This window comes from Oncorhynchus mykiss, chromosome 17 (genome assembly GCF_013265735.2).
Source record: "Oncorhynchus mykiss isolate Arlee chromosome 17, USDA_OmykA_1.1, whole genome shotgun sequence".
Classification (NCBI taxonomy): Eukaryota; Metazoa; Chordata; class Actinopteri; order Salmoniformes; family Salmonidae; genus Oncorhynchus; species Oncorhynchus mykiss.
The window spans coordinates 36480866-36541813 of NC_048581.1; the positions used below are offsets into that span (position 1 = coordinate 36480866).

The 60948-nt window shown below is 42.1% G+C and overlaps 1 protein-coding gene across 6 annotated transcripts; it reads left to right on the top strand.

Annotated features, from left to right (window-relative positions):
* Nucleotides 1–11416: 11416 nt before the first annotated feature.
* LOC110493174 (ubiquinol-cytochrome-c reductase complex assembly factor 1-like) lies at nucleotides 11417–60213 on the top strand. 6 transcript variants are annotated; one of them, XM_036949842.1, is made up of 5 exons: nucleotides 11451–11695; nucleotides 34877–34985; nucleotides 47026–47103; nucleotides 47375–47484; nucleotides 59843–60213. In XM_036949842.1, exons 2-5 carry the CDS (start codon nucleotides 34980–34982, stop codon nucleotides 59883–59885), a joined length of 237 nt encoding a protein of 78 aa, XP_036805737.1. In that variant the 5' UTR covers nucleotides 11451–11695; nucleotides 34877–34979; the 3' UTR covers nucleotides 59886–60213. The 6 variants fall into 6 exon arrangements, 3 of the variants coding, with proteins under 3 accessions (XP_036805736.1, XP_036805735.1, XP_036805737.1); XM_036949840.1 differs by lacking the exon at nucleotides 34877–34985 and having other exon boundaries at nucleotides 11432–11695; XR_005036968.1 differs by lacking the exon at nucleotides 47375–47484.
* The last annotated feature ends 735 nt before the right edge of the window (nucleotides 60214–60948 follow it).

Here is a 60948-nt window from a genome sequence, read left to right on the forward strand (position 1 = left end):
ACCTGTGGTGGTCTGGCAGAATGTTGCTTTCTAGTGATCGTACTCCCTCTCCATATGAAAGTAACTAGCTAATTAAACACTCATGTAAATGTACACATCAGCCAAATTATACACAACCAATACGGCCTAGTTGTCTATTTGCAGTGAAATCATGAGGGGCATTTTCTTTGCCAACTTTTTCAGTCACCAATGAATCAATAAACATGCAGCGGAATGAAGTTGTCTGACAAGTGTACAAAAGTCTGTAATAAGTCTTTAAAATATAGCTAGCAAATGTAGTTTAGCTAAATAGCCCAGTACTGTAGACTCCCGACGGTCACATTATACAGCGCCATATTTTCTGTTCCATCCTAACGGAAATACAGAGGGTTTTTCCATTTTTCTTGGAATAGAAACACCATAATATTAATCAAATTAATTAAGCAATATAGTCCCATATACTTTGTTCTTACAAAAAAGGTTTTAAATTCTCTAGTTCAGCCACTATTGAAGGCTATCAAATGCTTCTCAAAGATGCCCTCTGGTGGTCAAACTAGTACTACCTAGCATTAATGGGAGCAGTGGCTGACAATTAAATAACGTGCCATAGAGTTCTGCGGCACCATGCAAGCTGTGCTGCAGTACACTGCAACTTTTAAAGGACAAACCACTGTAATATAATTTAAAAGTATGCGAAGGTGTCTGTAATAGAATAAATGTGTCAAAAACAAATGTAGACACCTCCCAAAAGTGGTGCTGCGGTCTAAGGCACTGCATCGCAGTGCTAGAGGCATCACTACAGAACCTGGTTTGACCCCAGGCTGTGTTGCAGCCGGCCTTGACCGAGAGACCCATGAGGCGGCGCGCAATTGACCCAGCGTTGTCCTGGTTAGGGGAGGGTTTGGCCGGCCAGGATGTCGTTGTCCAATCGCGCTCTAGCAAGTCATTGTGGCGGGCCGCGCGCATGGACACAGACTTCGGTCACCGGCTGTCAATCAAATCAAATGTTATTTGTCACATGCACCGAATACAACAGGTATTACCGTAAAATTCTTACTTACAGGTCCTTAACCAACAATGCAGTTCAAGAAATATAGTTAAAATATTTACTCAATAAACTAAAGTAAAAATATATATATTTTTTAAGCAACACAAGAAAATTACATAACAATAACGAGGCTGTATAGAGGGGGTACCGGTACCGAGCTGTATGGTGTTTCCTCCGACACATTGGTGTGGCTGGCTTCCAGGTTAAGCGAGCAGTGTGTCAAGAAACAGTGCTGCTTGGCAGGGACGTGTTTCGGAGGACGCATGGCTCTAGACCTTTGCCTCTCCCGAGTCTGTACGGGAGTTGCAGCGATGGAACAAGACAGTAACTACCAATTTGGGAGACAAAGGGGTAAAAAATAAATACAAATGTAGACATTAATAAATGCATTTCTATAGCTTCCAAATCTTTTTTTACAATTGAGGAGGAGAACCAAGATGGCTGCGAGGGGGCGTCACAATGCAGTGCCCCGTCAGTCTTCCAGGGTTTTTGCCGTGGTTCCGGTGTTTTCTTTGATTTCAAGCTGCTTTCAAACACAAACTTCTATTGTACACCATACTTACAAATATAGTTAGGACTTTGAACATATACTGTAGTTTCACTACCTGATAGCTTATTAGGTAGAGTAGGGAACTATAGAACAATCAAGGACTTGAGGGTGTGAGGTCAAATCCTGTTGAAGGCACAATATTGAGAATTGTTTAAATGTTAAACCATACTTTCTGCACTGTTGTTCAAATAATTTGTTTTTATTTAGTATAGTATAAGCTTGTCTTATTAAGCATCCTTAAATGCCATAGTCTTTTTTAGAAAAATAGTCAACTTAAAGGCAAAAAAGGGAAGCATGATGTAAGATGCAAACCTGGTATTAAAACAGACTATAGGCTATAGCTGCACCACTGAGTTTTTATTGCTTGACCAACAGATGTCACTAACGAAGCTCTGAGTAAATTGTTTTTGGCACAATTTGGTGGAAGCTCCAAAGCCTTCAGAAAGCCTTGGTTTCCCATAACTACTGCCTGATAAAGCTAGACAGCTCATAGCAAAGCTAGGATGAATATCAGAGGACAAATAGCTAATGCAATAGTGGCTGTCAGTGCAATGGCTGGTCTGGAGTTAATCTGAAATGTACCATTATATTTCACCAGTGGTGTAAAGTACTAAAGTAAAAATACTTTAAAGTACTACTTAAGTAGTTTAGGGGGATCTGTACTTTACTATTTATATGTTTTTCTACTTTTACTTTTATTTCACTACATTCCGAAATAAAATCATGTACTTTTTACTCCATACATTTTTCCCTTACACCCAAAACTACTTGTTACATTTTGAATGCTTAGCAGGACAGGAAAATGGTCAAAGTCACACACTCATCAAGAGAACATCCCTGATTATCTCTACTGCCTCTGATCTGGTGGACTCACTAAACACAAATGCTTCATCTATAAATGTTGTCTGAGTGTTGGCACACCGGCTATCTGTAAAAAAAATACAAAATAAATAATAATAAAACAATTGTGCCATCTGGTTTGCTTAATATAAGGAATTTGAAATTATTTGTGCTTTTACTTTTCATACTTAAGTATATTTTAGCAATTACATGTACTTTTGATAGTTTCTTTTTAAAACTAAATACCTTTTGACTTTTACTCAAGTAACATTAGTATTTTACCAGGTGACTTTCACTTTTACTTGAGTCATTTTCTATTAAGGTATCTTTACTTTTACTCAAGAATGTGGGTACCTGTATTTCACATGATAAGCAAACTACTGTCATGCATTTTCACACACAAAAAAATAAACAAATTGATGTACACAGATAAGAGACAATTACCTTCAAGTAGATCGTTTTGATTTTATTTACCTCATCTTCTCTTGCTTGTGTGGGTAACTACTTCCTGAGAATTGATTGATGGAACAATCCAGCCAATGGTGAGGCGGCCATGGTTTTGGCAGAGGGAACTGAATGGTCAGGAGCTTACGAATTTTGGGGTAAAGTGACAATGACAGAACTCAGAGAATGCACAGATTCAAAATCTGCAAGTGTATTTTTTGATTCACTGCAGATTATTCATACTCGTAAATGGATTTGTAATAATTCAGAAAACAAATTGTAACTTGACATTTGAATACATTCAATAAGACTTGCAAGCATACGTTTGCGACCATTGTTAAATCTTTCACACATGATACAAGCTTGTGAAAATAAATTACACATTTGCGAATTGTACTTGCAACCACGAATCTCAATGTGTGACCACAAAATTCTAAATACAAAACTCATGTAGTTCTGTCATCCTTATAATCTCATATGATTAGATGCATTAGTTATTTGCATTAATGAACACAAACATCAGTGTTGAAGTAATGCTAAAAGTAATGCGTAAAAGTTGAGAAACTACTGTGGGAACACAATTCTTCCATCCTTGCACAAAGAGGAAAATAGCAGCAGTTATTCCGATACAAAAATCATATATAAGTAGATTTTTTGAATTTTTAAATTTAATTTAACTAAGCATGTCAGTTAAGAACAAATTCTTATTTACATGACGGCCTACCAAAAGGAAAAAGGAACTATATAGGAAATAGGAAGCAGGAAATATATATTAATGTAGGACAAAACACACATCACAACAAGAACTTAAAGTAAGAAATAAATAAATAAATGCACATATAAATAGATAAATACATGAATAAAGAAATGGACATATAAATAGATAAATAAACAAAAGCACAAGTAAATAAAGAAATGGGTGAATGAATGCACACAAATATATAAATCATTATTTAAATAATGAATCCCACTTTCTTTTATTTTATTAATTTAAATTATTTCTTCATGTATTTATTTATGTATTTCTTCCTCCAATATCATAATGAGGGGGTGTTAAGAAAACATATGTCGGTAGTATCTAAAACACCATTGATTGATCAATGCCCCGGCGCGATGCTCGATTGCATTTGTCTGGGCTGCGTTCAGTATGTTGGTGGTATCTAACATGTTCAAAGTTTAAAGGCCATGTTTCACATTAGCATCCCCTAGACAATAATGTGTAGCGCATATAGCTATGTATCAATATGATATGTCACCTTTGGGGTGGAAATTGGTGATAAAAATCTGTTATATGCTGCTGTGCCGCACGCACACCATAAAAACACACAAAAAGAACAAATGGAACATTGTCCTTGCTTGAGGTAAAAAACAGTTTTGGAAGCTACCCATTGACTGTCTGCCTGCACCAGGTGGCTGTGTTAGGGGTGGGTTGCTTTTGAAATAAGGCAGCCATCATTTTTAACCTAGAAAAGACCAAGAGACGGGTGTAGGCAAGAAGGAGTCCACACAATTTCCTGTCCTACAGCCCATACTCCCCACCTCCCCTTACTAAAAGCATCCCAACTCCCTTTACCAAAGATCGAGCCCTTTTGCCCAGATCAAGGACTTTACATCCCAGCTGCCCAGTGGGACATGATCTCCAATCTCTCCTCACAGCATTCTTAGCCACGACATCGGCCTTCTCATTACCCTCCAGACCCACATGGGCGGGAACCCAGCAAAAGCTTACCACCACTCCTATCCTCTCCACTCCCATTAACAGCACCATCATCTCCACAAATAAGTCTCCCCTATCTGACCAGCCCGTCTTCACACTACTCAACACTGAAGCCGAATCAGAGCAAATCACCACTCTGAGTGGTTTCACCTCCTCCACCCATCTCAAACCTATAATCATGGCCATCAACTCGGCCACATACACCGACACAATCAGTTAACCGCTTACATACTCTTACATTGAAATATGGGATATACACCCTTGCCCCCACCCTACCATATCACTGACTGCATCATTTGAACCATCTGTATATATCCTTAAAAACAAATAAAAAGATAATCTACATATCTCACCACACACTTTCTCAAGTCCTTACCCCATTCTTTTCTGCCCTCAATCATGTCCACATCTACACTTGATTTCGGAAACAACCATAGAGGAACTTTCCCCAATGCAATTGCCGGCCCTATCTCTTTCTCCCCAGTCCATATTCTACCACCTTCTGACCGATTGTCCACCCGTACGTCCTCTGCTTACCCACTTCTCGCTCCCAGCATTACCAAGTTGCCATGACCGTATGATGTCCTTCTGAACTCAATTTCAACCTCGCCCAGTAAGGCAAGTTTGTAAGGCAAGTCCTGCCTTATCCTCAGTGGCAGTCTCCCACTATCCACCTGCAATGCCTCAGGTGGATAGTGTCGTCCTGAAGCTATCCGCACACAATCTCAGGGCCCTTGACTGTATCCTATCCAGGTGCTGAAGTATTGTTTTGGCTGCCTATCCATGTACAGTAGAAAACACCCACAATCAAAAGATGACCTGATCAATGTATGGTACATATACAACAGTGTTTGTCTATTCGACCTCCCATCATATCCTGCTACTGTCCTCATGAGGTTCAGAACCTTCCTACACTCAATTTCATTATACTGAACATATCTATTCCACGTAAGCCTCTCATCAAACCACATACCTAAATACTTCAACTCAGACACCCTACCTACAGTATTTGATACGCTGCCGATTTTGCAGGTTTTCCTACTTACAAAGCATGTAGAGGTCTGTCATTTGTATCATAGATACACTTCAACTGTGAGAGACGGAATCTAAAACAAAAATCCAGAAAATCACATTGTATGATTTTTAAGTAATTAATTTACATTTTATTGCATGACATAAGTATTTGATCAACTACCAACCAGTAAGAATTCCGGCTCTCACAGACCCATACCCACTGGAACAGTTCCATCTGCATCTGATGTAATTACAGACATTACTGCCTCAGCGCACTCGTCCACAGACCCCTCCCTTGATAACTTTCGTCCTGCTCGCTCACACAGGTACTTGAACATCTTCCAGTTAGCACACACACACATATTGACCTTTCATCTAACCATAAAATTATTCCAGAACCACCTAAGTGAAGCTCGCCACAAAGATTAGCCACAATAGTGGAATTTGCAGTTTGCCTTAAATGTTAAAAGTCCAGCATTGAAATGGATACAAATAGTGGAATCATGCCATATTTGGAATAGATATGTATCTATTTATAAACCCTTCACAGTTGTGTTATGTGGGTGTCACTGAGTAGTCTGAAACCTATGGATTTTGGGTCCATGAAATGAGGTAAGGCTGTACATTGCAATTATGAATGTTCAATAGACAGTAGGTTGAATGGTGAGCTAATGAGGCTCATTTCACAGTTGTGTCAAAGTACTGCAGTAAGAGCTAATATTTTGTGTAAACTCTTCACAGTTTTGTTCTGGACTGATCGGATTTCATGGACCCACAGTTAAGGTTCTGCAATAAGAGCTACAATGCTAATATTGTCATGACTTCTGCCGAAGTCGATGCCTCTCCTTGTTCGGGCGGTGCACGGCGGTCGACGTCACCGGTCTTCTAGCCATCATTGATCTATGTTTCATTTTCCATTGGTTTTGTCTGGTCTTCTTACACACCTGGTTCCAATCCCATTCATTAAGTGTTGTGTATTTAACCCTCTGTTTCCCCTCATGTCCTTTTCAGAGATTGATTATTGTTATGTTCATGTTTTATGGATTGGTGTGAGACGGGTTCTTGTACCCACATTTATTGTATTATGGACTTTGGTTTATTTTTTAAGTTATTAAAATACTCCAATTATACCAAGTTTAATTATCCTGCGCTTGACTTCCCTGCCACCTACATACACGACGTGACAGAATCTCTGACCCTAATATGAAGTCAGTAGGCGAAAGTACCCCGGACATGGAGGAGGAACGCTTCCAGGAGAATATGGAGAAGCTTTACCATCTGAGCGTCGCAATGGATCGCGTTGTCCAGAATATGGACTGCTGGGAGTTCTTCCAGTGCCTCCACCAGCACAACCAGGGTCTATCCTGGGCGCTTCTTTATGACCTGAGCCCAGTGGGATTCGTCTACCCATGCCACGGGGGAACGACGGAAGTGCTGCCAACTGCCAGGGTTTCCTCCTCCAATTAAACCTTTATCTGGCCACGGTCCAACAGGCTCCATTGGACCATGAGAAGGTTTTCGCCCTCGTCTCGTGCCTCACCGGGAAAGCCCAGGAGTGGGTCAGCGCCGTGTGTGGAGGGGAAGATGCGGCGTTGGACCATTTTGAGGAGTTCACCCGTTCACCAGTTTTCGACCCCCCCCCCACCCAAGGGCAGGGCGGCGGGTGAGCGTCTCTATCATCTGAGGCAGGAGACGAGGAGCGTGCAGGAGTTTGCTCTGGAGTTTAGGACCCTGGCTGCCGATGCGGGATGGAACAATAGGGCCCTGATTGACCATTACCACTGCAGTCTATGAGAGGACATCCAGCAGGAGCTGGCCTGCAGAGACACCACCTTCACCTTCGACCAGCTGGTGGACCTGTCCATCCGGCTGGACAACATGCTGGCTATTCGTGGACGTTCAGATCGGGGTCTAGTGGTTCCATCCTCCCGCAACCCCTCTTCGATTCCCATGGAGCTGGGAGGCCGCAGAGGGCACACCGCTGGTCGGTGCCGGTTTGGTTCCTCTGGGAATCGAGGCAGCAGGCAGGGCGCTCTTGCATCACCCCAGGTGAGTTGGCACCATTCTCACCCAGAGCCCTCTGTCGCACATATATTTGTGTCTGTCACTTTTCCTGACCTTATCTGGGGTTTTGGTCAGGTGGCTGCTCCCATTACCTCACTGCTGAAGGGGGCCGGTGCGCTTGCAGTGGTCAGCTGGGGCGGACGGGGCTTTTAGGCATTTGAAGGCTTTGTTTACCTCGGCTCCTGTGTTGGCGCATCCGGATCCCTCTTTGGTCTTCATAGTGGAGGTGGACACCTCCGAGGCTGGGATAGGAGCTGTGCTCTCTCAGTGCTCGGATACGCCACCGAAACTCCGCACCTGTGCTTTCTTCTCCAAGAAGCTCAGCCCGGTGGAGAGAAACTATGATGTGGGGGACCGGGAGCTGTTGGCTGTTAAAGCTTTGAAGGTGTGGAGACATTGGCTTGAGGGGGCTAAAAAAACCTTTCTCATCTGGACTGATCACCGCAATCTGGAGCACATCCGGGCAGCGAGGAGAATGAATCCTCGTCAGGCAAGGTGAGCCATGTTTTTCACCCGTTTTTAGTTTACCCTCTTACAGACCAGGCTCCCATAACTTCAAGGCAGAAGCACTGTCCCAGCTGTATGACACAGAGGAGTGGTCCATGGATCCCACTCCCACACTCCCAGCCTCTTGCTTGGTGGCGCCGGTAGTGTGGGAGCTGGACGCGGACATTGAGTGGGCGTCACGTGCAGAGCCCGCTCCCCCTCAGTGTCCAGCTGGGCGTCTGTACGTTCTGTCTACTAACCGCAATCGGCTGATCTATTGGGCTCACACGTCACCCTCTGGTCATCCTGGTCCCGGTCGGACGGTGCGCTGTCTTGGTGGGAAGTACTGGTGGCCCACTTTAGAAAGAGACGTAAGGGTTTATGTTTCCTCCTGCTCAGTGTGCGCCCAGTGCAAGGCTCCTAGACACCTGCCCAGAGGTAAGTTACAACCCTTACCCGTTCCACAACGGCCGTGGTCGCACCTGTCTGCATTTTATAACCATTCTCCATTTCTCCATTTCAGTGTGTATTGCGGTATCAGTCGGTTCTGGCTCCATGTCATCCGAGTCAGACAGAGGCTCCTGCGGTGGACAACTGGTTCCAGATGTTCGCACCGGGGGACAGGGTCTGGCTCTCGACCCGAAACCTGCCCCTCTGCCTGCCCTGCCGGAAACTGGGTCCGTGGTTTGTGGGGTCATTTAAAGTCCTGAGGGGAGTGAACGAGGTATGTTATAGGTTATAGCTTCCCCCCAATTACCCAATTAACCCCTCGTTCCATGTCTCTCCTCAGGTCGCTGGTGGCTGGCCCGCTCCAGGAGGCTGAGGTGCGGGAGGTTCCTCTGCCCCCTCTGGATATTGAGGGGGTCCCGGCGTACTCCTTTCGATCCATCCTGGATTCGAGATGTCTGTACCTCATGGACTGGGAGGGGAGATGCTGGGTTCTCCGGAGGAGAGATGCTGGGTTCCGGTGGAGGACGTGTTAGATCCGGTGGAGGACGTGTACTGTCACGACTTCTGGCGAAGTCGATGCCTCTTTGTTCGGGCGGTGCTCGGTGGTCGACGTCACCGGTCTTCTAGCCATCAATGATCCAGGTTTCATTTTCCATTGGTTTTGTCTGGTCTTCTAACACACCTGGTTCCAATCACATTCATTTCAGTGTTGTGTATTTAACATTTTGTTTCCCCTTCCCCGTTTCCTTGTCAGAGATTATTTATTGTTCTGTTCATGTTTTATGGATTGGTGTGAGACGGGTTATTGTACCCACATTTATTTTATTATGGACTTTGGTTTTGGAGTTTGTTTTAAGTTATTAAAATACTCCAATTATACCAAGTTTAATTATCCTGCGCTTGACTTCCCTGCCACCTACATACACAACAAATATTTGCGTAAACTCTTCAGTTGTGAACATTTCATGGACCGAAAATCGATAGGCAAGGCTGTAAATGCCCCAATTCTGAAGTCTAATACACCCACAGTGCGATTTCAACTGATAAAAAAAAGTCTAATTAACAAATTATTGTCATTTGATGAATTTAACATTTTATACTTAAGCATCAACTAGTCCAAATATGGCATGATTCCACTATTTGTATGCGTTTGCCTCAGTTTCAATGCACACTTATTTTGAAGGCAAACTGCAAATTATACCATTGGCTGACTTCACATAAGTGGTGCCAAAGAAAGCAAAAGCAGTCCAGCAATGCATTGTGACACTGATCAACCAATGGTGTGTTTGATACGACACAGACATACCACCCGTTGATTTACACCCCCCCCCATTATCATATTGGAGGAAGAAATACAGAAATAAAAATATATATATGTATGAATAATTAGATAATACATAAATAATTAAATACATATATGTAGAGAAAATTAAATAATTTTATTCTGTATTGTATTTCCTTGCTCATTTATTTAATGATGTGTTGAGTGTTGACCTAGAGAGGGGGAGAAGATGGCAGAAACTGAGGTTTTGTTTGTAACCGCTAGTGAGTTGGGTGAAGCTAATGGTGCATAAAGTGAGAATGGGTGGGGGTTACATTGGTGAAGAAAAAGGGAAACGAGAAGTAAAACTGTGGAAAATAGGAATCCACTAGACTTGTTTTTTTGTCAGAGTGAGGGTTTGGGATCAATTCTACTTGGGAAATCCATTTAACGTCTCGAGAAAAATCTAGAATGTGTTGGAAGAAAGTGTGGAATCGGAGTCACAAGAAGTGGTCGTATTTTTTGTGTGTGTGTCTGGAGCAGAAGAAACGTGTAAAGATTCAAAAAGATATCGGAGTGGAATGTTTCCTGTATGGATTTGCATATCAGGGCTCCTATCAAGGGGGTTATTTATGGGGTGGCGCAAGATATAAAGGAAGAGGATATAACTGAAGACATTGATTAAGAGCTTGGTGCACGTTGACTGACCTGTATGGTGGATGGAGAAAAGAAAATCACTTCATCCATGCTACCTACTGTTCTTTGAGTCTTTCCTTTCTCATACAAAGTTAGGATTCATGAGATACTCTGTAAGAGCTTTGTACACAAGCGCCTCCCTCAGTGTCGTAAATTTAAAAGATTTGGTCAGATTAAGTGAAATGCTACAACTGTGGAGGTGAACATGCGCCTGAATTCCTGGAGTGCCCTGTTAGAGTGAAGGAGTATGAGGCCGCAAGGGTAAGGAGTGTCCAACGTGTATCCTATCTGGAGGCGGTGAGAAGATTGGAAGGAAAGTGTGGTGGGGAAGAACTGAGGGATAGTGAAATGCTACATGGTAAAAAGGTGGACTTTGTATTATTTATTGCTGGTCAAAAACTGTACAACACAAGCAGAGAAGAAGTGCAAGATAATTTGAATCATTGTGAATGCAGCTGAACGTTTTTTTGGCTGTGATTTCACAGCCGAGGCCGTGCAAAAAATCCTGCCTGTGAATGTTCCGCCATTACAGGTGCCTGTGTAGGGATGTCTTTTGGAGTGGACTGTGATTGAAGAAGTGACATGTTTAATTTAGTATTTTGTATGATGTCATTTCTCCACTTTCCCAAAATGTTTTTTTTTTGTTTCTTATTCAATTCCCCATCCAGCTGGTGGCGGTAGTGCATCATTAACATTGGATGCCAACCGCCGTTAAACCCCATCAACGAAGAAGATAACGTGATGATTTATTTATTTATAATTTAATTTAATTGTAATTTATGGCAGGTTGGTCCCCCATATAAATAGGCAAACAATGTAATCCAGTTGACTATCTAAAATGTGGTTCTTCTTATGTGTTTTTTATCATCAGGCAGAATGTATGTACGTAACGTTACACTGTTTCAGACCGGGCAGCATTCGTGGTAGGACAGATTCCTTTATCATTAACTTTACTTGTGGGAGGAGTAGGGTCCGTATCAAGGTTACAAAACGTGAAGATTTAATTGAAAAAACACACTGATTCCTGTGTCTTAGTTGGAATACTTAAATATTGTAACTTTTGGAGGAGTGATGTATCGGCGACCATTGCAGTCCATCGTAAGGAACATTATAAATGTGTCAGCATCAAGAGCCACCCTTGGAAAGGTAATTGAAGACTAATGTTAGCTAACTAGTGTAGCTTAACATTAGCTAGCTAATGGCTTTAGCTTAATGTGAAGTCGCAACATTTATTGGTAGCCAAATTAAACAACTCTAGCGAGCAAGTCACGCGCACTGTGATTGGACAGTAAGAATATATAATTGCCTTACTCTATTGAGTGTTCCAAAAACATAAGAAAAACATGATCTAACATTAGGCTTTATCAGCTAACATTGATTCCAACCCAGGTGAATTTAAACATGACCAGACTCACTAATTTATACCGCGTTCAGAAAACTGGTAACTCTAAGTATTTATACCCTTGACTTATTCCACATTTTGTGTTACAGCCTGAATTCAAAATGGATTCAATATTTAAAAAATCTCACCCATTTACACACAATACTCCATAATGACACAGTGAAAACATGTTTAGAATTTTTTTTTTGCAATTTTTGAAAATGAAATTACATAAGTATTCACACCCCTGAGTCAATACTTTGTAGAATCACCTTTGGCAGGTATTACATATGTAAAGGTTGACGAGTCTATTCTCCTGCTAAAAGCCCATCCTAGAAACATTGTTTGGAGAATTCACAGCCTGCTTCGCTTGTTTTCACTCCCTGTTTTTAGAGGGAGAGAAACCAAAAGCCCACTGCATGGCCGGCCAAACCCTAACTTGGACGACGCTGGGCCAAATGAGCGTCGTCTCTTGGGTCTCCCGGTTGCCTTGCACAAAGTATCAAAATACTGAAGTAGTTCTTGAACAGGACACTTAAATAATTTAATTTAAATGTTAATTGTATTTTTTGATCCCAGAAACAATGAGAAAATATGAAAAAAATTAATAATGAAATGTTAATTATATTAACACGCCTGCGTAATCATCTGCCAGAGTAGCCACAATCTCCCCAAGTAATACATTTGGGCCAAATAACTCATACCGGAATAGGCCCGAGCCAGATCATCATCATCATCATCATCAAGAGATATGCTGGACTATTTGTCAGAGGTGTTTTTGGGACCACATCGTGTCTATATTGTCCTGCTTACAGCCTTTGTGAAAACATTTTTCCAAAACGTCTCCAGGGCCGACAGAGAAGTTCCTTACTTTTTCCCTCTTCCACTTGCCTCTTCCATTTATTCCCATAGTAATTTGTTATGGTTTGCATTGCAAATGAGGGCATAAACTGGGTCAAGACGCAAGCAGAGTAAGTAGACCTTTATGAAGTAAAATAAAGGTTAAATAAAAATAAGACCTACAACACTTTAATAGCACATTACTCAATGCTAGTGAGACTCCTTTCGCCTACAGTAGGCCTACAGTATATCTACAACAAAAACATATTCTCCACGTGTAGGTCTCCTGAATTAAACCCGATTTGAACTTAAATAATCTGCTTGTTTGCCTGGCATGGATTGTGACTCTATCTTGTTCCTCACCCTCTTCAACTCCGCCAATGCCACCTGACTTTCCGTCAATAATTACATTTAGATATTCATTTAGAATCCTCTAAGGGGCATTTTTTATTTGGGCAAATTAGATCTGTGAAAATATCTAAGGGTTTTTTAAATAATTTAATGCAGGGTTAATAATAATAATCTCTTTGTTTTGAAAAATAATATTTTTGAGATTTCGTTTCATATAACGGAAAGTGAGCGATTGTAATCTGAATAAAGGGAAAACGGCCATTCTTGAACATGGGGTGAGACATTCTTACTAATTTGTAAATAAAGCCAGTTTGTTATTTAGAATGATTTATTTCTGTTTTTAGAGGGAGAGAAACCAAAAGCCGACCGTGCCTATTTTTTGGAACATTGTCAGTCCACATGTCAAGTGAAATTCCCCCATTGTGTATTTACCCAAGTTCTCTCCTAACTCCAGGACCACTGACCGTTTTTGTTGTTGCCTAATGCAGGACTGTAGTGCCAGAGGAGACTGACTGAAAATGCCTCCATTAATTGCCACAGTTTAGAGCACCGATAGATCAGCGTTCGAACTCCCCTTTGTGGTGGTGTGGTGCAATGACAGAATGCCACCATCTACCACAAACGGTCGTGGCATAAACTCGTAACTTTTATTAAAGGAAGAACCACTGTAGGTGCGAGGTAGAGAAATGAGGTAGTTATAATAAAAAAATATATGTTAATTTCCATGGACTCAGTAGAGTTTGACATGCTAAGCACATTTTTACTCGTAAAAATATTTAGGCTTGCAATAACAAGGGGGTTGAATACTTATTGACTCGAGACATTTCAGCTTTTCATTCATTTGGAAAACTGTATGAAAACATAATTCCACTTTGACATTATGGGTAGAGGTCGACCCATTAATCGGAATGGCCGATTTTCAAGTTTTCATAACAATCGGAAATCTGTATTTTTGGGTGCCGATTTGCCTATTTTTATTATTTTTTATACCTTTTATTTAACTAGGCAAGTCAGTTAAGAACACATTCTTATTTTCAATGACGGCCTAGGAACGGTGGGTTAACTGCCTTGTTCAGGGGCAGAACGACAGATTTTCACCTTGTCAGCTCGGGGGATTCAATCTTGCAACCTTAGTTAACTAGTCCAACGCAATAACGACCTGCCTCTCTCTCGTTGCACTCCACATGGAGACTGCTTGTTACGTGAATGCAGTAAGCCAAGGTAAGTTGCTAGCTAGCATTAAACTTATCTTATAAAAAACAATCAATCATAATCACTAGTTAACTACACATGGTTGATGATATTACTAGATATTATCTAGCGTGTCCTGCGTTGCATATAATCTGACTGAGCACACAAGTATCTAAGTATCTGACTGAGCGGTGGTAGGCTGAAGCAGGCGCATAAACATTCGTTCAAACAGCACTTGTGCGTTTTGCCAGCAGCTCTTCGTTGTGCGTCAAGCATCGTTGCGCTGTTTATGACTTCAAGCCTATCAACTCCCGAGATGAGGCCCGTCTAACCGAAGTGAAATGGCTAGCTAGTTAGCGCGCGCTAATTGTTGTTGCTGGTTCGAGCCCAGGGAGGAGCGAGGAGAGGGACGGAAGCTATACTGTTACACTGGCAATACTAAAGTGCCTATAAGAACATCCATTAGTCAAAGGTTAATGAAATACAAATGGTATAGAGGGAAATAGTCCTATAAGTGTTAATTCAGTATTGTTGTAGTTGTCATTATTACAAATAAATAAAGATCGTCCGATTTAATCGGTCGACCTCTAGTGTCCTCCCATGAACACCATTCTTGTTTAGTGTTTTACGTATCGTAAAGTCATCAACAAATGTTGGCGTGTTCCAGAGATTTCTAAGTATTTAGCTGACACTCTAGGATTCTTCATAACCTCATTGTGCATTCTGTGCTGTGCTCTTGCAGTCATCTTTGCAGGATGGCCACTCCTAGGGAAAATAGCAACAGTTCTGAACTTTCTCCATTTATAGACAATTTGTCTTGTTGTGGATGGATGAACATCAAGGCTTTTAGAGATACTTTTGTAACCCTTTCACGCTTTATGCAAGTCAGCAATTCTTCATCTTAGGTCTTCTGAGATCTCTTTTGTTCGAGGGATGGTTCATCAGGCAATGCTTCTTGTGAATAGTAAACTGAAATGTTGTACTTGAAAAAAATAAAATAATAATAATTTAATAGAGCAAGGCAGCTCTAACCAACATCTCCAATCTTGTCTCATAGACTGGACTCCAGGTTAGCTGATTCCTGATTCCCAATTAGCTTTTGGGGATGTCATTAGCCTAGGGGTTCACATACTTCTCCAAACTAAACTGAATGTTTAAATTATGTATTCAATCAATATAGACAAAAAAAAATACAATTTCTGTATTAGTAGTTTAAGCACACTGTTGGTCTATTGTTGTGACTTAGATGAAGATCAGATCGAATTTGACCAATTTATGCAGAAATCCAGGTAATTCCAAAGGGTTCACATACTTTTTTCTTGCCACTGTAGTTCATTCCTTCTAATGAGTTCATCACCAGAGAGAGGTAGCCTATATTCCAGCCAGGTGCCAATCCATACAATACAGACAGGTGTTTGTTAAACATTGCTCTGTAAGCAATTGATGTAATAAGTAATCGACAGGCTAGTAATCTATGACTGAGTTGTTGTGCTAGTCTTCGAGTACATTTCCATAGCATTGAGAACAATGCAATAACAATACAGGGAGTACAGGAGGGGGCTGAGCATGCACCCTTGTGGGGCCTCAGTGTTGAGGATCAGTGAGATGGCGGTGTTGTTTCCTACCTTCACCACCTGGGGGCGGTCTGTCAGGAAGTCCAGGATCCAATTGCACAGGGCGGGGTTCAGACTAGAGGTCGACCAATTATGATTTTTTTCAACGCCGATACCGATTTATTGGAGGACCTAAGAAAGCAGATACAAATTAATCGGTAGATTTTTTAAAATGTAAATATATTTGTAATAATGACAATAATGAACACTTTTATTTTAACTTAATATAATACGTAGATAAAATCAATTTAGTCTCAACTAACTAACTAACTAACATGTTACATTTGGTTTAAATAATGCAAAAACACAGTGTTGGAATAAAGTAAAAGTGCAATATGTGCCATGTAAAAAAAGCTAACGTTTAAGTTCCTTGCTCAGACTATGAGAACATATGAAAGCTGGTGGTTCTTTTTAACATGAGTCTTCAATATTCCCAGTTAAGAAGTTTTTGGTTGTAGTTATTATAGGAATTATGGGACTATTTATCTCTATCATTTGTATTTAATTTACCTTTGACTATTGGATGTTCTTAGAGGCACTAGTATTGCCAGCCTAATCTCGGGAGTTGACAGACTTGAAGTCATTAACAGCGCTGTGCTTAAAGCATTGCGAAGAGCTGCTGGCAAACACAGGAGAGTGCTGTTTGAATGAATGCTTACGAGCCTACTGCTGCCTACCACCGCTCAGTCCGTCTACTCTATCAAATCATAGACTTAATTATAATAAACACAGAAATACGAGCCTTAAGTCAGTAACCTCTTATGGCTGCATCCCTTGTTCTCAATTTCCACCTGAAGACATACCCTAATCTAACTGCCTGTAGCTCAGCCCCAGAGACAAGGATATGCATATTCTTGGTATCATTTGAATTGAAACATTCTGAAGTTTGTGGAAATGTTAATTGAATGTAGGAGAATATAACACAGTAGATCTGGTGGAAGAAAAGAGAAAGAAAGAGCATACGTTTTTTGTTGTAGTATCATCTTTCACATGTACTAGAATAGCCACACAGTCCGATTGGATGCTGGAGATAATTTTGATGGATAACACGAGGACACCTGTAGGTGTGCAACGTTTCAGACTGATAACTTCAGGAATGGGTGAGCTACATGACATTTAGCATGAAGTCACCCAGGTGTCCCACACAAGTGGCCGAATTGGTGAAATGACCTATAACTAACACATACACACACAATTTTGTAAAATATTAGAAAAAAATATCTATAAAAAAAAACAGTACACCCTTTTGGAAATCCTCTACACAATATGTTGCTGCCTGTGCCATGTCCCATAGCAGTCTCTCCTGATGTAAAGCAGAGGCAAACTGAACAAGTGGTGCTGGTCATGCGACACAGAACACAACGACGCCTCCATACTGTGCCCTTTTGGCCCTGAGGCACAGTAATCCCTGCAGTAATGAACTGTGGCATATGAACACCACTGGAGGGAGGAGTAGAGGGGGCAGAGGTAGAGCGGGCAGCTTGGCACCGGGGGCTCCCAGTCAGAGTTGCTATCACTGTGAAAGAAAACATTTAAAAAATATTTGTATTGTATGAGCCTTTTATCATCACATAAAATAAACAGATATGTATTGTATAGAGCAGAGGGAACAGTCACTAAGGTGAAGTGCTGTTCCATTCAACTCTGGCCATTGTTGTGGGCCTGCCCTCCCCTGAACAGCACCCAATGGCTATTTCATATGGAAATGGAGAGGGGTAGCAGGCGCAGTGGCCATGTGTGTGTTTGCTGTTCTACTCCATTCCATTTGAATAAAAAAATAGAAAATATATATACACTGCTCAAAAAAATAAAGGGATCACTAAAATAACACATCCTAGATCTGAATGAAAGAAATATTCTTATTAAATACTTTTTTCTTTACATAGTTGAATGTGCTGACAACAAAATCACACAATGTATCAATGGAAATCAAATTTATCAACCCATGGAGGTCTGGATTTGGTGTCCCACTCAAAATTAAAGTGAAAAACCACACTACAGGCTGATCCAACTTTGATGTAATGTCCTTAAAACAAGTCAAAATGAGGCTCAGTAGTGTGTGTGGCCTCCACGTGCCTGTATGACCTCCCTATAACGCCTGGGCATGCTTCTGATGAGGTGGCGGATGGTCTCCTGAGGGATCTCCTCCCAGACCTGGACTAAAGCATCCGCCAACTCCTGGACAGTCTGTGGTGCAACGTGGCGTTGGTGGATGGAGCGAGACATGATGTCCCAGATGTGCTCAATTGGATTCAGGTCTGGGGAACTGGCGGGCCAGTCCATAGCATCAATGCCTTCCTCTTGCAGGAACTGCTGACACACTCCAGCCACATGAGGTCTAGCATTGTCTTGCATTAAGAGGAACCCAGGGCCAACCGCACCAGCATATGGTCTCACAAGGGGTCTGAGGATCTCATCTCGGTACCTAATGGCATTCAGGCTACCTCTGGCGAGCACATGGAGGGCTGTGCGGACCCCCAAAGAAATGCCACCCCACACCATGACTGACCCACCGCCAAACTGGTCATGCTGGAGGATGTTGCAGGCAGCAGAACGTTCTCCACGGCGTCTCCAGACTCTGTCACGTCTGTCATATGTGCTCAGTGTGAACCTGCTTTCATCTGTGAAGAGCACAGGGCGCCAGTGGCGAATTTGCCAATCTTGGTGTTCTCTGGCAAATGCCAAACGTCCTGCATGGTGTTGGGCTGTAAGCACAACCCCCACCTGTGGACGTCGGGCCCTCATACCACCCTCATGGAGTCTGTTTCTGACCATTTGAGCAGACACATGCACATTTGTGGCCTGCTGGAGGTCATTTTGCAGGGCTTTGGCAGTGCTCCTCCTTGCACAAAGCCGGAGGTAGCAGTCCTGCTGCTGGGTTGTTGCCCTCCTACGGCCTCCTCCACGTCTCCTGATGTACTGGCCCGTCTCCTGGTAGCGCCTCCATGCTCTGGACACTACGCTGACAGACACAGCAAACTTTCTTGCCACAGCTCGCATTGATGTGTCATCCAGGATGAGCTGCACTACCTGAGCCACTTGTGTGGGTTGTAGACTCCGTCTCATGCTACCACTAGAGTGAAAGCACCGCCAGCATTCAAAAGTGACCAAAACATCAGCATAGGAACTGAGAAGTGGTCTGTGGTCCCCACCTGCAGAACCACTCCTTTATTGGGGGTGTCGTGCTAATTGCCTATAATTTCCACCTGTTGTCTATTCCATTTGCACAACAGCATGTGAAATTTATTGTCAATCAGTGTTGCTTCCTAAGTGGACAGTTTGATTTCACAGAAGTGTGATTGACTTGGAGTTATTGTGTTGTTTAAGTGTTCTCTTTATTTTTTTGAGCAGTGTTTATACACACCCCCAAACAAACCAACCAACACACACACAAACACAAAAAAACCACACATTTCATTGCAAATTACAAAATATATATTTCAAATATATGTTTCCTTGCAGAAACAGCTTCTCAGTTCCTGTTTGAATCATAACACTCAAAGATTCCTCAAACAAAAAATTTCTCACTTTCCACTCACTTTAGACTTTGACTTCGCTTTTCCTGATTTATTCACCATGATATCTTCAATGAAATCATTGAAAATACAACTTTCCAAAATACTGCTGCGCGTAACAAGCGTCACAGCAACTCCTCTGATAGTCAAGGCAATAATGGAGTTCGTTACGCGTGCATTTACAAACAAGGAATGGTGGTCGGGATATGAGAGTCCCACCTCGCCAACAGACAGTGAAATTGCAGGCCGCCAAATTCAAACAGAAATCTCATAATTAAAATTCCTCAAACATACACGTTTTATACACCATTTTAAAGAGAAACTTCTTGTTAATCCAGCCACAGTGTCCGATTTCAAAAAGGCTTTACGGCGAAAGCTTACCATGCGATTATGTTAGGTCAGCGCCTAGCAAGCAAGCCTGAAACAACTTCTAAAGACTTGACATCTACTGGAAGCCTTGGGAAGTGCCATCTGATCCCATAGACACAGGATATTGGATAGGCAATCACTTAAGCTACAAACCTCAGATTTCCCACTTCCTGGTTGGATTTTTCTCAGGTTTTTGTCTGCCAAATGAGTTCTGTTATACTCACAGATATTATTTTAACATTTTAATTATTTTAACTTTTGGGAACTTTAGAGTGTTTTCTATCCAAATCTACCAATTATATGCATATCCTAGCTTCTGGGCCTGAGTAACATGCAATTTACTCTGGGCACGCTTTTCATCCAAACTTCCCATTGTGCCCCCTATCCCAATCCGGAAACTATCATTTTGAAAACAAAACATTTATTCTTTCAGTGAAATACGTAACCGTTCCGTATTTTATAGAACCGGTGGCAACCCTAAGTCTAAATATTGCTGTTACATTGCACAACCTTCAATGTTATGTGATAATTATATAGAATTCTGGCAAATTAGTTTGCAACGAGCCAGGCGGCCCAAACTGTTGCATATACCCTGACTCTGCTTGCCAGAGAAGAAGAAGGGACGCAATTTTATTGAGGTCTGATCTTTGACTAGGCCATTCCAAGAAATGTCAATGTTTCCCCTTACACCACTCGAGTGTTGCTTCAGCAGTATGCTTAGGGTTGTTGTCCTGCTGAATGTCAACCTCAGTCCCAGTCTCAAATCTCTAAGACTGAAACATGTTTCCCTCAAGGGGTGCTTTGATGGTGGTATAGTGGGAGATTTGTACAGGGTGAAAGGGATCTTGAAAAAGGATGGCTATATCACTCCATTTTGCAACACCATGCCATAGCCTGTGGATGGTGCTTAATTGGAGCCAATTTCCTCCAACAACAGGACAATGACCCAAAGCACAGCTCCAAACTATACAATAACTATTTAGGGAAGAAGCAGTCAGCTGGTATTCTGTCTATAATGGAGTGGCCAGCACAGTCACCGGATCTCAATCCTATTGAGCTGTTGTGGGAGCAGCTTGACCGTATGGTATGTAAGAGGGGCCCATCAAGCCAATCCAACTTGTGAGAGGTGCTTAAGGAAGCATGGGGTGAGATCTCTTCAGATTATCTCAACAAATTGATAACTAGAATGCCAAAGGTCTGCATGGCTGTAATGGCTGCAAATGGAGGATTCTTTGACAAAAAAAGTTAAGGACACAATTATTATTTCAATTTAAAATCATTATTTATAACCTTGTCAATGTCTTAACTATATTTCCTATTAATTTTGCAACTCATTACATGTATGCTTTCATGGAAAACAACAAGACATTTCTAAGTGACCCCAAAAATTTCAAACGGTAGTGTACATCGATATTAATCACTGAAGCTACGCGGAACATATCCCAGTCAAAACCATCTTGAAGCGTGGATTCTGATTGGTCAGACCAGTGTTGAAAGCACGGGTACTTCCTGTTTGAGTTTCTGCCTATAGGAAGGGAGGATCAAAATGGAGTCGTGGTCAGATTTGGCGAAAGGAGGGCAGGGGAGGGCCTTGTATGCATCCCTGAAGTTAGAATAACAATGGTTGAGTGTTTTTCCAGCACGAGGACTATAGTCAATTTGCTAATAGAATTTAGTTAGCTTTTTCCTCAAATTTGCTTTAAAGTCCACAGCTGCAGTAAATGCAGCCTCAGGATGCATGGTTTCCCAGTTTGCATAATGAGCCTGAACTTAAAAAGATGTTGCATCAAGCTTAATTTATTTATCTTACAATTTTCACTGCATCGGGGCTTTACAGCCTTCTTCAGTGTGTAGGTACACGTTTATTTTAATTCAAAACAGCATTTGTAGGGAATAACCGATGAACAGCAGGTACATCTAATCAGGGTTGCTACTCATCTGCCAATCAGGGATGTGGCTTTTCTGGTCTACCTGTGTACATGTTAGTCACAAAGAAATACAGAATTATAGGGTATGGGAGCGGGTATGAAGTGCAATTCATGAATCAATTAACTTAGGTGTCTGCTCACTTGGATACATTATATCAATTCATGAGATAGCTTACCACAAAGGACATCATGCTCAGCAGTTCATAAATATGTGGGGATAACTCCTAAACGATATGGACAGTGTTATTGTATACCAGTCTAAATTTAGCTTATAGGAAGGAGGTGATGTCAAATTATTTGTTTAAACAGTGTGGAGATACATAATTGTATTTATATAGCCTCATGGCTTTAGTTACCACATGCCTTGGTATTTGATCCAGACCAGGGATAGAAAGGTATGCATGAGCTCATCAGAGTTGGGTGATGAATTGCGCTGCCACAGCCCTCTTCATCAAACATGCCCACCACTCCTCTGACTTCCTGTCAAAGCCACTTTCCTGCCACTAATTCTGTTGACATTGGGAAGCAGGGGATGACATAAGCTCCAGGCCTGGACTCAATCAAAGCTAAACATTCAGGAAGCTAAACATTGCATGAAAATGGTGTCATGTTGGGGGGGAAGCACACGAATGCAGATTCCTACTCACACTGGTTTAGGTTATTTGGATCCAAGAAATTGTACGTGAAAATGTAGAACGGAGTTCCCCATCTGGCGTGTGAATTTTAATTGGCACCCAAAGATTCAAGCAAAAAAACAAAACATATATGGAATCGTGTAGTAACTAAAGTTATAAACAAATATAATTTGTATTTGAGATTCTTCAAAGTAGCCACCCTTTGCTTTGATTGCTTTGCACACTTGGCATTCTCTCAACCAGCTTCACCTGGAATGCTTTTCCAATAGTCTTGAAGGAGTTGGCTGCTGAGCATTTGTTGGCTGCTTTTCCTTCATTCAGTGGTCCAACTCATCCCAAACCATCTAATTTGGGTTGAGGTTGGATGATTGTGTAGGCCAGGTCATTTGATGCATCACTCTCCTTGGTCAAATAGCCCTTACACAGCCTGGAGGTGTGTTGGGTCATTATCCTCTTGAAAAGCAAATGATACGCCATCCCATCTGGTTTGGGCTATCATTGCAGAATGCTGTGAAGGCCATTTTATTTTTTATTTTTTTTATTTTACCTTTATTTAACCAGGCAAGTCAGTTAAGAACAAATTCTTATTTTCAATGACGGCCTGGGAACAGTGGGTTAACTGCCTGTTCAGGGGCAGAACGACAGATTTGTACCTTGTCAGCTCGGGGGTTTGAACTCGCAACCTTCCGGTTACTAGTCCAACGCTCTAACCACTAGGCTAACCACTAGGCCGCCATGATGGTTAAGTGTGCCTTGAATTCTAAATAAATCATGACAGTGTCACCAGCAAAGCACCATCACACCACCACCTCCATGCTTTACAGTGGGAACTACACATGCTGAGGTCATCCATTCACCTACTCTGCGGCTCACAAAGACACGGTGGTTGGAACCAAAAATCTCCAGTTTGCACTCATCAGACCAAAGGACAGATTTCCACTGGTCTAATGTCCATTGCTTGGGTCAAGAAACGAGCAACTCATCTTCTTCTTGGTGTCCTTTAGTAGTGGTTTCTTTGAAGAAATTTGACCATAGAAGCCTGATTGGGAGGCTGTATCACATCCGGCCGTGCATGGGAGTCCCATAGGGCGGCGCACAATTGGCCCGGCGTCGTCCGGGTTTTGCCGGGGTAGGCCGTCATTATAAATACGAATTTGTTCTTAACTGACTTGCCTAGTTAAATAAAGGTGTAAAATGTACGTACATACATACAGTGGGGCAAAAAAGTATTTAGTCAGCCACCAATTGTGCAAGTTCTCCCACTTAAGATGAGAGGCCTGTAATTTTCATCATATGTACACTTCAACTATTACAGACAAAAAAAATCCAGAAAATCACATTGTAGGATTTTTTTATGAATTTATTTGCAAATTATGGTGGAAAATAAGTATTTGGTCACCTACAAACAAGCAAGATTTCTGGCTCTCACAGACCTGTAACTTCTTCTTTAAGAGGCTCCTCTGTCCTCCAAATCAAATAAAATCAAATCAAATTTTATTTGTCACATACACATGGTTAGCAGATGTTAATGCGAGTGTAGCGAAATGCTCGTGCTTCTAGTTACGACAATGCAGTAATAACCAACAAGTAATCTAACTAACAATTGCAAAACTACTGTCTTATACACAGTGTAAGGGGATAAAGAATATGTACATAAGGATATATGAATGAGTGATGGTACAGAGCAGCATAGGCAAGATACAGTAGATGGTATCGGGTACAGTATATACATATGAGATGAGTATGTAAACAAAGTGGCATAGTTAAAGTGGCTAGTGATACATGTATTACATAAGGATGCAGTCGATGATATAGAGTACAGTATATACGTATGCATGTGAGATGAATAATGTAGGGTAAGTAACATTATATAAGGTAGCATTGTTTAAAGTGGCTAGTGATATATTTACATCATTTCCTATCAATTCCCATTATTAAAGTGGCTGGAGTTGAGTCAGTGTCATTGTCAGTGTGTTGGCAGCAGCCACTCAATGTTAGTGGTGGCTGTTTAACAGTCTGATGGCCTTGAGATAGAAGCTGTTATTCAGTCTCTCGGTCCCAGCTTTGATGCACCTGTACTGACCTCGCCTTCTGGATGATAGCGGGGTGAACAGGCAGTGGCTCGGGTGGTTGATGTCTTTGATGATCTTTATGGCCTTCCTGTAACATCGGGTGGTGTAGGTGTCCTGGAGGGCAGGTAGTTTGCCCCCGGTGATGCGTTGTGCAGACCTCACTACCCTCTGGAGAGCCTTACGGTTGAGGGCGGAGCAGTTGCCGTACCAGGCGGTGATACAGCCCAACAGGATGCTCTCGATTGTGCATCTGTAGAAGTTTGTGAGTGCTTTTGGTGACAAGCCAAATTTCTTCAGCCTCCTGAGGTTGAAGAGGCGCTGCTGCGCCTTCTTCACGATGCTGTCTGTGTGAGTGGACCAATTCAGTTTGTCTGTGATGTGTATGCCGAGGAACTTAAAACTTGCTACCCTCTCCACTACTGTTCCATCGATGTGGATAGGGGGGTGTTCCCTCTGCTGTTTCCTGAAGTCCACAATCATCTCCTTAGTTTTGTTGACGTTGAGTGTAAGGTTATTTTCCTGACACCACACTCCGAGGGCCCTCACCTCCTCTCTGTAGGCCGTCTCGTCGTTGTTGGTAATCAAGCCTACCACTGTTGTGTCGTCCGCAAACTTGATGATTGAGTTGGAGGCGTGCGTGGCCACGCAGTCGTGGGTGAACAGGGAGTACAGGAGAGGGCTCAGAACGCACCCTTGTGGGGCCCCAGTGTTGAGGATCAGCGGGGAGGAGATGTTGTTGCCTACCCTCACCACCTGGGGGCGGCCCGTCAGGAAATCCAGTACCCAGTTGCACAGGGCGGGGTCGAGACCCAGGGTCTCGAGCTTGATGACGAGCTTGGAGGGTACTATGGTGTTGAATGCCGAGCTGTAGTCGATGAACAGCATTCTCACATAGGTATTCCTCTTGTCCAGATGGGTTAGGGCAGTGTGGTTGAGATTGCATCGTCTGTGGACCTATTTGGTCGGTAAGCAAATTGGAGTGGGTCTAGGGTGTCAGGTAGGGTGGAGGTGATATGGTCCTTGACTAGTCTCTCAAAGCACTTCATGATGACGGATGTGAGTGCTACGGGGCGGTAGTCGTTTAGCTCAGTTACCTTAGCTTTCTTGGGAACAGGAACAATGGTGGCCCTCTTGAAGCATGTGGGAACAGCAGACTGGTATAGGGATTGATTGAATATGTCCGTAAACACACCGGCCAGCTGGTCTGCGCATGCTCTGAGGGCGCGGCTGGGGATGCCGTCTGGGCCTGCAGCCTTGCGAGGGTTAACACGTTTAAATGTTTTACTCACCTCGGCTGCAGTGAAGGAGAGACCGCATGTTTTCGTTGCAGGCCGTGTCAGTGGCACTGTATTGTCCTCAAAGCGGGCAAAAAAGTTATTTAGTCTGCCTGGGAGCAAGACATCCTGGTCCGTGACTGGGCTGGATTTCTTCCTGTAGTCCGTGATTGACTGTAGACCCTGCCACATGCCTCTTGTGTCTGAGCCGTTGAATTGCGATTCTACTTTGTCTCTGTACTGACGCTTAGCTTGTTTGATAGCCTTGCGGAGGGGATAGCTGCACTGTTTGTATTCGGTCATGTTACCAGACACCTTGCCCTGATTAAAAGCAGTGGTTCGCGCTTTCAGTTCCACACGAATGCTGCCATCAATCCACGGTTTCTGGTTAGGGAATGTTTTAATCGTTGCTATGGGAACGACATCTTCAACGCACGTTCTAATGAACTCGCACACCGAATCAGCGTATTCGTCAATATTGTTATCTGACGCAATACGAAACATGTCCCAGTCCACGTGATGGAAGCAGTCTTGGAGTGTGGAGTCAGCTTGGTCGGACCAGCGTTGGACAGACCTCAGCGTGGGAGCCTCTTGTTTTAGTTTCTGTCTGTAGGCAGGGATCAACAAAATGGAGTCGTGGTCAGCTTTTCCGAAAGGTGGGCGGGGCAGGGCCTTATATGCGTCGCGGAAGTTAGAGTAACAATGATCCAAGGTCTTTCCATCCCTGGTTGCGCAATCGATATGCTGATAAAATTTAGGGAGTCTTGTTTTCAGATTAGCCTTGTTGAAATCCCCAGCTACAATGAATGCAGCCTCCGGATAAATCGTTTCCAGTTTGTAGAGAGTTAAATAAAGTTTGTTCAGAGCCATCGATGTGTCTGCTTGGGAGGGGATATATACGGCTGTGATTATAATCGAAGAGAATTCTCTTGGTAGATAATGCGGTCTACATTTGATTGTGAGGAATTCTAAATCAGGTGAACAGAAGGATTTGAGTTCCTGTGTGTTTCTTTCATCACACCATGTCACGTTAGCCATAAGGCATACTGCCCCTCTTCTTACCAGAAAGATGTTTGTTTCTGTCGGCGCGATGCGTGGAGAAACCCGTTGGCTGCACCGCCTCGGATAGCGTCTCTCCAGTGAGCCATGTTTCCGTGAAGCAAAGAACGTTGCAGTCTCTGATGTCCCTCTGGAATGCTACCCTTGCTCGGATTTCATCAACCTTGTTGTCAAGAGACTGGACATTGGCAAGAAGAATGCTAGGGAGTGGTGCACGGTGTGCCCGTCTCCGGAGTCTGACCATTAATACTCGTTACCTGTATTAATGGCACCTGTTTGAACTTATCAGTATAAAAAACACCTGTTCACAACCTCAAACAGTCACACTCCAAACTCCACTATGGCCAAGACCAAAGAGCTGTCAAAGGACACCAGAAACAAAATTGTAGACCTGCACCAGGCTGGGAAGACTGAATCTGCAATATGTAAGCAGCTTGGTTTGAAGAAATCAACTGTGGGAGCAATTTATTAGGAAATGGAAGACATACAAGACCACTGATAATCTCCCTCGATCTGGGGCTCCATGCAAGATTTCACCCCGTGGGGTCAAAATGATCACAAGAACGGTGAGCAAAATCCCAGAACCACACGGGGGGACCTAGTGAATGACCTGCAGAGAGCTGGGACCAAAGTAACAAAGCCTACCATCAGTAACACACTATGCCGCCAGGGACTCAAATCCTGCAGTGCCAGACGTGTCCCCCTGCTTAAGCCAGTACATGTCCAGGCCCGTCTGAAGTTTGCTAGAGAGCATTTGGATGATCCAGAAGAAGATTGGGAGAATGTCATAACCAAAATATAACTTTTTGGTAAAAACTAAACTCGTCGTGTTTGGAGGACAAAGAATGCTGAGTTGCATCCAAAGAACACCATACCGTGAAGCATGGGGGTGGAAACATCATGCTTTGGGGCTGTTTTTCTGCAAAGGGACCAGGACCACTGATCCGTGTAAAGGATAGAATGAATGGGGCCATGTATCGTGAGATTTTGAGTGAAAACCTTCCATCAGCAAGGGCATTGAAGCTGAAACGTAGCTGGGTTTTTCAGCATGACAATGATCCCATTCACACTGCCCGAGCAACAAAGGAGTGGCTTCGTAAGAAGCATTTCAAGGTCCTGGAGTGGCCTAGCCAGTCTCCAGATCTCAACCTCATAGAAAATCTTTGGAGGGAGTTGTAAGTCCGTGTTGCCCAGCAACAGCCCCAAAACATCACTGCTCTAGAGTAGATCTGCATGGAGGAATGGGCCAAAATACCAGCAACAGTCTGTGAAAACCTTGTGAAGACTTACAGAAAACGTTTGACCTCTGTCATTGTCAACAAAGGGTATATAACCTCTAGTGCAGTGGTTCTTAACCTTGTTGGAGGTACTGAACCCCACCAGTTTCATATGCGCATTCACCGAACCCTTCTTAATTGGAAAAATATAATGATTTTTTCAAATTCAAAACAGGTATATATTTGACTGGTGCACAAAATGAACCGTGCATCAACATCACTGTTCAAAGAACAAAATCATCAAAATCTAAGTGCGTGGCAATTGCTTGCTTCAGTTCCGCGGGTACAGAAATGTCTCCGATTCCAGATACATCTTCGATCTTACTTACACAGTCGTCCAGCAGGGGAAAGTTTGCGAAGTTATTGTTCTCTGTCCGTCGTTTCCATGACGGTAGCCTTTTTTGAAAAGCCTTCAGGTTTTCCTCCGCTTCGATGATGTTGACTCCACCGCCCTGCATCTTTTGATTGAGATGATTGAGAGCTGCGAAGATATCGGCCATGTACGCTAAAATGAGAATGAACTCAGAATTTTTTAAGCAATCTGCATGACAATGTTGGTGCTCTTGCAAAAACAGGGCTAATTCCACACGCACAGCAAAAACACGATTCAGCACCTATCCCCGGGATAACCACCGAACGTTAGAATGGTACAGAGAAGTACCTCGAATTCAGAGCCCATTTCTTTACACAGCTCACTGAAGATGCAATGCCGCAGAGCACTAGTTCGCACATAGTTCACGCATTCCACTACAATTTTTAATACTTCTGCCAGTTTTGGAGGCAAGCAACTTCGTACGATGCTGTGAGGATCGGTTTGTTGATGGGTACAAAGCCGATAACAGGCAGAGTAGCCTTTTCATCGAATCTGGCTCTCTTCACCTTGAATTCAGCGAGCGTTGTGTTCTTGTATTTTCCATCTCCATGCAGCTTAAGGAAGTGTTCTCTTAGTTTTGCCGGTGCTAGACTAGAATTGCTCAACTTGGCATTGCAAATCATGCAGTTAGGACACTGACTCCCATCACGTTCCGTTATACATGTGAATCCATATTGTACATATTCGTCCGACCACTTTCTTTTTTTGCTCGACATAGTAAGTATGAAGGGATTAAAATATTAAGAAAGAAGACGTACCATCACAAGACGTACCATCACGACAGTCACAAGTCGACTACTGAGCGCACCAAATTCCCTGCAGCACAGATAGGCTAAGCGATGTAGCGTGATCACCTGCAGCCATGATGGCCAAGCGGAGCGTGTCCTCACGAATCATATGAATCAGATGTGTGTCTTGACCTCCGCCGAACCCCTGAGACTGACTCACCGAACCCCTGGGGTTCGATCGAACCCAGGTTAAGAACCACTGCTCTAGTGACTCCCCATTAGTTTTTCCACCATAATTTGCAAATAAATTCATAAAAAATCAACAAAAAAAAAAATGTCTCATTTTCTCTGTCATAGTTGAAGTGTACCTATGATGAAAATGACAGGCCTCATCTTTTTAAGTGGGAGAACTTGCACACTATGTGGCTGACTAAATACTTTTTTGCCCCACTGTAACTAGGCAAGACGGGTAAAAACAAAAGATTAATTACAATGGAGGCATACCACGGCCAAACCCGGATCACGCTGGGCCAATTGTGCGCCGCTCTATGGCACTCCCAATCACGGTCGGATGTGGTACAGCCTGTATTCGAACCAGGGACTTTAGTAATGCCTCTGGCACTGAGATGCAGTGCCTTTAGTAAGGTCAAAAACAAATATATTTGTTGCGAGTTGGAAAGTTTTTTTTTTTCACACCTAGCTCGTCTATTAGACAATTATTTCGTAAAGGTTGAATATAGTCTATTGTTCAGCTAATAGCCCATCCTATAAACATTGTTTCTAGAATTCTCATCCTGCTACAGTACACTTGTGAAAAATAAAATGCCTCCAGCTGTCAACGCATATCTAAGGGTCTTTTATATAATTAATATGCAGGCTTAATAGTAATAATAATACTTTTCCCCCTTTCCACTTGTTACTCCCATCTCGTTCCTCGCCTTTTTCCACATGTCATTCTCCGCCTGAGTGGCTCGCTTTTGGGCGTGTTGGCAGGATATGGCAGCATCTTCGGTTGTGTGTCAAGAAGTCTACTTAACAAGTTTGTATGAAGTCTAGTTATTCACAGGCAAATATTAAATTGCTCTAAACCGCTCTGGTACAAACACTTTGCTGCCCTGTTTTTTCAATCGTCCACATGGCTGGGAGAACCCATTCAGGTAAGTAAATACATTTTGAAAATGTAAAAAAAAAAATATATTATTATTAGTTACAGTAACTAGCTACAGTGCATTTTAACTCAAATGAGCTGCTAACGTAGCTAGCTAGTTGACATACGGCATAAATGGCTAGCTAAGATAATTACATTTGACCAGCTACCTAACTTAATTTTAGCTAGCTATCTTGATATATTTAACACAGTAAAATACATCTGTAGGTAGCTAGCTAACAGCCATGGAGAACGGTGAAAGGATAGCAGGCCCAGCTGTCAAAGTGGGAGAGCATGCTATTCTGGATAGAGCAGGTACTTTTGTGTAGTTCCAGTCCTTAGAAGTGAGGATACAGAACATCATATTCAGTGCTGTCTAATTTGCGTATAATGAAGTCTATTTCTTGTTTGTTTTTTTGTCCTCTGATAGAGAGAGCTGTGAAAGCCTGTTTGCAGATGATGAGTTGTCCCAATGAAGAGCAGCGGTTCTCAGTCCTGGTCCTGGGGACTCAAAGGGGTGCACATTTTTGTTTTTGCCTTAGCACTACACAGCTGAATCAAGTCAATATCAAGCTTCAAGTGGTATTTATGTATTCATTTGTGATGCTATCCTTGATATGATCCTGCTATTGTCACATGCTAGTCATGTACAGTGCCTTGCGAAAGTATTCGGCCCCCTTGAACTTTGACCTTTTGGCACATTTCAGGCTTCAAACATAAAGATATAAAACTGTATTTTTTTTGTGAAGAATCAACAACAAGTGGGACACAATCATGAAGTGGAACGACATTTATTGGATATTTCAAACTTTTTTAACAAATCAAAACCTGAAAAATTGGGCGTGCAAAATTATTCAGCCCCTTTATTTTCAGTGCAGCAAACTCTCTCCAGAAGTTCAGTGAGGATCTCTGAATGATCCAATGTTGACCTAAATGACTAATGATGATAAATACTATCCACCTGTGTGTAATCAAGTCTCCGTATAAATGCACCTGCACTGTGATAGTCTCAGAGGTCCGTTAAAAGCGCAGAGAGCATCATGAAGAACAAGGAACACACCAGGCAGGTCCGAGATACTGTTGTGAAGAAGTTTAAAGCCGGATTCGGATACAAAAAGATTTCCCAAGCTTTAAACATCCCAAGGAGCACTGTGCAAGCGATAATATTGAAATGGAAGGAGTATCAGACCACTGCAAATCTACCAAGACCTGGCCTTCCCTCTAAACTTTCAGCTCATACAAGGAGACGACTGATCAGAGATGCAGCCAAGAGGCCCATGATCACTCTGGATGAACTGCAGAGATCTACAGCTGAGGTGGGAGACTCTGTCCATAGGACAACAATCAGTCGTGTATTGCACAAATCTGGCCTTTATGGAAGAGTGGCAAGAAGAAAGCCATTTCTTAAAGATATCCATAAAAAGTGTCGTTTAAAGTTTGCCACAAGCCACCTGGGAGACACACCAAACATGTGGAAGAAGGTGCTCTGGTCAGATGAAACCAAAATTTAACTTTTTGGCAACAATGCAAAATGTTATGTTTGGCGTAAAAGCAACACAGCTCATCACCCTGAACACACCATCCCCACTGTCAAACATGGTGGTGGCAGCATCATGGTTTGGGCCTGCTTTTCTTCAGCAGGGACAGGGAAGATGGATGGAGCCAAATACAGGACCATTCTGGAAGAAACCTGATGGAGTCTGCAAAAGACCTGAGACTGGGACGGAGATTTGTCTTCCAACAAGACAATGATCCAAAACATAAAGCAAAATCTACAATGGAATGGTTCAAAAATAAACATATCCAGGTGTTAGAATGGCCAAGTCAAAGTCCAGACCTGAATCCAATCGAGAATCTGTGGAAAGAACTGAAAACTGCTGTTCACAAATGCTCTCCATCCAACCTCACTGAGCTCGAGCTGTTTTGCAAAGAGGAATGGGAAAAAATGTCAATCTCTCGATGTGCAAAACTGATAGAGACATACCCCAAGCGACTTACAGCTGTAATCGCAGCAAAAGGTGGCGCTACAAAGTATTAACTTATGGGTGCTGAATAATTTTGCACGCCCAATTTTTCAGTTTTTTATTTGTTAAAAAAGGTTGAAATATCCAATAAATGTCGTTCCACTTCATGATTGTGTCCCACTTGTTGATTCTTCACAAAAAAATACAGTTTTATATCTTTATGTTTGAAGCCTGAAATGTGGCAAAAGATCGCAAAGTTCAAGGGGGCCGAATACTTTCGCAAGGCACTGTATCTATCCAATGTTATCATGATTTGTTATAAGGAATATTATACTTTAGTAATTCACAATGATCTGGTAATGTAAAAGTCTAATGACATTATTTTCTATTGTTTGTCCTCATGTGCCTGTTTTTCAGCATAAAGTACTCTGTAGCCACGTGGTGTGGACACCAGGTGAGACTACACACACACAGATTCCTGCTGAACACGGCCTCTTTAACTACCTTATTTTCTCCAATAACGGTCTCTCCTTCACTTCATCCCTCTCCCCCTTCTCCCTAAATCCTCTAGGTTATATCAGCTGTGTTGGTGAACCTCTCCCGCATCTGAACTGGCTGACAGAGGGCACAGCATGATCATAGGTGTGAGGTCACTTGGTTAGATCAACAGGAAGTATTATTAAAGAGATGCTTTACATTGAAATACAGATAGAGATGTAGTAGTCCCAGAGTTAATGATCCAAGGTCAGCTTTGCATTTCTCCTCCTGATGGTTATCATGACCCTGTTAGAAAAAAAAGCCTTAATCATGCTCTCTCTCTCTCTGTCCGTCTCTCGCCTGCAGGTATGTTTTAATGTGAGAGAGGAAGCCAGTCCCGTCATCGCCACCTCACCCGCTCTTAAGATAACCTTCGGGCCGACTGGGGGCACAAGACTGGTTAGGAGACACCGCTAGAGACACTATGTAATTGTGATGAACTGAGAGAATATTAGGGTAGCACTGTAATTCATTAATTATCTGCGGTCTTCCCTGCTCCTCTGTTCTTATCTCTTTGCCTTCTACACCTCTCTCCCCACCTCTTTGTTCCTCTTTTTTATATAAAAAATATATATTTATAGTGCACAGCATATGTGCATTCAAGTACAGATTGAACTTGTATTTATAATATTTATAATGCAAGTATTATGTATTTATAACACCTGGATAATTAACTTTCAATAAAGTGTTTCACATTCTCCACTGGTTGAAATTAAGTATCTCGTTCAAATACTATCCTGTGTTCTCAGATTAATGTAGATTGAAGGGAGTTAGATATGCATAGGAAGTGTAGTGTACAGTTTTTTGTTTTTTTTCTGTATATATGAATTACAAATCAGCCTTTACTTAAATCATGTTTCTAGTCTATTGCGTAGTTTCAATGTGTAATCATTGATGTTCCAGGAGCAGGAGTGGTAAACACTGTTGAAGTGTATAATTGTAATACATATATGCAGACACAGCATCGTTCAAAGAATGGAACCACACCTTTATTTGCCAAGGGCGAGTACATGTGTGGCTACAATGTGTGGTAAAAAACTACATGTATATAGGACTTGCATCCTTGGCATAATACATTTATTATATTCTACTCAATCCATAGGCTTCATTAATGCCATTCAGACTTGAAGTTGGTACAACAGCTATGATAGCTGAGGTTCATAGGTTCTGAACTAATATTCTTACCAAACGTTTTAGGGTCCATACATAGATTGGCTACATACTGTAGCTAACTACACATCCATAGGCATACAGTTATTTTTATCCTCCACTACACAATAAGCAAGTAAATAGTTAGCTAGCTACGTTACTTCAGCTGCATTGTAAGGCAAATTATAAGCAAGGCAAGCTTACACAATTGTACATTCAATTTGCAGTAAATGCTTTACCTAGCTAGATTCTTTACATCCACTGTTTCACAAGACGACAGCCTGGTTTTCTCAGGAGTCCCTAAAACATTTAAACACAAATTACAATTTCATACTCATGTCATAACACTAGCTAGCTAATGTTAGCTAGTCAGCTAACTTGCTAAATAGCGATTTTCATGAATTAACTTTATGACAAAAATATGCACAATTGTCTCTACATTCACAGATTCCTCTCAATTGTACATTTTTTACTTGACTCGTTATAATTACTTACATTTTCTTCCACCGTAATGTTTTGTCAGTCATCTTTGCTGAAGAAAGGCACCAGCAACGGGTGGCTCATATCAAATTTGTCATTGAAACCACTCAATATGATTGGTCATATAAAAACCTTGGGACCCAAATGCGTAATAAGTGCTCTAACTCCCCCTTGTGGTGGTCTGGAGCAATGAAGCTGGGTACCTCTAAGTCCTGTGGTGAAAGCTCACAACTTTTAAAGGAGCAGCAACACTGTAGATAAGATGACAAGTTGTAACTTGATACAAACATGTGACTAGAACTTAAATAAATCATGACATAAGTAGAGGATTTCAACTTCCCAGGTATGGATGTGTATCTCAAGTTGGAATTTGGCCCTTCAGGGCCAGAGTCTGTCCATCCCTGTCAGGTATAGTGTTAACTCTCTTTGTTTTCTCCTCTGTAGGATGTGTCTGGTGCGGATGAGGCAGCGAGGCCGTGAGGGGAAGTACATATGCCGCTACATCGTCCACTCAATGTAGGAGGATGTGGAGCAAAGGAGCAAGATCATGGGAGTATGTCCCTTAAACTCCCTCATGTCTTTAGCGGTCTAAAATCTGGTTCCGTATCTATCAACCGACTGAAAGTAGCAGTGCTACTCTAGGATCAGGGCCCCTCTGCCCATGTAATCTTATTCATTATGACCTAAAAATGTAAACTGATCCTATAATCTGACAGCTAATAATGGCTCCACTTAGCCTTCTGAATGGCAAGATGGAGTTTCCACCATTTTGCTTGCTCAATACTCATGCAGTAATTTCAGATCAAGGCTACATTACATATTGGATATCTCCATTGAATCAGTGTGCCGAAAAGGTACCAATGAAGGGACAGAGGGTTGGGTGGTATCCAGATTTTCATATCGTCATTACAGTATTACCGGCTTAAAAAAAACAAAAAGGCCATTGGGCGTCTATTACCAGCATGCTAACAAAATTAGCACAAGTAATAGTGAAGTTCCATGGAGACTGCTAACGAGTGCAAACGAAAATAAACTAATTGCAAAGATGGGCAATACAGCTCATAAAGTTATACATACATTGCATGACAAAAAGTATGTGGACACTTGCTCTTCGAACATCTCATTCCATAATCAATCCAATCAATCATAGCTGGATCCATGAAAAACAGCCAGAGACCATTATTCCTTCTCCACCAAACTTTAGTTGGCACTGTGCATTGGGGCAGGTAGCGTTTTCCTGGCATCCAGATTTGTCCGTTGGACTGCCAGATGATAAGCGAGTTTTATCACTCCAGAGAACACATTTCAACTGCTCCAGATTCCAATGGATTCCAACGGAGGCGAGCTTTACACCACTCCAGCCGACGCTTGGCATTGCGCACGGTGATCTTAGGCTTGTGTGCGTGCGGCTGCTCGGCCATGGAAACCCATTTCATGAAGCTCCCGACAAACAGTTAATGTGCTGACGTTGCTTCCAGAGGTAGTGACGTTGCTTCCAGAGGTAGTGACGGTGCTACGTTGGAAGTCACAAGGACTGACTCTTTTTACGCCCTTCAGCACTTGGCAGTCCCTTTCTGTGAGCTTGTGTGGCCTACCACTTCACAACTGAGCCGTTGTTGCTCCTAGACGTTTCATCTTCACAATAACAGCAGTTAGTTATTCGGGGCAGCTCTAGCAGAGCAGAAATTTGACAAACTGACTTGTTGGAAAGGTGGCATTCTATGACAGTGCCACTTTGGAAGTCACTGAGCTCTTCAATAAGGCCATTCTACAGACAATATTTGTCTATAGAGATTGCATGGCTGTGTTTTTGATTTTATACACCTGTCAGCAACGGGTGTGGCTGAAATGGCCAAATCCACTAATTTGAAGTGCTGTCCCCATAATTTTGTACACACAGTACATTCGGAAAGTATTCAGACCCCTTGACTTGTTCGACATTTTGTTACGTTCAATTTTTTTTGCCTCATCAATCTACACACAATAACCCATAATGACAAAGCAAAAACAGGTTTTTAGACATTTTTTGAAATATCACATTCAGACACTTTACTCAGTACTTTTTTGAATCATCTTTGGCAGTGATTACAGCCTTGAGTCTTATTGGGTATGACGCTAAAAGCTTGGCACACCTGTATTTGGGGAGTTTCTCCCATTCTTCTCTGCTGATCCTCTGAAGCTCTATCAGGTTGGCTGCACAGATATTTTCAGGTCTTTCCAGAGATGTTCGATCGGGTTCAAGTCCAGGTGCTGGCTGGGCCACTCAAGGACATTCAGAGACTTGTCCCAAAGCCACTCCTGCGTTATCATGGCTGTGCGCTTAGGGTTGTTGTCCTATTGGAAGGTGAACCTTCACCCCAGTCTGAGGGCCTGAGCGTTCTGGAGCAGGTTTTCATCATTCAGGCCAAAAAGTTCAATCTTGGTTTAATCGGACCAGAGAATCTTGTTTCTTGTGGTCTGAGAGTCCTTTAGGTGCCTTTTGGCAAACTCCAAGCGGGCTGTCATGCCTTTTACTAAGGAGTGGCTTCCGTCTGGCCATTCTACCATAAAGGCCTGATTGGTGGAGTGCTGCAGAGATGGTTGTTCTTCTGGAACGTTCTACCATCTCCACAGAAGAACTCTAGAGCAACCATTGGGTTCTTGGTCACCTCCCTGACCAAGGCCCTTCGCCCCCTTTTGCTCAGTTTGGCCGGACGGCCAGCTCTAGGAAGAGTCTTGATGGTTCCAAACTTCTTCCGTTTAAGAGTGATGGAGGCCACTGTGGTCTTGGGGACCTTCAATGCTGCATACATTTTTTGGTTCCCTTCCCCAGATCTGTGCCTGGACACAATCCTGTCTCTGAGCTCTATGGACAATTCCTTCGACCTCATGGCCTGGTTTTTGCTCTGTCAGCTGTGGGACCTAATATAGACACGTGTGCCTTTTCCAAATCATGTCCAATCAATTTAATTTACCACTGGTGGACTCAAATCAAGTTGTAGAAACATCTCAAGGATGATCAATGGAACCAGGATTCACCTGAGCTCAATTTCGAGTCTCGTAGCAAAGGGTTTGAATACTTATGTAAATATGGTATTTCTGTTTATTTTTTGCACGTTTACAAAAAAATCATAAAGCCTTTTCACTTTGTCAATATGGGCTATTGTGTGTAGATTGAGGATTTTTTAAATATATTTAATCCATTTTAAAATAAGGCTGTACATATCACCATTTGGAGAAAGAAAAACGCAAGCAAATCAAGATAGCAGTGGCAGCTGGACAGATTTCTCAAACACGGCAGAAAGCTAACACTATATGATGCCCTTTATTAATTCAGCCACTTACTTAGAAAACTAGCAAGTTAAACTTCTGCATTAATGCAGAATTATTTGTTTTTCACGCAGGTAAAATGCTAAATTAACTTTAAGCAAAACATTAGAAAATGTTACTCTCATATAGAAATATGATGGCCATGCATAGTTTTTGCATAAAATACCTTGCTTTTTCATTGTAAGCTCATTTACTTGTGTGGCTGCCAGCCAAATAGCGTTGCACTTCTGTTGTCGTCTGATGAAAATGAAGCTTTTCTCCGCTGAATGTGTTGCACTAATGTCTTTTCTGTGAATTAAACTAGTTGCACTCCCCTGATCACTCTATTGAAGAAAAACACTGACTTTCGGTATAAAACGCAACACCTGTCAATACACAGCTGGACCACTTTCTCCCATTGTGCTATTTGCAAACAAACGTGACTGGCTCAACTGTTCTGGGGAACTACGGTAAGCTTCATAATGTAATAGTGAAATGAAGAATGCTTTATGTCCTAACTGCAGTTGACTGCAGGTATTTACTTAGAGTAGCTACAAATATGTATATATTTTTAAAACTTCAAATAAATAGTTTTGACGGAATTGAAAAAACATCCCATGGTTATTACCAAAAGGCGGTAAATTAGTTTATAGACCAATAACAAAGTGTTCCAAACTTCTCTGCCAATAACAGCTAGTTAGTAGTACTTATTTTTCTCAAAAAGGTAGTGGTCAAAATTGTTGACACCCCTGTTTTCAATACCTCACCTTGCGAGGATAATGGCACTGGAACATAATTTTTTGTTGTTGTTTGAGAACACATTGGGAGGGATCTTTGACCATTCCTCCATACATTATTCTTCCAGATTCTTGATATCCTTTGTCTGGGCTTATGGACTGCCCTCTTCGATTGAAAACCTGTGGTTTGAATGGGTTTCAAGTCCGGCGACTGAGATGGTCAACGGCATCATGAACTTTACCCCGTACCATGACATTTTAGCCAAAAACCTGGTTGCCTCTGCCAGGAGGCTGAAACTTTAGTAGGCTATTAGACCCCATCATAGCGCTGAGACTGCATTTGTGAAGGTGGTAAATTACCTTTTAATGGCGTCAGGCCAAGGCTCTGCATCTGTCCTCGTACTCCTAGACCTTAGTGCTGCTTTTGACACTATCGATCGCTGCATTCTTATGAAGAGATTAGAAACCCTAATTGGTCTACAGGGACAGGTTCTCGCTTGGTTTATATCTTCTCTGTCGGAAATATGTCAGTTCGTCTCTGTATGGTTTGTCCTCTGACAAAGCAATTGTATTTTTCAGCATTCCTCAAGGTTCCATTTTAGCATCGCTATTGTTTTCACTATATATTCTACCTCTTGGTGATGTCATTCGGAAACACAATGTCAACTTTCATTGCTATGCGGACGACACACAGCTGTACATTTTGATGAAACATACTGAATCCCCAAAATTGCCTACCCTGGAAGCATTGCATGCATATCATCGCATTTGCATAGAGCAGAATAGTAGAGGCATTTACAGAAGTTACACACATGGGGATATTTTTTTGTAGCCTAGGGTTCAGTTTTTTGGGGGGCTTTTTATAAATTCTACATACACATGACTGGAGACTTTGGCAGAATTGTTTTTAATACTGCACAAATGATCGAAATGACAGAATGGGAGAAACTCCTCATAACACTGACAAACTGAGAATCTGAGCTCAATAAAAACAACCTTGTCTTGAATCCATCAATTGTCTCGGTGTGTGGAGACTCGTATTGTAGGCTACAATATGAAGTGGAAATCATTGTCCTAAAAATGCTTTCCAATTTCACTGACTCACACAGTGATGTGCATTTCACTCGCCGGTGATGGCCAATGATGTGCATTTCACTCGCCGGTGATGGCCAATGATGTGCATTTCACTCGCCGGTGATGGCCAATGATGTGCATTTCACTCGATAGCCAATGCGGTTGTGCCAAAAGCGGATCTTTCTCTCTTGTTTTACTTTGTAAAACATTATTTGGAAGTTTATCAAATATTTTGGATCCTAAGGTAGACAGACAGACAGACAGACAGATTAGTATTATCTTTTCAGCAGGGTTTTCCCACGATTTGTATTTTAAATATTGTGAAAAAACTGTTTTGTCTGCATGCTCTTCACTGACAGATTTGCCATGCATTCCAGACTATAGGCTATGCCTTGTTATTGGGCTACACACCATTGACAGCTTGGCTATTGTTCTAAAGAAGCTATTTCACGTCACCTATGTGGCTAAATTATAGGCCTTCTCATGATGTCGTAGGCTATTCTGAATTATTTCATTTCTGTCCTGAACAGAGAGCAGTTATTCTATAACTTTGGCAAATATATTTACATTTATCAGGGGTGCTGCAACTCCTCCTCCAGAACCCTTCAAGTGGCTATGATTCTATAAGTAAATCAATGGTAAAGTGCGATGTTGGAGAGATGAGAGTTGCTGGCTCATTTATATCAGAGCAGAGAGAGGGTGAGAGGCCATATAAAGTCAATATCATTCTAGTTCTGTGAGATACAGGTGTGCTTCTCACATGGCCACGTGTTGGTCTCAAACACAGGTTATAATGTTGCCCCCCAAAAAATGATCTGCTTTTTCACATTAAGTTTTTTTGGAGGGACAGCGGAATTAACAAATAGGTCACAATTATAATTATCGAATGAACTTTGATCGTTTTATTAGAATGTTTAATTTGCAAAAAGTGGAAATTAGTTTTCATGCCACGAGGTTCCAGACCTGGCCAAATAGGTTCTGGAACGAAACAGACCAAAATGGAGAGTTCCGGCAGGATCCGGCTCAAATTAAGCACTGGGTAACACCTCTCCTTTTATAAGCTCCATCCTGAAACATGAAGCAGCTCTGTGCGACCTGTGTATAGGCCTACACTATTGTACATGGAAGTTCCATACCACACCAGGAACACAAGTCAAAGATCTCCGTGCTCCATGCTTTTGTCACCCAAACAGGCCTGGTTAAAACCTGTTTTCCGTGAAGGATGTAAACGCCCGTTGACGTGACCTCATTCTCAACGCCGGTGGGGGAATGAGAACTCAAACGGTAAAGATTGACGATGACTGCAGAAGCTGGGCCCTCGCTGGAAGCTCAGTCCTTTGCCTTCTCCCAGAGCTTAACCACTCCTGAGCCCTGGCTCCAATCTGGCCTCATTTTCCTGGTCTTCCACCAAACCGTCCTGAGGGCACCACCGGGGAAAGCCTATATAACTCCAGAGGAGAGGGTTCCTAAAATGAAGGGACCCCTTGTTAACACTGTGGGGAACATGGCACTGAGCCAATGGTTTTGCCGATGCATATTCTGTTCTTTACCTGTAGAATGGAGCTACACACTAGTGCAAGGCTGACACACACAGGCTGTTTTGTAGAAGCAGAGCTTCTTTTTGTTTTGGATTCAGACTTAGGGATGAGCCTACTGCAAATGTTTGTAATCCTCCACACTGCCAGGTATATTACAGCCTCTCACTGCTAGAGCCCCCAAAACCCATGCAGTTGTTTCAGATCTAATGTTACTAAAACAAAGGAAAAACACTAGCCAGGCTCTCCTCCATATGTGAAGCACCATATGTATAGCACAGCAAAGCTAGTTTCAGGTAGGCTGGTGCTTGGGAGGCGGGAGTTGGGGGGTTTATATCTGAGCAATAACAAAGTGCGATATGACACTCATTTCAAGCGAAAGGGCACCGGCAGGGCCTTCCCCTGCGCTCTCTGGGGTGATTAGTGAAGCATATTAAATATCTTGCTTGAAGCGGCTGCGTCAGCCAAAACGGTTGTAGAAAAACGCTGCCAGATGTGGGTGATTATGCGCAGGTCCCCAATTATGCACAGGTGTATGACCTCATGCCATGCTGATAGCCAACACAGACATGGGTGGAAGCCTTTTAAACTGATTTTGAATAAAAAAATATCATTTCCCAAAAAATTCTCCAAAAGACCAGGGCCCGTATCCAGTAAGTGTCTCAGAGTAGGAAATTGGTTATAAGTGCTGAGAATAGAGACATTTTACTCCTCTTCTGGGTAAAAATGAAAGCTATGCAGTATGAGTCCTCTAGTTATTTAGTCCCACCTAGTCGACAGATATTTAGTAGACCCCATGAGCTGTCCTAACCAGCTAAGAGTAACCAGCAGGTGACTTCATAATATAAAAATGCAGTGGTTATTAAAATAATGTTTTGATATTTCTATATGATCAATCCATGCAACGCTAGCTCTTGTGCTTTTGACAGTGATGAGGCCTGTTTCACATGATATGCCTAAATACTTATAACTACGAGGATAATAAATAATCAAGTTTTTCAGTAAATTATTTAGTTACCTACATCATGTTTAAAAACTTCTTGCGGATCAGTGGGATGCTAGCGTCGACAACTTCCGGTGAAATTGCAGAGCGCAAAATTCAAATTACAGAAATAGTCATATTTAACATTCATGAAAATACAAGTGTCATACATTAGTTAAAAGCTTAACTTCTTGTTAATCGAGCCGCTGTGTCAGATTTCAAAAATGCTTTACGGTGAAAGCACACCAAGCGATTATCTGAGGACAGCGCCCAGCACACAAAAGCATTAAAAACATTTTCCAACCAGGCAGAAATAGCGATAAAATAAATCATTTACTTTTGAATATCTTCTTCTGTTGGCACTCCAAAAGGTCCCATTTACATCACAAATGGTCGTTTTGTTCAATAAAGTCCTTCTTTATATCCCCCAAAACTCAGTTTATCTGGCGCGCTTCATTCAATAATCCACCGGTTTCCCTCCTTCAAAATGCATACAAAATTAATCCAAAACGTTACCAATAAACTTCTCCAAACAAGTCAAACAATGTTAATAATCAAACCTAAGGTACCCTAATACGTAAATAAACTATAAAAAAATTAAGACGGAGAATTGTTATTGTCATTACCGGAGATAAACAACAAAGTACGCACATTCGCCAGTACACATAACAAACACTACAGCCAAAATGGGAGCCACTTAGAAAAACTACAAATTCTAGCTCATTTTTCCAAAAACAAGCCTGAAACTCTTTCTAAAGACTGTTGACTTCTAGTGGAAGCCCTAGGAACTGCAATCTGGGAGGCTTTCCTTTCATATTAAAAATGACAGCCATTGGAATCAATGGTGGGCTGAATATCTTTTTTTCTGGATGGTTTGTCCTTGGGTTTTCGCCTGCCATATATCAGTTCTGTTATACTCAGACATTATTTTAACAGTTTTAGAAACTTTATAGTGTTTTCTATCCAAATCTACCAATTATATGCATATCCTAGCTTCTGGGCCTGAGTAACAGGCAGTTTACTTTGGGCACGCTTTTCATCCAGATGTCAAAATACTTCCCCCTAGCCCAAAGAGGTTTTAATTCAAGTTATCCCTTTGGAGTGCAACATAACGTTGTTAAACAAGATGCCTATATTGGGCATGCCTATAAGTTGGGCAATTTAAGGCCTCTATGAGTTTCGATTATAATGATAGATCTTTTAAACGTTGTATGCAACATTATTGGCAAGTGACTTCATGCCTACTGTGCTGCCAAAGTGATTTAGAGTTGTTGACATGTGTGTAGATATAACAGTAATATTGTCAAATCCACATTTAACAACCATCAGAATTGGTTAAAGAAAAGGTTTATGCATACCGTTTCTGACACCCAGGTGGCAACATCTCAGCTTGGAAGTCGGCCCACCAGCTTAACCTCGACGAAACGGAGCTGCTCTTCCTCCCGAGGAAGGTCTCCAATACCTCTCCATCATGGTTGACTACTTAATGGTGTCACCCTTCCAGAGTGCAAAACACCTTGGCGTGACCCTGGACAACACCTTGGCGTTCTCTGCAAACATCAAAGCAGCTCCTGCAGATTCACGTTCTACAACATCCGTAGAGTACGACCTTTCCTCACACTAAACCAGGCACAACAATGCATTTCTATCCCCCCAAAATATTATGGCATTTGTTTGTGACATTTTAGTCACTCAAAAGGCTATTTTACATGGGAATCAGAATTACTGTTCGGGACCTTTTTAAGATAAATGCACTAATTGTAAGTTGCTCTGGATAAAGGTGTTTGCTAAATGACAAAAAATATATATTAACCTTTACGACATGCATTTTTCAGCTAAATGAAAATTCTATTCTCTTTTATTTTACCTTTATTTTACTAGGCAAGTCAGTTAGGAACAAATTCTTATTTTCAATGACGGCCTAGGAACAGTGGGTTAACTGCCTGTTCAGGGGCAGAACGACAGATTTGTACCTTGTCAGCTCGGGGATTCGAGCTTGCAACCTTTCGGTTACTAGTCCAACACTCTAACCACTAGGCTACCCTGCCGCCCCACGCAACTCTCATTGTTTGTAATGAGAGGAATATACAGTGGCAAGAAAAAGTATGTGAACCCTTTGGAAATACTTGGATTTCTGCATAAACAATAGTAATACATTTTATAGTCTGCTTAAACTAATAATACACCAACAATTATACGTTTTCATGTCTTTATTGAAAACACTGTGTAGGCATGAAGTCACTTGTTTGCAAACCCTTGAGTTTAATAACTGTCCGACCCTCCTTTGGCAGCACTAACCTCAACCAAACGTTTTCTGTAGTTGCGGATCAGACCTGCCCAACGGTCAGGAGGAATTCTGGACCATTCCTCTTTACAAAACTGTTTCAGTTCAGCAATAGTCTTGGGATGTCTGGTGTGAAAATGTATCTTAAGGTCATGCCACAGTACCTCAATTGAGCTTCAATTGGCAGACAGATACAGTGGTTGCTCAACTAAAGGTTTTGTGATTATGCTGCGGGACTTAGAGGTAATTTGTGGTTTAGTACGGTACCCTGCATCAATACTTCATTGCTCCAGACCAGTGCAAGGGGGAGTTGGAGCACTGATTTATGCTTTTGGGTCCCAAGGCGCTACTGTGTTTCTAACTGACAATGAATGGGCGACATAAACCAAAACGAGATTGGAGATGTTGGTTAGAGCTGCCTCAACAGTCCAATCCCTGTACCTTTTGCAGAATATCTGCAAAAGGTACAGGGATTGGACTGTTGAGGACTGGGGTAAAGTCATTTTCTCTGATTTTCTCCGATTGTTTGGGGCATCCGGAAAAACACTTGTCCGGAGAAGACAAGGTGTCAGTCCTGTGTCATGCCAACAGTAAAGCATCCTGAGAACATTCATGTGTGGGGATGCTTCTCAGGGTACCTGGGTACCTGCTTCTACAAGGCAGCTCTAACCAACATCTCCAATCTCGTTTCATTGATTGGACTCCGGGTTAGCTGACTCCAATTAGCTTTTGGAGAAGTCATTAGCCTAAGGGTTCACATACTTTTTCTTGCCACTGTAGCTAGATATATGTATTGTTGATGTGTTGCTGTATTCCTGGATGGATCAGAGGAATAGATAGAATGTGCACAAGATAAATGATCAATAGGCTTATTCCTACAATTATCTGGAGAAATCTAACCTGCAATTTGTAAACAAGCTCCTGTACTTATTTGTAAAACCTCATATGTTTTGCGATGTACTAAACCAGAATGTTTTTATTTGGGACTAACTGACTCTGGCTTTAAGGGACTGGTACTTGTATTTTAAGGCCCTCTTGTTATTGTTCTAGGAGGGAGTTCTACTTCTCACTATCGCCCCTGCTCCAAATTGGCATATTTTCTATGCATTTGTGTCTCATCACTCTAGAAATGTGACATGGGGTGTGTTAAACAGATAAAACATAGGTCCTCATCAGTGGTGTTTACACAGGCAGCCCAATTCTTAGTTTTTTTCACTAATTGGTATTTTGACCAATCAGACCAGCTCTGAAAAAGATCTGATGTGAAAATACCAATTAGTGGAAAAACATCAGAATTGGGCTGCCTGTGTAAATGCAGCCGTCATGTGTTCTCAAACAGCTTCCAGGTCACATGGTTTTTCAAGCTGCTGAGTTTGTATGAAAGATTTCTCAAGAGGCGTTCTCTGATTCGTAGCCTATTTTGTTCTGTGCTTCTACATCCCCTAGTCTGTTATCGTGCATTCCTTATCATAACCTCATGAGTCTTATTACTGACCTTCGTATACGTAATACAGTACTGTATGTAAGTATGAGTGCTGTACCTGTGTATTTAAGTAAGAGTGTGTCTGCTGGACACACTCTTTGAGTGGCTACTAAAGCCTTGTTCACACTGGCAGTTTGAAGTGACTCAAATTTAAAAAATGTGCCTGTCCATGCTTCACCGTAGGGATGGTAGGGATGGTGCCAGGTTTCTTCCAGATGTGATGCTTGGCATTCAGGCCAAAGAGTTTGTTTCATCAGACCAGATAATCATTTTTCTCATGATAGTTTTTAGGTGCCTTTTGGCAAACTCCAAGCGGGCTGTCATGTGCCTTTTTACTGAGGAGTGGCTTCCATCTGGCCACTCTACCATAAAGACCTGATTGGTGGAGTGCTGCAGAGATGGTTGTCCTTCTGGAAGGTCCTCCCTTCTCCACAGAGGAACTCTGTGAGTTTTGTCAGAGTGACCATTGGGTTCTTGGTCACCTCCCTGACCAAGGCCCTTCTCCCCGATTGCTCAGTTTGGCCGGACGGCCAGCTCTAGTTAGAGTCTTGGTTGTTCCAAACCTCTTCCATTTAAGAATGATGGAGGCCACTGTGTTCTTGGCTACCTTCAATGCTGCATAAATATTTTGGTACCCTTCCCTCGATTTGTGCCTCGACACAATCCTATCTCGGAGCTCTGACATGCACTGTCAACTGTGGTGGGACCTTATATCGACAGGTGTGTGTGCCTTTCCAAATCATGTCCAATCATTTGAATTTACCACAGGTGGACTCTAATCAAGTTGTAGAAACATCTCAAAGGATGATCAATGGAAACAGGATGCACCTAAGCTCACTTTCGAGTCTCATAGCAAAGGGTCTGAATACTTATGAAAATAAGGTATTTCTGTAATACATTTCCAAATGTTTCTAAAACCCTGTTTTTGCTTTGTCGTTATGGGGTATTATTGTGTGTAGATAGATTTTTATTTTTATTTAATCCATTTTGGAATAAGGCTGTAACGTAACAAAATGTGGAAAAAGTCAAGTGGTCTGAGTACTTTCTGAAGGCACTGTATTTGTATCTCAGGAGGGGAAGTGTGTGTGTGTGCGCTCAATGTGGAAAATGTGAGAAAGAAAATGATTAACTCAAGTTCTGGGAAAATAGTGTTGTAACTAACTCGGGTCCTTGTTCTCTCCTTCTCCCATCCTCTCTTTCGCCCTTCTAGATTGATGCCATTCACCGGAAGGAAAGCATGAGGGCTATGACAGAGACTTTCTACGCTGCTATTTTTGGATATGATGAGGTAAGACCCAGCTATAACCATTATGCTTATCTTTGCCTCGACTATGCCAGGTAGTGTAAAAAACAACACACACTGGACAAGATGACTGGGAAGAGAAGGGCCCCAGAGACCCAGCCTGGAACGGGTAAAGAGCTAGCATGTCGTGGTTCTGTCCTAGGCCTGGCTGACGGAACTGTCCGTCGGGAACCAGTGTCTCTTGTTCATTTTGGTCCAGTCCTTAGTGCTATTAGACGAGGCAGTGATTCATGATTCACCTCTGTTGCTTTTGAAGGGAATCTTGTTGGGCGATGGGGTGCTGGCGGCCGCCCTGTGGAGGAACATGTTCAAACGTCAGTGCGAGGACCCCAGGCAGCTGGAGCTCATGTCTCTCACCGCAAACAGGTGAGAGAGGAAGACAACACTCCATATCACCAAATAAAGAAAAATGTTTCTGGCCACAAAGTTTTCAGCGTGCACCTAAAAAGAGTCAGCCCTGACTTATCATGTTTGGAAAGACCTGAGGGACATTTCTCAATTTTGTTGTAGCTCTGAACCACCTCACTTGATTCATCTAGTCAAGGCCTTTATGGTTAGTTGACACGTTAAGTCAAGTGTGCTACAGTGGTTCCTCCTTTAAAAGTTGTGAGCTTTCACCGCGGGACTTCGAGGTACCCAGCGTCATGGCTTCATTGCTCCAGACCACCACAGCGAGGAGTTAAAGCACTCATTACGCATTTGGGTCCCAAGGTTATTATATGACTAATCATATTGAGTGGTTCCAATGACGAATATGACATGAGCCACCCGTCCCTGATGACTTTCTTCAGCAAAGATGGCTGACAAAACATTACGGGGGAAGCAAATGTAAGTAATTATTACATAACAAGTCAAGATAAAAAATTTACAATGGAGAGGAATATGTTAATTAATGTAGAGACAAACGATTGTGTATATTTTTTTGTCATAAAGTTAATTAATGAAAATCGCGATTTAGCAAGTTGACTGACTAGCTAACATTAGCCAGCTAGCTATTTATATTTTATTTAACTAGGCATGTCAGTTAAGAACAAATTCTTATTGACAATGAAGGGCTAGGAACAGCGTGTTAACTGCCTTGTTAAGGGGCAGAATGACAGATTTTTACCTTGTCAGCTCGGGGATTCGATCTAGCAACCTTTCTGTTACTGGCCCAACACTCTTAACCACTAGGCTACCTGCCGCCCCCTAGCTTGCTGGCATTATGACATGAGTATGACATTGTAATTCATGTTGTTTAATGTTTTAGGGACTCCTGAGAAAACCAGCAAACCAGGCTGTCGTCTTGTGAAACAGTGGATGTAAAGAATCTAGCTAGCTAAAGCATATACTGCAAATTGAATGTACAATTGTGTAAGCTTGCCATGCAAAGCAGCTGAAGTAACATAGCTAGCTAACTATTTACTTGCTTATTGTGTAGTGGAGGATACAAATAACTGTATGCCTATGGATGTGTAGCTAGCTACAGTATGTAGCCGATCTGTGTATGGACCCTCCAACGTTAGATTCTGAACTAATATTCATACCAATCTATGAACCTCAGCTATTACAGTTGTATCAACTTCAAGTCTAAATGGCATTAATAAAGCCTATGGATTGAGTAGAATATAATAACTTTATTGCGTCAAGGACGCAAGTCCTGTATACATGTACTGTAGTTATTACCACGCATGAGTTCCCCACATTGTTGCCGGTACATTGAATATATTCACTGATCATGTACTCTTCCTAGCAAATAAAGGTGCGGTTCAGGTATGAATCTCTGAGAGACATAATTTTTCTGTCATATCCAATACCAGGTGTATCAAACCCCATTCTTTGAATTAGGCTGTGTCTGCATGTATGTATTACAATTATACACTTCAACAGTGTTTACCGCTCCTGGGACTTCAATGATTACACATTTTAACAATGCAATAGACTAGAAGCATGATTTAAGTAAAGGCTGATATTTAATTCATATATGCAGAAAAAAACCTATTCCTATCTAACTCCATCTGCATTAATCTGAGGACACAAGATAGTATTTCAATGAGATACTTAATTTCAACCAGTGGAGAATCTGAAACTCTTTATTGAAAGAAGTTCATTATCCAGGTGTTATAAATACATAATACATGCATTATAATTATGATAATTGTAATATATTATAAATACAAGTTCAATCTGGACTTCAATGCACATATGGTGTGCATTATAAAACGAGGAAGAAAGACAAGGTGGGGAGAGAGGTGTAGAAGACAGAAAGGGAAAGTGATAAGAACAAAGGCAGACAGCATATGATTAATGAATTACAGTGCTACCCTAATATTCTCTCAGTTCATCACAATATACATTATACATATACAGTGTCTCTAGCCAGCCTTGGGCCCCCAGTTGGCCCAAAGGTTATCTTAAGAGCGGGTGAGGTGGCGATGACGGGACTGGCTTCCTCTCTCACATCAAAACATACCTGCAGACGAGAGGCAGATGGATAGAGAGAGAGCATGATTATGCCTTGTTTTTTTGGTCAGTCATCATAATCATTAGGAGGTGAAATGCAAAGCTGACCTTGGATCATTAGCTCTGGGACTACTACATCTCTATCTGTATTTCAATGTAAAGCATCTCTTTAATAATACTTCCTGTTGATCCAACCAAGTGACCTCTCACCTATGATCACGCTGTGCCCTCTGTGTCAGCCAATTCAGATGCGGGAGAGGTTCACCAACACAGCTGATATAACCTAAAGGATTTAGGGAGAAGAGGGAGAGGGATGAAGTGAAGGAGAGCGACTGTTATTGTGTGTGTGGTCTCACCTGGTGTCCACATTATGTTGCTACAGAGTAGTTTATGCTGAAAAACAGACACATACTTGAAGCTTGTAAAACAAAAGGTAACCGTTACACTGTCATGAAATATGATTATATACTGTATCGACTTTGAAACAAATAGCACATGGCCTGCTTATGCGTTGCCATGAAAGAAAGTTCAATTAATTCAAGTGAAAAAGTTGAATTATGTAAAAGTATGTAAAAGTTGGATGGAAGAATGCCCAGTGCTGCTTACCTGAGATGCCATCATCACATAGTCCTCCTTCTTCCTTTGTGTCTGAAAACATTTGCTTTCAGAACAATTATTTTTGATTGAAAATATAAAGTTTTGCTCTCTACAAAAATACACAAATGTACCTCCATAGCATATAACAATTTGCCTGTGAATAACCACACCTTCATACAAACTTGATACTGTATGCATAATTCTTGACGCACAACCGAAGGTGCTGCCATAACCCTGCCAGCACGCCCACTAGCGAGCAACTCAGGCGCAGAATGATGACGCGTGGAAGAGGGCGAGGAACGAGGGGCTAATAGCTGAACAATAGACTATTCAACCTTTACTAAAGAATAGTCTAATAGCCGAGCTAGGTGTAAAAAAAAAAAACTATCACGACCAATGTAATAAAGTAATTACTTTTCAAATAAGTTACCTTACATGTTATGTTGGCTGACAATTTGTTAGCTATGCTGTCCTTACGAACCACATAGCATATCATTAGAGCAGTATGTTAGCTAGCTAACTACAGTTGAAGTCGGCAGTTTACATGCATCTTAGCCAAATAGATTTAAATTCAGTTTTTCACAATTCCTGACATTTAATCCTTGTAAAAAAATCTCTGTCTTAGGTCAGTTAGGATCACCACTTAATTTTAAGAATGTGAAATGTCAGAATAATAGTAGAGATTATTTATTTCAGCTTTTATGTCTTTCATCACATTCCCAGTGGGTCAGAAGTTTAGTTTACACTCAAATTAGTATTTGGTAGCATTGCATTTAAATTATTTAACTTGTGTCCTTAAGCCATTTTTCCACAACGTTGGAAGTATGCTTGGTGTCATTGTCCATTTGACCCATTTGCGACCAAGCTTTAACTTTAACAAGACTGATGTCTTGAGATGTTGCTTCAATATATATTGTGATGTGCACAAGTTCCTCCTGCAGCAAAGCACCCCCACAACATGATGCTTCCACCCCCACAACATGATGCTGCCACCCCCATGCTTCACGGTTGGGATGGTGTTCTTCGGCTTGCAAGCATTTTTCCTCCAAACATAACGATGGTCATTATGGCCAAACAGTTATATTTTTGTTTCATCAGACCAGAGGACATTTCTCCAAAAAGTACGATCTTTGTCCCCATGTGCAGTTGCAAACCGTAGTCTGGCTTTTTTATAGCGATTTTGGAGCAGTGGCTTTTTCCTTGCTGATCGGCCTTTCAGATTATGTCGATATAGGACTCGTTTTACTGTGGATATAGATACGTTTGTACCTGTTTCCTCCAGCATCTTCACAAGGTCCTTTGCTGTTGTTCTGGGACTTATTTGTACTTTTTGCACCAAAGTACGTTCATCTCTATGAGATAGAACGCGTCTCCTTCCTGAGCGGTATGACGGCTGCGTGGTTCCATGCTGTTAATGGTACTTGGTTGATTTCTTTTGATTTTCCCATGAAGTCAAGCGAAGATGCACTGAGTTTGAAGGTAGGCCTTGAAATACATCCACAGGTATACCTCCAATTGACTCAAATTATGTCATTTAGTCTATCAGAAGCTTCTACAGCTATGACATCATTTTCTGGAATTTTCCAAGCGGTTTAAAGGCCCAGCCAACTATGTAATCTTCTGACCCACTGGAATTGTGATACAGTGAATTATAAGTGAAATAATCTTTATGTAAACAATTATTGGAAAACTTACTTGTGTCATGCACACAGATGTCCTAACCGACTTGCCAAAACTATAGTTTGTTAACAAGAAATGTGTGGGGTGGTTGAAAAACGAGTTTTAATGACTCCAACCTAAGTGTATATAAACTTCCGACTGTAACGTTAGTAGTTATACATCAAACTTGCCCTTAGCCTCTAGTTAATATATCTAACTACCCAACGTTTATTGACGTTTATTATTCCCGTCATATTTTCTGTTCCTTCCTAACGAAAATCCAGAGGGTTTTTCATTTTTCGTTTTCTCATAGAAACACCATAATATGAATCAAATTTATTAAGCAAGTGCCTGTCAAAAGTTTGGACACACCTACTCATGCCAGGATTTTTCTATTTAAAAAAATATATATATATTTTCTACATTGTAGAATAATCGTGAAGACATCAACTATGAAGTAACACATATGGAATCATTTAAGAACTCATTCTTATTTACAGGGACAGCCTACTCCTTCCTCCCCGTTGGGGGATTGAACCCCTGTCTCCTGCATGCCTGCAATATGGAAGACTATCAAACGCTTCTCAAAACTAGCACTGCATTAACAGAAAAAATGGCTGACAAATCAATAACGTGCCACAGAATGCAGCAGCAGCCGGCAAGGTGTGCCGCAGTATGACGCAACTTTTAAAGGAGTAGTTCTGGAATAGTTAATATACATGGATTGACTGTGGGTCCCTGAGGATGTGCCTAGTGAAATAAAGGTTCAATAAAATAAATACAAAATAAAGGAGTGCAAAGCTGCTCTAAGGTGTCCTCTCAAACAAGTCAGTCCAGGGTCATTTTTGTTGTGAACAATTTTCTTCAAATTCTACCCTCGAGCACCTAGTTCTTTTAGTTACACACTTAAGATTTTTAGAACCAGAATAGCTGAGCGGTGTAACGCAAGCTTTGAACCAAATGATGTTAATGTCAGCAGCCCAAAAGTTTGAAACGACTATACTTAAACATTGCGATCTTGTGTGTCCTTACAGCCTTAATAGTCTCATACAATCTCTTGGTTAGGTGCTGGATGGCATAGCAGTTCAGACTTCTTTTGTCCTCGTCTTGTCGTGTATGTATATATGTATATATATATATATATATATATATATATATATATATATATATATATATATATATATATATATATATATATATATATATATATATATATTTACAAATTTTTCACATACATTTTTTTAATTTTCCATCAACTCATCTTCAAAACACTATCCTGCAACCCGCCTCACCAATTTATATTTATAAAAAAGTATTATTTACCTCAAATCTGTAATCCCCCAAGAAGCTAGCCAGAAACTCCAAGAAGCTAGCCAGAAACTCCAAGAAGCTAGCCAGAAACTAGCCAGGAGCTAGCCAGAAGCTAATCCAGAAGCTAGCCCAGAAGTTAGCCCAGAAGCTAGTTCAGAAGCTAGTTCAGAAGCTAGTTAGCTTCTTTACTGGCAAATCGTTAGTATTCAGCTAACCACGGTTTGTGGTCATCAGCTATCCTTTAGCTCGAAAATCTATCGCCAGTTTTGTACGGCGCAGCACGGCTTGGAACGGAACATACCGCACCAATTTTTCTCTCCATGTCCCTGGATTTCAACCGCTAACTCTGGACATTCATACCTGGATCTCACAGCTAGCTAGCTGCTATCCGTGTGACTATCGGCTTTCGTCGATTCCGGAGCAAACATCAATTATTCCGGAGCTAGCCAGCTCCGTCAATCACTCCTGAGTTCCATCAATCACTCCTGGGCTGCAGTCACCTATCCGGACCCGTTTTACTGCCTACGCGGAGCCCCACCGGGCCTTCACAACTGGACTGCCGACGTTATCTACTCGAAGGAGTTATCCGGCTGGCTCCTCCGTTGCGACGTTACCTGAACGCCCATCTGCGGCCTGCTAACCGTTAGCTGTCTTATCGGCTGCTATCTGAATAGACAATCGGACAATTTATTTATTTTTATTATTATTATGTTTTCTTCTAGGGCCTCTATAACTATATCTATTGTTTTTATTTTTGTTGTTGTTGTGTGATTTGGATTAATCCCCTCTACCACACGGAACCCCACTAATCTACTGACGGAACGCAAGAGATGGCTAATAACAGACCTCCATCCTATGCTAGCTTGCTACCGATGGCCTGGCTAGCTGTCTAAATCGCCGTGACCCCCAACCAACCTCTCCACTCACCGGACCCTTTTGATCACTCGACTAAGCATGCCTCTCCTTAATGTTAATATGCCTTGTCCATTGCTGTTCTGGTTAGTGTTTATTGGCTTATTTCACTGTAGAGCCTCTAGTCCTGCTCACTATACCTTATCCAACCTATTAGTTCCACCACCCACACATGCAATGACATCTCCTGGTTTCAATGATGTTTCTAGAGACAATATCTCTCTCATCACTCAATACCTAGGTTTACCTCCACTGTATTCACATCCTACCATACCTTTGTCTGTACATTATACCTTGATGCTATTTTATCGCCCCCAGAAACCTCCTTTTACTCTCTGTTCCAGACGTTCTAGACGACCAATTCTTATTGCTTTTAGCCGCACCCTTATTCTACTCCTCCTATGTTCCTCTGGCGATGTAGAGGTGAATCCAGGCCCTGCAGTGCCTAGCTCCACTCCTATTCCCCAGACGCTCTCTTTTGATGACTTCTGTAACCGTAATAGCCTTGGTTTCATGCATGTTAACATTAGAAGCCTCCTCCCTAAGTTTGGTTTATTCACTGCTTTAGCACACTCTGCCAACCCGGATGTTCTAGCTGTGTCTGAATCCTGGCTTAGGAAGACAACCAAAAATTCTGAAATTTTAATTCCAAACTACAACATTTTCAGACAAGATAGAACTGCCAAAGTGTTGCAATCTACTGCAAAGATAGCCTGCAGAGTTCTGTCCTACTATCCAGGTCTGTACCCAAACAATTTGAACTTCTACTTTTAAAAATCCACCTCTCTAAAAACAAGTCTCTCACATGCCCCATTCAAGAAATTTAGAACCAGGAACAGATATAGCCCTTGGTTCTCCCCAGACCTGACTGCCCTTAACCAACACAAAAACATCCTATGGCGTTCTGCATTAGCATCGAACAGCCCCCGTGATATGCAGCTGTTCAGGGAAGCTAGAAACCATTATACACAGGCAGTTAGAAAAGCCAAGGCTAGCTTTTTCAAGCACAAATTTGCTTCTTGCAACACTAACTCAAAAAAGTTCTGGGACACTGTAAAGTCCATGGAGAATAAGAACACCTCCTCCCAGCTGCCCACTGCACTGAAGATAGGAAACACTGTCACCGCTGATAAATCCACCATAATTGAGAATTTCAATAAGCATTTTTCTACGGCTGGCCATGCTTTCCACCTGGCTACTCCTACCCCGGTCAACAGCACTGCACCCCCAACAGCAACTCGCCCAAGCCTTCCCCATTTCTCCTTCTCCCAAATCCGTTCAGCTGATGTTCTGAAAGAGCTGCAAAATCTGGACCCCTACAAATCAACCGGGCTAGACAATCTGGACCCTTTCTTTCTCAAATTATCTGCCAAAATTGTTGCCACCCCTATTACTAGCCTGTTCAACCTCTCTTTCGTGTCGTCTGAGATTCCCAAAGATTGGAAAGCAGCTGCGGTCATCCCCCTCTTCAAAGGGGTGGACACTCTTGACCCAAACTGCTACAGACCTATATCTATCCTACCATGCCTTTCTAAGGTCTTCGAAAGCCAAGTCAACAAACAGATTACTGACCATTTCGAATCTCACCATACCTTCTCTGCTATGCAATCTGGTTTCAGAGCTGGTCATGGGTGCACCTCAGCCAAGGTCCTAAACGATATCTTAACCGCCATCGATAAGAAACATTACTGTGCAGCCGTATTCATTGATCTGGCCAAGGCTTTCGACTCTCAATCACCACATCCTCATCGGCAGACTCGACAGCCTTGGTTTCTCAAATGATTGCCTCGCCTGGTTCACCAACTACTTCTCTGATAGAGTTCAGTGTGTCAAATCGGAGGGTCTGCTGTCCGGACCTCTGGCAGTCTCTATGGGGGTGCCACAGGGTTCAATTCTTGGACCGACTCTCTCTTCTCTGTATACATCAATGAGGTCACTCTTGCTGCTGGTGAGTCTCTGAACCACCTATACGCAGACGACACCATTCTGTATACTTCTGGCCCTTCTTTGGACACTGTGTTAACAACCCTCCAGGCAAGCTTCAATGCCATACAACTCTCCTTCCGTGGCCTCCAATTGCTCTTAAATACAAGTAAAACTAAATGCATGCTCTTCAACCGATCGCTACCTGCACCTACCCGCCTGTCCAACATCACTACTCTGGACGACTTAGAATACGTGGACAACTACAAATACTTAGGTGTCTGGTTAGACTGTAAACTCTCCTTCCAGACCCATATCAAACATCTCCAATCCAAAGTTAAATCTAGAATTGGCTTCCTATTTCGCAACAAAGCATCCTTCACTCATGCTGCCAAACATACCCTTGTAAAACTGACCATCCTACCAATCCTCGACTTTGGCGATGTCATTTACAAAATAGCCTCCAATACCCTACTCAACAAATTGGACGCAGTCTATCACAGTGCAATCCGTTTTGTCACCAAAGCCCCATATACTACCCACCATTGCGACCTGTACGCTCTCGTTGGCTGGCCCTCGCTTCATACTCGTCGCCAAACCCACTGGCTCCATGTCATCTACAAGACCCTGCTAGGTAAAGTCCCCCCTTATCTCAGCTCGCTGGTCACCATAGCATCTCCCACCTGTAGCACACGCTCCAGCAGGTATATCTCTCTAGTCACCCCCAAAACCAATTCTTTCTTTGGCCACCTCTCCTTCCAGTTCTCTGCTGCCAATGATTGGAACGAACTGCAAAAATCTCAAACTGGAAACACTTATCTCCCTCACTAGCTTTAAGCACCAACTGTCAGAGCAGCTCACAGATTACTGCACCTGTACATAGCCCACCTATAATTTAGCCCAAACAACTACCTCTTTGCCTACTGTATTTAATTTATTTATTTATTTTGCTCCTTTGCACCCCATTATTTTTATTTCTACTTTTCACATTCTTCCATTGCAAAACTACCATTCCAGTGTTTTACTTGCTATATTGTATTTACTTTGCCACCATGGCCTTTTTTGCCTTTACCTCCCTTCTCACCTCATTTGCTCACATCGTATATAGACTTGTTTATACTGTATTATTGACTGTATGTTTGTTTTACTCCATGTGTAACTCTGTGTCGTTGTATCTGTCAAACTGCTTTGCTTTATCTTGGCCAGGTCGCAATAGTAAATGAGAACTTGTTCTCAACTTGCCTACCTGGTTAAATAAAGGTGAAATATATATATATTTTTTTAATTGTGTTTTGGACTGGTTTAGTTGGTTTGTCTCTGTTATTAGAGTGATATTTGGAGAGTAGCTAGTCACCCAGTCCCACCCTCCTCTCCTTTCCCGCCCCCCTGGGCTCTGCCACAGCTACCAGTGAAGCCCCCTCTATATATTTTCCTGCCCTCTGTGGTTGAAAACACGCCTGCTTGGAGAAACACCTGCAGGCTGCGTCCGCAAGGGCCATATGTTCTCTAAGAATGCCATCCTCACTGCTTGCTCTCATCTATAGCCTCCTACAAACCAAAAGGCAGCACACATTGGGGAAACGAGCTACAATGCTTCAGTCTGCTAGTCAGGTCCTTGATCCTTCCCTGTTCCCTGACACACTTTATCTTGCATCAAGCTTGGGCAATAGCTTTTAATAGCTTTTAACCTCTCTTGGGTAGGGGGCAGTATTTTCACGTCCGGATTAAAAGCCTGCCCAAAGTAAACTGCCTGGTAATCAGGCCCAGAAGCTAGGATATGCATATAATTGGTAGATTTGGATAGAAAACACTCTAAAGTTTCTAAAACGGTAACAATTATGTCTGTGAGTATAACAGAACTGATATGGCAGGCGAAACCCTGAGGATAAACCATCCCAAAAATATAAAATTTCAGCCTTCCGCTGTTTTCAATGGCTGTCACTTTTATTATAAGGCGAAATCCTCCCAGATTGCAGTTCCTAGGGCTTCCACTGGATGTCAACAGTCTTTAGAAAGAGTTTTAGGCTGTTTTTTGGAAAAATGACCCAGAAATTGTAGTTTTTCTAGGTGGCTCCCATTTTGGCTGTAGTGTTTCCAAGTGCGTGGAAGAGAACGCGTTCTTTGGTATTTTTCTCCGGTAAAGACAATAACGATTCTCTGTCTTAAATTGTATCGTTTATTTACGTACCCTATACCTAAGGTTTGATTATAAACGTTGTTTGACTTGTTTGGAAAAGTTTATTAGTACATTTTGGGATTAATTTTGTATGCATTTTCATGGAGTGAAACTGGGTGGATTATTGACTGAAGAGCGCCAGCTAAACTGAGTTATGGATATAAAGAAACCCATTATCGAACAAAAGGACCATTTGTGGTGTAACTGGGACCTTTTGGAGTGCCAACAGAAGAAGATCATCAAAGATAAGGCATTTTTTACATCGCTATTTCTGACTTTCGTGTCGCACCTGCCTGGTTGAAATATGTTTTTCATGTGTTTGTATGCGGGGCGCTGTCCTCAGATAATCACATGGTTTGCTTTAGCCATAAATCCTTTTCGAAATCTTACACAGTGGCTGGATTAACAAGAAGTTAAGCTTTATTTTGATGTATTACACTTTTTTTTTAATGAAAGTTAAATATTTATAATTCTGTAGTTTGAATTTCGCACTCTGCAATTTCACCGGATGTTGGCCAGGTGGGACGCTACTGCCCACAAGAAGTTAAAGGTGGCGGATTTACTGTCAAATTCAATCAAGTGTTTTACCGTTTTCTCGACCCAAGCCAGTGCTGCAACAGTGGAACTGTGACGTTAGTACAAAAAACTAATGAAAGTGGCTTTGGGGAACGTGTGACTGGGCCACTCCACTGGCACCCCCTGTTGTGTGTTACTGGTGTGTATGTAGTCCAAGGCCTGTCCCACTCTCCTGCCTGCTTCCATTAAAGGTGTCCTCCATCACTGCACGCTGAGACATGGCCCTGCCACAGGTTCCAGCCAGCTGCAAGCGCACATTACAAGCATCGGCAAGAATTTATGAGACAAGGGGGGACTTTTCAAGAGAAAAACAAACAAATGGGATACTGTTTCTCTGAGCTCGCAGGGATTGCAAGAGCATAGTCGAGCTCTTGGAAGAAGGCGGGGGTCAAGGGGGCCAGAACTGTTTCATCACAGGTGCAGCACATAAAACCTGGCCGTGCCTGATGACACACTACAGGAGAGGAAATGGCAAGCCCCTGCGATGAAGTCACGTACAGTGGTCACGCGCTGCTCTGGCACCGTCAAGCCATTATTACTCACACTAATTACTTTTATCATGCTCCTTCCATGAGCTCAGGCCACTGGTTTAATTAAGACACCGGGTCGAGGTGTACTTGCCTTGCCATACTAAGAAATAAATCCATCTCTATGCAGCCTCCCAAACTGTAGCGTGACCATGATCACTGCACTGTCCCCAGTGTAAGCTATAATAACTGCACTCTGGTGGCTAACTCTGGAATAGAGCTCTTGTTGGGCTTTTGAACAGCTTTTGAAGAACACAAATTACCACGTTTAGTAGGTTGCTTTTGTCAATGTTCTACTTATCATTGACTATTCTGGATCGATTCCCCGAGCTGACAAGGTAAAAATATGTTGTTCTGACCCTGAGCAAGGCAGTTAACACACTGTTCCCAAGGTGTTGAAGACTTGCATGTTGATTATGGCAGCCCCCTGCACCTCTCTGATTCAGAGGGGTTGGGTTGAATGTGGAAGACGCATTCAGTTGTACAACTGACTGGGTATGCCCCTTCACATAAAAATATTTGCAGTTTGCTTCCTCTGTAATAGATGTCCTTGAACCAGTCTTAATGGTACTTTATTTATGTGTCTGCTTGTTCCACACAGATGCAGTTCATCGATACTCTGGACGGGGAGGACTTGTTACTGACGGGGGAGGTAAAGTGGCGTCCCCTCCTGGAGGAGAATGCACAGAGCATCCTAAAGGTCCCCAGCTCCACCTACAACGATGCTGGGCTCTGAGATTCCCATCCCTACCACCCTGCTACGCCTTGTTATCTACCTATATTCCTCTGTGTCTGAACACACTGTACTATAGGCAGGATAGCCAATCAGGGACTCTCACACTTGATCTACACACACCCTCTTTCTCTCTTCACTCCCAACAATATATGTAAAATGTAAATAACATGAGTAAGTCTACCTCTGATAAGCTTCCCAGTAAAGGATTAAAAACAATCAAGCAACCCAGAAAAGTGCTAAAAAAATAGCCTATATTAACATATGTAGCCTAACAAACAAGGTCCATGAAGTCAATAACTTGCTTGTAACAGATGACATTCATATTCTGACTATCTCTGAAACTCACTTAGATAATACCTTTGATACAGTGTTAGCAATACATGGTTATAGCATCTACCGAAAAGACAGAAATGCCAACGGAGGCAGTGTTACGGTCTACAGTCGTGGCCAAAAGTTTTGAGAATGACTCAAATAGTTTGCTGCTGCTTCAGTGTCTTTAGTGTCACGCCCTGACCTTAGATATCTCTGTTTTCTATATATGTTGGTTAGGTCAGGGTGTGACTAGGGTGGGTACTCTAGTGTTGTACAGTGCCTTGCGAAAGTATTCGGCCCCCTTGAACTTTGCGACCTTTTGCCACATTTCAGGCTTCAAACATAAAGATATAAAACTGTATTTTTTTTGTGAAGAATCAACAACAAGTGGGACACAATCATGAAGTGGAACGACATTTATTGGATATTTCAAACTTTTTTAACAAATCAAAAACTGAAAAATTGGGCGTGCAAAATTATTCAGCCCCTTTACTTTCAGTGCAGCAAACTCTCTCCAGAAGTTCAGTGAGGATCTCTGAATGATCCAATGTTGACCTAAATGACTGATGATAAATACAATCCACCTGTGTGTAATCAAGTCTCCGTATAAATGCACCTGCACTGTGATAGTCTCAGAGGTCCGTTAAAAGCGCAGAGAG

Bases quoted from the DNA above. Each gene is read 5' to 3' on its own strand.
- LOC110493174 (XM_036949840.1), top strand. From the start codon at position 11,621: ATGTATCGGCGACCATTGCAGTCCATCGTAAGGAACATTATAAATGTG. The intron at 47,104-47,374 runs GTAAGACCCAGC...TTGCTTTTGAAG, and splicing joins CTATTTTTGGATATGATGAG to GGAATCTTGTTGGGCGATGG. The intron at 47,485-59,842 runs GTGAGAGAGGAA...TGTTCCACACAG, and splicing joins ATGTCTCTCACCGCAAACAG to ATGCAGTTCATCGATACTCT.